This window comes from Pongo pygmaeus, chromosome 2, assembly GCF_028885625.2.
Source record: "Pongo pygmaeus isolate AG05252 chromosome 2, NHGRI_mPonPyg2-v2.0_pri, whole genome shotgun sequence".
In the NCBI taxonomy this organism is placed as follows: domain Eukaryota; kingdom Metazoa; phylum Chordata; class Mammalia; order Primates; family Hominidae; genus Pongo; species Pongo pygmaeus.
This window is the reverse complement of record NC_085930.1, coordinates 123,596,535-123,663,619: the sequence shown is the minus strand read 5'-3', so window position 1 is coordinate 123,663,619 and position 67,085 is coordinate 123,596,535. Positions and strand designations below refer to the sequence as shown.

General features: G+C 36.7%; 1 long non-coding RNA gene across 2 annotated transcripts; it reads right to left on the bottom strand.

Moving 5' to 3' along the window:
* Positions 1–6,485: 6,485 nt before the first annotated feature.
* LOC129033827 (uncharacterized) lies at positions 6,486–46,781 on the bottom strand. 2 transcript variants are annotated; one of them, XR_010125635.1, is made up of 3 exons: positions 46,673–46,781; positions 40,681–40,714; positions 6,486–6,748 (listed from the first exon to the last, which is right to left on the bottom strand). It is a non-coding gene; the product is annotated as an uncharacterized LOC129033827 (long non-coding RNA). The 2 variants fall into 2 exon arrangements; XR_008501679.1 differs by lacking the exon at positions 6,486–6,748 and adding an exon at positions 21,201–21,287.
* Between the last annotated feature and the right edge of the window lie 20,304 nt (positions 46,782–67,085).

Sequence of the window (67,085 nt, the reverse complement as noted above, 5' to 3'; positions counted from 1 at the left end):
AAACTTTAAACTTATAGACAAAAATATAGGTCAAAAAGTTTATGACCTCAGGGCAGAGAAATATTTCTTGAAATAATGCAAAAAGCATAAAGTTCAAAGGAAAAGACTGATAAATTCAGCTACCCTAAAATTAAGACATCTTAGGCAAAACACAAGTCACAAGATGGAAGAACATATTTGGAACAAAAATGATTGACAAAGCTTGATTATTAAAAATATATAAAGAAGCCCTAAAATCAAGAAGAAAAACAACAATATAAAATGGGAAAAACATAGAAACCAAACATTTCAAAGGAAAGGTAACACAACCAATAAAAATAAGAAAGCACTCAACTTTATCTGTAATTAGAAAATGCAAAATTAAGATGAAAACTAGGATCCAAATTAAATCAGTAGCTTGTCAAAGAATAAAGTCTGATTTTAACAAGTATTGACAAGACAGTGAGTCAATGGGCAAGATTGTACATCGATGTTGGGAGTGTAAATAAGGAAACTATTTTGGAAAACAATTTAGCATACTCTAATAAATTTGAAGATATGCAGAGGCTATAAAACCAGCAATCCCCCCTGTAGAGAAATCCTTGCCACACTTTACAAGGAGATGTACAAACATGCATAAATGCATTGCTTATAATAAAAACCATGGAACCAACCTAAATCTCTATAGACTTTAGTATCAGTAAATATATTCTAGTTTATTCCACAATGGAATATTATAAAGCAGTGGAAATGAAGGCATTGTAGCTCTACATATCAATATGAATATGTAGCAATGTGTATCAGTACATAATGCCACACAAAAAAGTCATGGGAAAATAGTCACTGTGATTTAATACTTTTAAATGTATTATAAAACATGTAAGTATAAAAACATGTCAAATAAAATGAGATCTTGTTTACAGGAACTTATATAAACAGAAAACTATGAAGAAAAACAAAAATGATTAATGATATTACAGATATTAATTACCTCCAGAAGGAGGTAGGAGGAAACAGTCAGGTACTGATACCCAGAGAGCTTTAAGACTATGTTTTGTTAAGCTAGGTGATTGGTTCACAATGTTCATTTTTATCAACATTTTAAAATTTATACAAATGTGCTATATACACTCTTATCTAAATGATATATTTCAAAATTTTAAAGAAGAAAATGATTTCATGCTATCTGATGACAGGTTTCACATCTAAACTTTCTGATATCATTGTAATCTAGGAAACTGAACCAGGTTGATTAACTTTCATTTCCGAGTAGCATTCATAATTAACTGTTCTGTGTTAACACAAGATGAGCTTGGTTCCTGTTACCCAAGCTATAAATAGATAAGCAAAGGTTATTGTGAGGGGAAAACAATACCCAAGACTGGGAATATTTATTTTAAAAGATGTTCTCTTGGCTTTTGCCTTTTCAGCCTAACCCTGTCCTAAATATCCCCCAGAGGATAAGGTCCCCGTCAAAGCTTTTCCCACATATATCTACGTGCTTGTCAATCTTGACCTTTTACTCTAGAGCACATGATGAACCAACCTCCTGGTTTCTCATGGCTGACCTTCAGCTTATCCCTGTTGCTATTATTACTACGCTTAATTTATTTTTCTTCATTAGACATAAGCAAAAGGGGAAGATGGCTTCACAAACTATTTTTTCAATTGATAAAGATCTTCTGAAGCTAAATCCATAATCTTACTTTAAATACATTTAGAGGTCAAAAATTACACCTAATCTTTGCTCTTAGGAATCCCATTTGATGAGACTAGAGACATTCACAGTGTTCCACAGGGCAGCTGTTGACCACAATTGAAACACTGGAGATCTGAAGACACCCACAGTGGATGAAATCCCACTTTAAGTGCATATTCTGCTTGAGGAATTCTAGAAGTATAAACAACTTTTTCAGTTGCCTTTTTTTCACTCTTCTTAGGTTGTAGTTATTAAATCTGAGACCGCAAATTTAGGCTTACAAAAAAGATAAATTTATTTTTCTGTGACATTAATATTCTACAGTTGAAATTAATTTCTAGTTGAGCTCACATTTCACCTAGTGGCAGAAGCTTATGTTTAGTCAATTTAGTGTATTTACAGTTAAAATATTTTGTTCCACTCCCCTACATCTTTTTAACTTAGATTTGCTTCTACTTTCCATAGGGTATAGGTGCCCACAGAACTGACATTTATGAGACGTGCAAATCTGGTCTATGGTTTATCTATGCTGATGCTACTGAGATGGGTGTTTTCCACCTGGTCTCCAGCTATCAGCCGATGCAGCTCACGCTATATTTTCTTTATACTATCCATTAGATGCCTTCAGGACCTGAGCCATGGAAAAATATTGCTTTTTTCTCTTTCCTCTTCTGAGGCTGTCTCAGTATGTCTCAGTAGATCTGTCTCAAACCTATCTGAGATACATCAAGAACATATTTTTTGTCTTCCACTTTCATGCTCTATGGGGATATAAGTGGATTGCTGGGATAGTGCTGTTTTCTAGTCTCTCCTCTGCTATTAAGTCCCTCTATTATATGGAAGTATTATTCTTTCCTGGGAAAAATCTGAGAAGTGAATTGTTAGGGTTCATGGATTCTTGAGACTTGGAATCATTCTTCTCTGCTGATAAAGTCTGCACACTTGTCATGCAAAGCTCATTCTTCCCTTATTATAAATTCTAAGAAAAACTAATTGGTTAAAATGCCAAAGCTCATGCACACAGACTTATGTTATACAGCCCTTCTTAATTTGTCAGCTATACTAAGATACATCCAATTCCAGTGTTGAATTCCTCAAAATATTGCCAGGCAACCTGGTGATATTAATAAAGCAAAATTAAGTTTATTGGAACTTATTACAGTTGGAGAGAACATCACCTTGATAGAGTATCAGAAGCAGCTCAGAAGGGGAAGTCAGAAGTAGAGTATTTACAGCACTTTGGGGTTTTGGGCTTAAGCAATCTAAGGTTGGTCTTTCAAAGTGGGTAACTGACTAAACTGGGCAAAATTCATGCTATAATGGCCATATTGGTTGTCAGTGAAGCATATGTTTTGAAGTATGTCTGCATAGATGCCTCTGTTTGCTAAGCAACCGTTTGCCTAGGTGAGAAGGCTATTGTCTTTGATAAATTGAGTTTTAGAAATTTCTTCAAGCAAACAGTGGAGTTATTTAGATTATCTTTCTGGGCAAAGTTTTTCTGGAAGAAATCAGTAAGTCATGTTGACACAGGTGATCAAAAGTCTTATGTGAGTCATATTGACATAGAAGTTCTCCAATTTAACTTGTTTAGACTCAAACTTGTATTCACACTAAATTAAAAAGTTATTCTTTGCAAGCTATACACTCAAAATCCCTCAGGAATTCCAGAAAATATCTTTCATGAAACAAGGCATCAGAAAATTATTTTTCAGAGATGATATCTTAAAGTGAGTCTTGAAAAATGAGAAGGGTATAGAAAAATAGAAAAGAGTAAGAAGAAGAAACAGAAAAGAATAAGAAGGCAATTAGGAGAAAGAGTACGAGTCGAAGCCCCCAGTGACGGCATTTGTGAAGAACAATGAAGAGAATATTTTGACTGAGAAAACCATCTAACTTTGAGAGAATAAGTTTTTTTAAAAAAAATTTTTTCTGAGTACATCAAAACCAGATTATGATGGGCCCTACATGCATAATTAAGGGATCACTATATCTCTATTTACATTTATAATTAGGGCTTCCCAAAGATCTTTACATTTTTGAATCTCATGATGCATTTGTTTTCAAACATACCCTAGATCACATTGTTTTAGGGGTGGTGGATGGCAGAGGAGATGACTTTAGTGGTAGTAATAAATCACCTAACAGTATTCTGCACATAGCAGGCATTCAATAAGTAGTAGCTGATATTATTACATTTCATTCACCATTAAGAAAAGATTTTAGTGGTAACTGAGAAAAGTAGTAAATAAATCACCTAACACAGTATTCTACACATAACAGGCATTCAATAAGTAGTAGTTGATATTATTATTATTTTATTAAGCATTAAGAAAAAATTTTAGTGGCATTGTAATCAGGCACGCAGAAATGGTTGAACCCTATGCACATGAAAAAATAGTGAAACAAGAATTACAATTTGATTAATAGCTGCACACATGCACTCAAGGCTATAGGTTTAAATGGACATTTGGATCATGAAGCTTAGCCCCACTCTTTGAAAAGAAAAATAATAGATGAGCAGTAAGAAAAATTAAGTTTATTTACCCACTTACGTACATGTTACCAGAGAAGAGAATTTGAGTTGGCAAGATTCCTAAGGGAAATCCCTACTGATATTTTTATCTTTTCCTCCCTGAAGGGAAAGAAACCAGGCAAAAGGAGCCTGGAGCCTCTGTTCCTGTGTTTTGTTGTTGTTGTTTGTTTAGAACACAGTGACTCTGCCTGCTGGCAACTGTAATCTAATTTATGTCCTGAAACTCTGACCAGCCAGATTAACTACTCCCGTGCTTTGGGACAGAGCAGCTAAGAAAGAGGTAGACAGAGGTATGAAAAGAAGACAGGGTACTGCTAAGTTTCCTGACCCCTACACTCTTCTGTTTTAGTCCTTTGTACAAATTCACTTGGGGTGAGGATGTGAATTTAGGATAGATTGATGATAATTTTCAAGAGACCTAGAAATTTCTCATTCTGCCCTGTGTATCACTCTCCTCTCCATGGGATTCCCAAAGGTGCTATATCCACAATGAATAAGACAAGAAAGGGGACCAGGCTTGCTTTATTAATAGCTGTGCAAGAATCTAATACTCACAGTGGAAAACTCCACATTAAAAGCTGAGCTGGCAGATTAGGATGAAGGTCCCCTATCATTTTCTAAATCTACATTTTGAGATTCTGCACTATTTGGATGGTCATATAGAGAAAGGAAATATGAGGAGAACAATATGGCCATGTCTACACTATATATCTGAATTAAAATTCCCTGGATAGCCATAAGCACCAGATGGGCAGAAAGGAAGAGTCTGCATTTGGTTTTCAGGACCTATTAAAATATATTTTCCTTTTTCACTAGAAATCATGACCCATTAATATTCCAAGCTCTGAACATTTATGCTAGTAATACTTCTTCCATTGCCAGGGAGCAGAAAAGAAGTGAACAGTGGAGCCAGAGAAGGGGTTGAAATCTCTTTCTCTCTACTAGAGTTTCAAGCATTTGCTTTAGAAAGGCAGAAGATCTGTGAGGAAGAGAGTATTGAGAAGCATGCTTCTGATATAACCATACATACATCATTTTTCCCTGTAGTCTCTTTAGCTGGTCAACTCTAGGCTACTGATTTCATTATACCAGCTGGCCAACCAGTTAAAGCCTGGGTGGAGGGACGTTAATAGTGACAGAATTTAATCTCCATAGGAGCAGACTATATTTGTAGTTTTTAGTGTATGACATAGTGCTTGACAAGTATTTGTTGAGCTGAATGCATGACTGCTAGTTTGCATGTATTGCCCATTCTTTGAGAACTGCTGAATCAGGGATCACATATACCTGCCCTCATTTGCAGGTACATATGATCTGGGTTATTTTCTTGCCTGGTGGAAAGTGTGGCAGACTTTCTAGCAATTCTCTGTCTCTCATGCCCTTTCACTCAGATGCCATGAAAGCTAAAATCTCACCTTCCCAGGCTACCTTGCCATTTGGGGTAGCCATGAGGCTCACTTATGGCCAATGAGGAGTAAGCAGAGGTCGGCTCTCATGTCTCTGAAAAGTTTTTGCTCTATTAATAAAAAAGAAAGACATAAATGGTGCTATCCTGCTCTCTTCTTTCTGCCTCAAAATGGAAATTTGTCTAACATTTGTGCAGCGATCTAATGCCCAAATCTGAAAGTGAGATTGAGAGAGTCATAAAAGTCAGCACTGACACCTTCAAGCTGAACAATACCGGCAATTGCCTATATCTAACATTGTTGCCACATGAGAAAAATAAACCCTTACTAATTTAAGCTAATAGAAGTCTTTCATGTAGCCATTAACATTCTTGACTGTTGCAGAACTTATCTGGGAAGAAGACAGAAAAAAATCGTAAAACTCAATCACCCAAAGGGATCACATCTGAGTTGAAATATGATCATCATCTTCCTTTTTGCAATATAAACATATTCAATCTGCATCTGTGTGATACTTTCCCCAGGTGCACAAGAGGGAAGATGCAAAGTGTGGCTTCTCTGGTTTTTTACTTTTGAATTCAGGAACAAACATAGAAAAATCATTCTCCATAGAGAAGAAAAAAACTGGGATTTAAATTTCAAGTGTCTGACTTTATTCTGTACCCAGAGCCCTGATCCTTGAAGCTCTACTTCCGACTCAGGTTTCACAGGCCTAGATGTCTGAATTTTGAAAAGGTGCTTTGTATTGCAACAATGTGGCTGCACACTGCATTTTTTTAATGTATTTATTTTTTCATTAAGAACATTATATATTTCTTCATTAAGAACACAACAGATATACCAAAAAAGAAATATGTTGGCCGGGCATGGTGGCTTATGCCTGTCATCTCAGCACTTTGGGAGGCCGAGGTGAGTGGATCACGAGGTCAGGAGATCAAGACCAGCTTGGCCAACATGGTAAAACCCCGTGTCTACTAAAAATACAAAAATTAGCCAAGCACGGTGGCACATGTCTGTAGTCCCAGCTACTCAGGAAGCTGAGGAAGGAGAATCGCTTGAACCCGGGTGGCGGAGGTTGCAGTGAGCTGAAATCATACCACTGTACTCCAGCCTGGACGACAGAGGGAGATTCTGTCTCAAAAACAAACAAACAAACCAAAAAAGAAGAAAAAAAAAAAAAGAAATAAGTTAATGAAATAATACATCTTAAGGAGTTATGGTTTATACAAAGACAGCTGGATTTAGCATTTTAAAATACCATATTATTCTAGATTATTGTGCTTCCAGGCAATGGCTATACATTTCAGTCAGCTCACTAGCAAAAAACATAGGGAGTTAGACAAATGTGAAATTGGAGTCTGGTTCTGCCATTTATAGAGATATGAGTCACTTGCAGCTAGTATACTGGTTAGTTCTTAAGACTGTGACTTCAGACAAATAATTAAACCTATCTTAATCTCAGTTTTCACAGCTGCAAAGGAATTACTAAAACCAGTCATTAAAGTTGTGGTAAAAAGTAAAGAAATATACTTGATATATACTATTAGCTATCATTATTATTAATTAGAACTTGACAGACAAATATCCACTCTTTCTGCATTATGGTTTGTCAGAACGTCCACAGGTTCACTCTTTCTGGGATGAGACAGGGGAAGGATAATGACAAACCAAACCAATACTCCAGATCTTCAGTCTACGCTCCTCCACATTCCCCGGCAGCTGCTTAAACCATTTCAAACAACAGCAGTTTAGAAAACAGGTTAATCTGAATGATGATGACGTTTATTAAGCTATCTCCAGGATCCCAGAGGTTGGCAAGGCTGAAAGTCAGAGGTGAGAGGGAGGTCAGAATCAGTCCCTTTTGGAAGTCAAAGCTGCAGATCAGTTGGAGCAAGTGGGAGTTTCCCTGAAGAGGCCCTATACTTGATGACAGAAAGAGGAAAAGCAGATGTTTCCTCACCATCCACCTTCACTGCTAGCTCCTCTGTAGATTAAAGGCTTAAACAGCTGCACTCTTTGTTAGTTTATTGATCTTGAATAAAGAATTCTAGACAAGTTCTTTATTTGGTACAACCTGTCCAGGAGGTATAGATTGTGTCATAAAAGTGTGCCTGCCAGATTGTTTCGCTGAATCATAAGCCAAACTGATTTTCTGGAACTGACTATCATAGAGTAACAGTTTCCAACGTTTGTAACCTATCCTAGTGAATGTGAAAGGCAAATCAGGCAAATCTCAAAGATAGATTTACTTATTTATTTACAGAATGGAGAAATTGAGATGGGGATTTGCCTGAGTCTGGGAACTTACCGTCAATGAGCTCAGGTTCTCCCAAGACAAGGTGGGCTTAGAAGAGATCTCAATTATCATTTGAGATTTGCTATTAAATAGCCATGGTTTCTTAGGGATCAGACAACATTTGTGGATTTTCTGCTAGTCCATCTATAACACGGGCTTGTATGTTTTCAGTTATGACCAAGGATACTACCAGATCTAATGCAATAAATCTTTGATTAAAAATGGAAGCATTGCAAATTTGGCTGATGAATGATGATATGTAAATAGATACAACACCTTTCCTTGTCTTCATCATTACAAGAATAGCATCATGCTATATGTTTCTGGACTGGAATATGCCTTTTGGTGTACCTAAAATTGCCCCTTTCAAGATACACAAGCAACTATAAGTGTCGTTTTTTGGGTGATAAATTTCTACCACTGTCAGATTCATTTGCAAGCAGATAATAGATTATTAATCCCTGGGGATTATACTTAGTACAGGGTAGGTTATTTCACTAGACCCTGTTATTTTGGGTTGAAGAAATACAGAGATGTATGCATTCTACTACTATAAAAAAAACACAGACGTCAAAGGACTGTAAACTGGCACAGGCCTGCAGCGCCACCTGTTGGCTATTGTGTTAATATAATAATCACTGAGTCCAAAGCTTTCAGAAAATAAAGCTTATTATCTCCAAAGTTAAAGAGAGGCAGGGTATGCGCAGGCCAAATTTAAGTTAAACTCACTTTTATTTGAAAAGAAAAAAAAATGTGTCCCTAGAAAATGGGTGGGGCTGCTTAATTCTGATTCATTTATTTTTAAATGAAGCACTAGAGGAAAATGGAAAGATGGGATAATAAAATTTCAAAACTGGATAAGTTTTTAAGTAATGATATAACCTCCTCACTGTGCAGGTGAAAAAAACAGAATGGAATGTATCCCATAACAAGACGCTGTGTATTCCAGAGCTACAGAGCTTGGTAGTGAGGCTGCCGGAATTAAAACTAACTTCAGATTTACTTCACAATTCCGTCTGGGTAGCTTTCTTTAAAAAGACGCATTTTAAGAGATCTTCATGTTCTTTATTTTTACCAGAATTATAATGAGTATCGGGGCAGTTCTTGCAATATCCTTATTTAAATTTACAGAATTGTGGAAGTAATAATTAGTTTTTAACCCTCCGTTCTATCTGCCTGTTAAAAACTTTCAACAACTGTTAACATGCTTATGGAATCTAAACTTGCCAAAAACAATTTCTTTTTTTTTTTCTCCTTCCTCATGTTTCTCTGCAATTCATTCCCTTCCTCCCACTAGGAGAGAAGGATTTTTTGTGGTATGCGGATGAGGGGCTGTGGTTCCATTGAGACATATGTGGTTCCAGTTCCTAGGTTGTGGTTCCCTGAAAATGCAAATTGCTCACTTGAGACAACCAAGAGCCAACAACAACAACAACAACAAAACTTCCAACTCGCTCTCCTATCCTAATCACATCCCCAGGCCTATCTGAAAGGGATGGAAACTCAATTGAGAAACGGGTCATAGCACACGCAAGATCTGACACAGGATAAAAAGTTAGCGAATGCCACCCTCAGTAACAAAAGAAGACCAAAGGAGTCCCGTAGGGCTCAGAAGCACCATCTTGGACAGAAGTCAGAAACATCTACCAGGAACAACATTTAGAATTTGGAAGTTTTTCAAAATTAAAGACACCTTTATTTTTATTTATTTATGTATTTATTTTATTTTAAGTTCTGGGATACATGTGCAGAATGTGCAGGTTTGTTACATAGGTATACATGTGCCATGGTGGTTTGCTGCACCCATCAACCCGTCATCTAGGTTTTAAGACTGCATGCATTAGGTATTTGTCCTAATGCTCTCCCTCCTTTTGTCCCCCACCCCCCGACAGGCCCCAGTGTGTGATGTTCCCCTCCCTGCATCCATGTGATCTCATTGTTCAACTCCCACTTATGAGTGAGAACCTGCAGTGTTTGGTTTTCTGTTCTTGTGTTAGTTTGCTGAGGATGATGGTTTCCAGTGTCATCCATGTCCCTGCAAAGGACATGAACTCATCCTTTTTTATGGCTGCATAGTATTCCATGGTGTATATCTGCCACATTTTCTTTATCCAGTCTATCATTGATGGACATTTGGGTTGGTTCCAAGTCTTTGCTATTGTAAATAGTGCTGCAATAAACATACGTGTGCATGTGTCTTTATAGTAGAATGATTTATGATCCTTTGGGTACATACCCAGTAATAGGATTTCTGGGTCAAATGGTATTTCTGGTTCTAGATCCTTGAGGAATCAACACACTGTCTTCTACAATGGTTGAACTAATTTACACTCCCACCAACAGTTTCAAAGCATTCCTATTTCTCCACAGCCTCACCAGCACCTGTTGTTTCCTGACTTTTTAATTGCCATTCTAACTGGCGTGAGATGGTATCTCATTGTGGTTTGATTTGCATTTCTCTAATGACCAGTGATGATGAGCTTTTTTTCATGTCTGTTGGCCGCATGAATGTCTCCTTCTGGGAATTTTTTGTAAATATGTTTAAGTTCCTTGTAGATATAGCCAAGAAAATCCTAAGCAAAAAGAACAAAGCTGGAGGCATCACTCTACTTGACGTCAAACTATACTACAAGGCTACAGTAACCAAAACAGCATGAAACTCGTACCAAAACAGATATATAGACCAATAGAACAGAACAGAGACCTCAGAAATAACACCACACATCTACAACCATCTAATCTTTGAAAAATGTGACAAAAACAAGCAATGAGGAAAGGATTTTCTATTTAATAAATGGTGCCAGGAAAAATGGCTAGCCATATTCAGAAAACAGAAACTGGACCCCCTCCTTACACCTTATATGAAAATTAACTCAAGATGGATTAAAGACTTAAATGTAAAACCTAAAACCATAAAAACCCTAGAAGAAAACATAGGCAATACCATTCAGGACATAGGCATGGGCAAAGACTTCATGACTAAAACTCCAAAAGCAATGGCAACAAAAGCTACAATTGACAAATGGGATCTAATTAAACTAAAGAGCTTCTGCACAGCAAAAGATACTATCATCAGAGTGAACAGGCAACCTACAGAATGGGAGAAAATTTTAGCAATCTACCCATTTGACAAAGGGCCAAGTTTTTATATTTATTTTTTAAATGAATGACTAATAGCACATTAATTCTTAGGCAGAAATAACACTTGTACTCACGTCCTGTAAGCAGTAAGGAGAATGAAAACATAGGAGCCAGTTCTTTTCTATAGTCAGTTTTAAGGGAAGAGGGTAATAAGTATTGGAGACTTTAGAGAGAAAAGGAAAGCAGGGTGCATCAAATTGGATTAACTGAATGCTACCTTCATGCCTTCAAAGTGATCTTAGAGACTTCATATTGGAAAAGTGTATGGACCTCCAACTTAATTTTCCATTCAGTCCATTGCCCAAACTAGAAGATAAAGGATTGTCCATAGTCCTCCTTCTCCTTTAACCCCTATCAATTGTAGCACTTCCAAAATATCTCTTAATCTAACCTTCCCTTTTCATTCTCATGATCACACTTTAGCACAAGTGACCTATTACGCTGCAACCGCCTCCTAACTAACCTCTTGCCCTGGAAGTCTATTTTCTTTCCACATGGCTACCTTCATCTTTCTTAAATGCAAATTGGATCATGTTATTTCCCTGCTTAAGACCACCAAGCAGGAACAGAATCCAAGCTTCTTAGTATGACGTATAAAACTTTTCAATGTGGCTTAAATTGGAAAGTATTTTCCTGTTCAGCCTCATTTCCTGGACCAACACCTCCAGTCCCTCACAATTCAGTGTCTCTTCGCCCCACACTCTTCTGACTTCTGCATCTCTGTCTGTATTTACAGTCATTTCCTCCAGTCTGTTGTGCCCTTCACAACCATCACTAGGCAAATTCCTATTCATCCTTCAAGGTCCATTTCCATTATCACTGCCCCTAAGGAGCCTTCTCTAAAGTTCTCAGCCAGAGAGCTTCTCTGTTGTGTATACTTGCACTCTGCTTTTTTATTACATCATTACAGCGTGAAGCTCATTGTATTGTATAGCTCCGCTAGCATTTAGTCTTCCTTACATAGATGATGAGTTTCTTAATGTATAGATCCTGATAGATCTTTTTAGCAGTTCAAATTGTTATCATGCACTGTTCTACAATATTTACTGAAGATTAAGCATGAATCCTTCACTATGCTAAATATGAGAAATAAAAGAGAAGCTATGAATGATGCCTACAGTAATGTTACTCAAAGCCTACCTTTTCTGCATTCTAAGTATTCAAAAAGTTGGCACTATGGTTTTAATACTTGTCTCCTCCAAAAGTGATGTTGAACTTTCACCCCCAATGTTGCAATATTGAGAGGGGGCCTTTGAAAGGGTATCGAGTCATGAGGGGTCTGCCCTCATAAATGGATTAATCTATTCACATATTAATGGGTTATCATGGGCATGGCACTGGTGGCTTTATAAGAAGAAGTGTGACCTGAGCTAGCACAGGAAACTGCCTCACCGTGTGATGCCCTGCACTGCCTCAGGACCCTACAGAGAGTCCCTGCCAGCAAGAAGTCTCTCAACAGATGCAGCCCATCCGCCTCAGTCTTCTCAGCCTCCAGAACTGTGAGAAATACATTCCTTTTATTTATAAATTTACTCAGTTTCAGTTATTCTGTTATAAGCAATATAAAACAGACTAAGACAGTTGGAGAAAGGAGAAGAATTTTGTGTTTTCTACACTGACTGAACTTCATTGCAATGTGGTGATTCTCAATGGTGATTCACCAAAATCAGTGGTGAAACAGTACAGTAGAAAGTACAGTAGACCCTCGAGCAACATGAGTTCAAACTGCATGGGTCTATTTATACATGGATTTTTTAAATGAATACAGTTGGCCCTCCACTAGGTGGGTTCCATATCCACAACCAAATGCAGATCAAAGATACAGTATTTAGGTTGTGAATACAGGTGGGTTGTGAAACCCACTATATGCAGGACCAACTTTTTGTATCCACAGGCTTTGCAGGGACAGATGAGTATAACAGGATTTTGGTACATATGAGGAGTTCTGGAACCAATCCCCTGTGGATACCAAGACACAACTGTACGTGTAATATGTACAATTTTAGCACTTGTGAGTGGATATAGCAGATAATATCATCTTGATTGTCATGTGTCTTGCTTTTTTTAAAAGTTTGAAATCACTGTCCAACGTCCTGACTGTATACTGTATATTAGTACTTCACAAGCACAGACTTCTCAATGTTTGTAAAATAAATAAGCATATGGATGGATGAATGGATGAGCTACTGGAATGATGAACAGATGGATAAAATTGAATTCCTGATTCTCTTCCCACGAATATCTGTTGTACTTAGTGCTTAAAGCTGTGGGCTTTGAGGTGGACATTTTTTGTTGATATGTAGAACCATTATCACCTTTCTGAGCTCTTCTCTGTCCAGTATAGGCATAAAGACTGGAAGCAGAATTCCTCAGTTGTCCTTGCTAGCTTGAGTCTAGCTAAATTCTACCAGAGAGGCACTTTAATGAGATTTAAAAACAGAAGAAAAGGAGAAGCTATTACCTTCTGGTGGCAGCTGTAGGCAGGTGAGTGGGCATTGGCAGGAAGCCATAAGGGGTTTTGCCTGTGGCTTCATATATCATACCATAAGTTGCCCATGCTGGTCCATAAGTAACTGAGATACTTGGAGATGATTTTGTTGAAATTCCTCACCTTCTGGATTTCTTGAAATTTTCTATGTTGATCTTAATTCATCCAACTTTCCAATAATTGTGTAAGTTTTTCCTATAGTAAATTTCTTTCTATCCAAAATACATAGAAAAAATTATGGTTGACAGACTTTTGGTTGGAAAACTAAAATAAAATGGTTACTTATCCTAATTAACATTCAATTCAAAGACCTTTATAGTCTTTGAACACGCACATGCGCACGCACACACACACACACTCAACTCTGGCTTAAATACTTTCTTTAATGGAAGGCTCATTGCTTCACAAGGTAGCTAATTGCCCTCTGTGAGAGTTTCTAATTAGAAAAAAAGTAAAAATTCATCTTTTTAAAACCCAAAATGATAAATCATTACTCATTTATTTTCTGATTCTGTAGCTACTCCACCTCTAGAAAGTTCATAGGCTCTGGGCATTAACGGTGTCTACAGGCAAGTCTAAGATCCATACCCTTGGATCTTCTGCTAGAGGTGAGTAGGAAAATAGAATAGTAAAATAATTGTGCATGTTTTCTTGGTGTGACAAATTCAAAGTTTAGGTTTGATAATATAAACATACCTGACTACTGAAATATAAGCTTACTAAAGGGAGTGGCAAAATCTTCAAATCCTTCAAATTCCCATTACGTTTAAATTCCCAGTACTGAATATCATGTTTCTTTGTTGCTGAGCTGAACCCAAGTAAATGAGAATGTTTTAAAAACCTGTAAATCTAGCATCAAAAGAGATAAAAATTTTTAGCTTCCCAAGTCTTTATATTGGTTCACTTCTAAGGAAGTAGCACAATTTCTTTTACAGTTCAGACTCTAGATCAGAATAAAATATTTGTTATAGTAGAAACTAACACAATATAGAATTACAATCACTCCTGTAGGACACGAGAAAATAAAAATATTTAAAACCAAATAAGTAGCAGGGAACTGCTTCAGTTTTTCGAACTGAACCTAAGTTTGAATAATCTTAGCTAAAATATAGCAGCTGTTTATTGATGACCCTTTTGCCTTTAACATATTCAGAAATAACGTGTATACTTTTTCTCAAAAGTCAACAAAATAAGCAAAAAGTTAATATATTGTCGTGTTTTAAAGGATATATAGCATACTAACATGTCATAGTAATATTTTATTGCTATCATTATTAAAATTTTGAATGAAACTTTGAGTTCTGACCGAGATGAAGTAACAGAGACTGGATGTATCCCATCTAAAATGAAAAAAGATGGACAAAATATATGCAAAGAAATGGTTCTTAAAAGTTTTGACATAAGGCAATGAACAGAAATCTTTGAGAAAAAAAAAAAGAAAAGAGTGTCCAGGATGTGATTCGGGAAAGGGGAACTCAGGTGGAACCTAGCAGTATTTGTGAGTTGAAAACATAGAGCTGGGTGTGTACAGGAAGGCCAAGGTGTCTACACTTTGCAGGACAGAGTACCAAATAAAAGAAATCTATATGCAGGGATCCCCAGACATTTTCATAGGGTCCCTCTTAAATCTTCAGCTGACTGTTGGTTAGCATATTTTTCTGAGAAAACTATCAAGGCTGGGAATGTAGCCACCAGAGAAAATTAGAGAAAGTGCCCAGAGTTCTAAAGGGCCAGAAATACTGCCTCTTACCACCGACTGGTATGTAGCCCCCTCATAATTCATGAGGCACTGGATAGCATATTCAGAAGACTTTTATCTCATTATGCTGCTCTCAGCTTGCCTAGCAAAGCTTGAAAACAAGACTTAAATAGATCAAACTGTTTTTAAGTAACTTATCGACATCTTAGAACAAGATTTGGAATATGTGCAGGAATACAAAAATATCCATCCCCCAAAAAGGTAAAATGTATAATGTCTGGCATCCAGTCAAAACTTATCATTTTGTAAAGAAACAAGATAATACAGCTATAATGAAGACAAAAATCAATCAATTAAAACTGATCCAGAATGACACAGAGGAGACAGATGATAGTTAAGAACACTAAACCAGTTATTATAACTATAGTTCATATGTGCAAGGAGCTAGAGAAAAGATTTAAGATGTTAAGCAGAATTGTGAGGATATGTATTTTTTAAAAAAGACCTAAATCAAACTTCTAAAGATAAAAACTACATAAAGAGAAGAAAAGATTAGTTAACACAAAAACATAGCAATCGAAACTATCAAAAGGGAAACAAATAGGAAAAAAAAAAGCACTGAAAAAGAAGAGTATCAGTGAGCTGTGGGACAATTTTAATGGCCTAATATATATGTAATTGGAGTTTACAATGGGAGCAGGGAAAGAAAAAACTATCTGGAGACATGAGACAAAAAACTTTCTATTGATAAAAATTAAAGGTCAACATAACTGAGAAGCTCAATGAAGTCAAATGACAAGATACATAAGGAAAATTGCAGCACCACATATTATAATTGATTTCCTTAAAATAAGTGGTAAAGAGAAAATGTTAAAAGTAGTCATAGAACAAAGAAACATTTTATGTAGAGGAAAAAAGATAAGGATGAGAGCAGATGTCTTGTTTGAGACCATGCAATATAAAAGACAACTTTATGTGTTAGTAACATTTTTAGAGTACTGAAAGAAAAAAGGGACAACCTTGAATTCTTGAACTAACCAAAATACCTTTAAAAATGAAAGTAAGAGAAAGGCTTTTTCAGGCATACCAATGCTGAAATAATTCATTTATAACAGTTCCGAACTATAAAAAATGTTAAAGGAAATTCTTCAAGCAAAAGGAAAGTAATACCAGATGGAATTCTGGATCTATATAAAAGAATAAAGAGCACCAAATAAGATAACTATGTGGGTTAATATAAATACATTTTGGTTGTTATTTAAGTCTCTGTAAAAGATAATCAACTATTGAAAGCAAAAAATAAGAATATATTAAAAGATTTATAAGATTTCTAAAAACAAGATGTCTGGACACAATAGCAAAAAACCAGGAGAATAGAAATGGGTATTTCTATGTTTTGTGAGGTCCTAATACAAAAGGAGGTGCAATAGTACTAAAGATATACACTGATAAGTTAAGATTGAATATTATAAGCCCTAAAGCAAACACTAAAATAGCACAAACTAAAACTAATAAGCCATAGATAAAATAGAATCATATGAAATACTCAGTTAATTCAAAAGAAGACAGAAAAAATACCAAAAATATACAAGTTGGAAAAAAGAAGTAAATTTGTCTTTATTTTGCAAGATAGTGTAATCATCTGTGTAGAAAGTTCAAGGTAATCTACAAATCACTATGAATATTAGCAAGTGAGTTCAGCAAGGTCAGTGTACAAGATTAATATAAAGAATCAATTGCATTTCTACACACTAGCAACACAATTGGACATTAAAATTTAAAAATCCCATTTACAATATCAAAATATGAAATATATAGAAATAAATCTGACAAAAATGTATAATGCTTACATACTGAAAACTACAAAAAATTGCTGAGAGAACTTAAGGAAGTCAAATAAATAGAGAGAGATGCCACCTTCATGATTAGAAGATGACTTATTTTTAAGATATCAATTCTCCAAATTAATCTATGGATCCAACACATTCTAAGTCAAAATTATAATAGGCATTTTTTGGGTAGAAGTTTACAAGCTGATTCTAGAAATCATATGAGAATGTAAAGGCTCTAGAGTAGCAAAGAAATACTAATAAATAATAACCTTGAAAAATAAAAATAAATTTGAAGAACTTCCACTACCTGACTCCAATAGTTATATATTTAGATATATATAATAATCAAAACCATACTATATTGGTGTCAACATGGACAACTTAACAAATGAAACATAAGATAGAGTCCATAAATAGAGTTACTCATGTATGGTTAATTGATTTTCATTAAAATTACAAAGACAATTCAGTGGAGAAAGGATAGCGTTTCAACAAAGGTTTCTGGAATGATTAGATAACCATATGCCAAAAAAATCAAAACAAAAACAAAAAAAATTATTGATACCTTGCACCATATACAGAAATTAACTCGAAATGGGTTATAAAAAGATGTAAAACTTAAAACTACAAAACTTCCAGAAGAAAAATATAGAAGAGATTTTATGGCCTTGGGTTAGGCAACTATTTCTTAGACCAACACCAAAGGCATGATCTGTTAAAAAATAAACAAATTGGACTTTATCAAAATTAAGAATTTCTGGCTAGGTGTGGTGGCTTATGCCTATAATCCCAGAACTTCCAAAGGCAAGGCGGCTGTATCACTTGAGGTCAGGAGTTTGAGACCAGCCTGGGCAAGATAGAGAAACCTAATCTCTACAAAAAATAGAGAAATTAGCCTTGTGTGGTGGGATATACCTGTGGTCCCAGCTATCAGGGAGGCTGAGGTGGGAGGATCATTTGAGCCTGGTTATTGGAGGTTGCAGTGAGCTGGGATCACGCCACTGCACTCCAGTCTGGGGGACAAGCCAGACACTTTCAGACCCTTTCTCAAAAAAAGGAAAAAAAAATTCTGCCCTTCAAAAGATACTATTATATGGTAATAAAAGAGAAGATGTATACTGAAAAAATTTATTCACAAATCACATCCAATAATGAACTTGTATCAAGAATGTATAAATCACTCTCAAAAATAACCAATGAAAAAACACATAGGTTAAAAGAAAATTGGACAAATTACATGAACAGACACTTCACTAACATATAAATATACAGCATATAAATATAAAAAACATGTTCAACATAATTGGTTATTCAAAAAAATGCAAATAAAACCATATGTGACACTACTACCCATCTATTGGGATGTCTAAAATTTAAAAGAATAATCACGTCAAGTGTTATTGAGGGTATAAAGAAGCAAACTCCTATACTGCTGCTGGGAATGTAAAATGTCCCAATCAGTTTGGAAAACAGTTTGGAAGCTTCTTAAAAAGTTAAACATATGCCTATGATATAACACAGCTATTTCACTTCCAAGTATTTACACATGACAAGTGAAAGCCTACCTCCACACTTTTACATGCATGTTCATAGCAGTTTTAGTTGTCAGAGGTCTAAACTGGAAAATATCCATATGCCCATCAACAGATAAATGGATAAATGATGATATATCTAAACAATAGATTAGTACTCCTCAAAAAAGGGAACGAACTACTGATACACAAAAACATGGCTAAATCTCTAATTATGCTGAATGAAAATGGCCAGACAAAAAAAGAGTACCTACTGAAGGATCCTATTTGTATAAAATACTAGTCAATGTCAACTAAACTGTGGTAAACAGAAAGCAAATCAGTGGTTACAAGAGAATGGGGAAGGGGCAAGGAGGGTCAGAAAAGAAGGATTACAAAGGAGAATGAGGAAACTTGTACCTTGTCTTGATTTTGTTGATGGTTTCATTGGTGTGTACATACGTCAAATAAGTGTAAAGTTGTACACTTAAATATGCACTGCCTATTATGTCAAGTAAATTTCCACAAAGCTGTTACACATTTTTTGAATGAGGTACAAAATAAATTATAAAAACCATGAAGCAAAGAATTGTCCTTTGAAACAATCATAATATTCAAGATTCTGACATATACTAAAAATAAGGATTTGGTTATCAGTCGTAACTATAATATGAACTCATAAAACCAACTACTTTGAGCAACCCAAAGATTACCTTCTCTAGGGATGGTAATCACAAAGGGACTGGATTTCGCTTTGCTGTTTCTCACCTTCTCATATTATAAATAACAGAGTAGGGTAGAATATTTTAGTACACCATGCAAAGGCCAGTATATGGTGGAATCAACAGCTAAGATGCATTTCCCATTCTGATGCTCCTTCAGGCTTCCAGGACTTATAGCTCCCTCCACATGCATTACGTATGCTTGTGTTTGGCTACCTCTCTGGAAAATGTTCATGTCTCTTCCATTTAAGATTACAAATGCTAGACCTCATGACTTCTTTCTACTTTATTCCATTTTCATTTTATCACATTCCCTTTGCTTGGGGAACAATTTTGGATTCTTCTCTCTTCTCACTCTGTTTCCTTTAACCTTTTATCTTCAGATTCACTGTGGGTCTTTCTTCTTTCCTACATTAATAGCACTTGTATACCTCATTGGTCTCAACTTACCCACTTCTTTCATCAGAATCTTACTTCCTTCTTCCTGTCATGGTCAAGTGTTTTTTGTTATGCTCCTTTCTTTCTTCAAACTCATTTCAACAGTAGAAATAAAAGTACTCCCATTATATATATATACAAATATATATTTTATATATTATATGTAGGAATATTATATATGTGTATATACATATTGCTTTCCTACAATGTAAATATAAAACAAAAAAGAAAAACAAGGTTTTACACAAAGTAAATTAACAAATTAGTCTCTAAATCTGATGTAATCCAACAAAAATCCCTGTGATTTATATCTGTGTAGCCATGCTGCATATTATATAACAGTTATTTTTGTACATTTCTGGTGAAAGTTGGTAGAACAATCTTAGAAAAAGGATTTCCAGAATTTAGTGAACTTGATGATCATGTACACATGCAACAGCATCTAGAATAGATATGATAATTGTGGTCTTTTTACATAATGGACTATACACAGCATTGTATTTCAGCTATGACTATGAACAAGCAGGGATCCACCTTACACAGAATGTTGAGCAAAAGAAGCAAAACACATAAAAGAAGACAATATGATTAAATTCATATAAAGTTCAAAAATAGACAAAATTAAGCTCTACTCTTCTTGGATACATGTTAAGTGGTAAATTATCCTGAAAAGCAAGTAAATAATTACTGTGAAATTCAGAATGGTATTTTCCTCCAGGAGAAAGTGAGGGGTTGAGTTTGTGGGTGCTGTCATGCAGGTTATATTCTGTGGGGTAACAACACAGACATTCACTTAAGGAATTTTTGTTAAAGTCTTTTTTTTTTTTAACTTTTTAGTGTGGGGTTTATATTTCACAAATGTCAAAAAAGATCATACTACATAGAATAACCTGCTTATTTTTTAGCTTGGCAATTAATAGTGATTATTTTCCCAGACAATTAAATAGGCTTTTAAAGATGAATATGGCCAGGTGCAGTGGTTCATGCCAGCACTTTAGGAAACAGAGGCGGGAGGATTACTGGAACCCAGCAGTTTGAGGCAAGATGGCAAGACCCCATCTCTACAAAAAACAAAAACAAAAACAAAAACAAAACTAGCCAGGCATGGTGGCATGTGCCTGTAGTTTCAGCTGCTTAGGAGGCTGAGATGGGAGGATCACTTGAGCCTGGTAGCTGGAGGCTACAGTGAGCCATGATAGGGCCACTGCACTCCAGCCTGGGTGACAGAGTGAGACACTGGCCCAAAAATAAAATAAAAATAAAAATAATAAAGATGGATCTTAGGGGGCACAAAGATGCAGTTCTCTCAGATGAATAAATCTAGAAATCTCAAGTACATTATGAGAACTATAGTTAATAATATTGAATTATATACTGGAAATGTGCTGAAAGAGTAGATTTTAATTATTATTGCCTTCCCCCCCTCCACTTACCTCCCTAAAAAGAAGAAAAGTAACTCTGTGAGATGATGGATATGCTAATTTACTTGATTGTAGTAATCACTTCACTACACATACATATATCAAAACATCATGTTGTACACCTTAAATGGATACAATAAAGAATAAATAAATACAAATGGATCTCAAAAGATGACCTTCAATCTATGGTACCATAATTTATTTAAATGCTCACCCAATTTTGTGTATTTTGACTTTGCTGTTCTTTTCTCTTATAAAATAGAGCACAATAGATCTACATATGTACAACTCTTTGCTTCATCTCCTATTGTTTCCTTAAGATAACATATTAGAGGTGTAATAGTGGAGTCAAATAGTGTGCATTTTACAATCCATGAATGTAAAATCTATGAATATAAATGCTTCTGCCAAGTGTTCCTCAAGAAATTTTCCATCAAGTGACACTTCTACCAGCCTTTTATGAGAATGCTCATTTTCATTCACACTCACCAGCATGGCTATTAAAATGTCTTTACTAATTTGATAATTAACTAATTTAAGTTTCATGAGAGTAGAGACCTTTATATTTTTCATCAATATGACATCTTGCCCATACTACGGTGCTCAATAAATATTTATTAACTAAAATAATTATATCTAACTTATTTTAATTGGCATGTATTGCTGAAAGTTCTCTTAGAGTTATTACTATAAGTTGATATCTTCACAGATATTTTTCTTTCTTATATATTCTGGCAAATGACCATCATTATTACTTATTATTCAGGGGAATGCTTTTTTAAATATATAATTTAAATATATTTTTTTATTATTATTTTAGATAAATTTTTTTTTATTTTTTATTTTATTATACTTTTAAGTTCTAGGGTACATGTGCACAACGTGCAGGGTTGTTACATATGTATACATGTGCCATGTTGGTGTGCTGCACCCATTAACTCGTCATTTACATTAGGTATATCTCCTAATGCTATCCCTCCTCCCTCCCCCAACCCCATTTACATTAGGTATATCTCCTAATGCTATCCCTCCTCCCTCCCCCAACCCCACGACAGGGCCCAGTGTGTGATGTTCCCCACCCTGTGTCCAAGTGTTCTTGTTCAATTCCCACCTATGAGTGAGAACATGCGGTGTTTGGTTTTTTGTCCTTGTGATAGTTTGCTGAGAATGTTGGTTTCCAGCTTCATCCATGTCCCTACAAAGGAAATGAACTCATCCTTTTTTATGGCTGCATAGTATTCCATGGTGTATATGTGCCACATTTTCTTAATCCAGTCTATCATTGTTGGACATTTGGCTTGGTTCCAAGTCTTTGCTATTGTGAATAGTGCCACAATAAACATACGTGTGCATGTGTCTTTATAGCAGCATGATTTATAATCCTTTGGGTATATACCCAGTAATGCGACGGCTGGGTCAAATGGTATTTCAAATTTTAGATCCTTGAGGAATCGCCACACTGTCTTCCACAATGGTTGAACCAGTTTACAGTCCCACCAACAGTGTCAAAGTGTTCCTATTTCTCCACATCCTCTCCAGCACCTGTTGCTTCCTGACTTTTTAATGATCGCCATTCTAACTGGTGTGAGATGGTATCTCATTGTGGTTTTGATTTGCATTTCTCTGATGGCCAGTGATGATGAGCATTTTTTCATGTGTCTGTTGGCTGCATAAATGTCTTCTTTTAAGAAGTGTCTGTTCATATCCTTCTTCCACTTTGTGATGGGGTTGTTTGCTTTTTTCTTGTAAATTTGTTTGAGTTCATTGTAGATTCTGGATATTAGCCCTTTATCAGTTGAGTAGATTGCAAAAATTTTCTCCCATTCTATAGGTTGCCTGTTCACTCTGATGGTAGTTTCTTTTGCTGTGCAGAAGCTCTTTAGTTTAATTAGATTCCATTTGTCAATTTTGGCTTTTGTTGCCATTGCTTCTGGTGTTTTAGTCATGAAGTCCTTGCCCATGCCTATGTCCTGAATGGTACCGTCTAGGTTTTCTTCTAGGGTTTTTATGGTTTTAGGTCTAACATTTAAGTCTTTAATCCATCTTGAATTAATTTTTGTATAAGGTGTAAGGAAGGGATCCAGTTTCAGCTTTCTACATATGGCTAGCCAGATTTCCCAGCACCATTTATTAAATAGGGGGAATCCTTTCCCTATTTCTTGTTTTTGTCAGGTTTGTCAAAGATCAGATGGTTGTAGATGTGTGGTATTATTTCTGAGGTCTCTGTTCTGTTCCATTGGTCTATATCTCTGTTTTGGTACTAGTACCATGCTGTTTTGGTTACTGTGGCCTGGTAGTATAGTTTGAAGTCAGGTAGCATGATGCCTGTAGCTTTGTTCTCTTGGCTTAGGATTGACTTGGCAATGCAGGCCCTTTTTTAGTTCCATATGAACTTTAAAGTAGTTTTTTCCAATTCTGTGAAGAAAGTCATTGGTAGCTTGATGGGGATGGCATTGAATCTGTAAATTACCTTGGGCAGTATGGCCATTTTCACGATATTGATTCTTCCTATCCATGAGCATGGAATGTTCTTCCATTTGTTTGTATCCTCTTTTATTTCGTTGAGCAGTGGTTTGTAGTTCTCCTTGAAGAGGTCCTTCACATCCCTTGTAAGTTGGATTCCTAGGTATTTTATTCTCTTTGAAGCAATTTTGAATGGGATTTCACTCATGATTTGGCTCTCTGTTTGTCTGTTATTGGTGTATAAGAATGCTTGTGATTTTGTATCCTGAGACTTTGCTGAAGTTGCTTATCAGCTTAAGGAGATTTTGGGCTGGGATGATGGGGTTTTCCACATATACAATCATGTCATCTGCAAACAGGGACAGTTTGACTTCCTCTTTTCCTAATTGAATACCCTTTATTTCTGTCTCCTGCCTGATTGCCCTGGCCAGAACTTCCAACACTATGTTGAATAGGAGTGGTGAGCATCCCTGTCTTATGCCAGTTTTCAAAGAGAATGCTTCCAATTTTTGCCCATTCAGTATGATATTGGCTGTGGGTTTGTCATAAATAGGTCTTATTATTTTGAGATACATCCCATCATTACCTAATTCATTGAGAGTTTTTAGCATGAAGGGCTGTCGAATTTTGTCAAAGGCCTTTTCTGCATCTATTGAGATAATCATGTGGTTTTTGTCTTTGGTTCCGCTTACACGCTGGATAACATTTATTGATTTGCGTATGTTGAACCAGCCTTGCATCCCAGGGATGAAGCCCACTTGTTCATGGTGGATAAGCTGTTTGATGTGTTGCTGGATTCGGTTTGCCAGTATTTTATTGAGGATTTTTGCATCAATGTTCATTAGGGATATTGGTCTAAATTTCTCTTTTATTGTTGTGTCTCTGCCAGGCTTTGGTATCAGGATGATGCTAGCCTCATAAAATGAGTTAGGGAGGATTCCCTCTTTTTCTATTGATTGGAATAGTTTCAGAAGGAATGGTACCAGCTCCTCCTTGTACCTCTGGTAGAATTCGGCTGTGAATCTATCTGGTCTTGGACTTTGGTTGGTTGGTAAGCTATTAATTATTGCCTGAATTTCAGAGCCTGTTATTAGTCTATCCAGAGATTCAACTTCTTCCTGGTTTAGTCTTCGGAGGGTGTATGTGTCGAGGAATTGATCCATTTCTTCTAGATTTTCTAGTTTATTTGTGTAGAGGTGTTTATAGTATTCTCTGATGGTAGTTTGTATTTCTGTGGGATCGGTGGTGATATCCCCCTTATCATTTTTTATTGCGTCTATTTGATTCTTCTCTCTTTTCTTCTGTATTATTCTTGCTAGCGGTCTATCAATTTTGTTGATCTTTTCAAAAAACCAGCTCCTGGATTCATTGATTTTTTGAAGGGTTTTTGTGTCTCTATTTCCTTCAGTTCTGCTCTGATCTTATTTACTTCTTGCCTTCTGCTAGCTTTTGAATGTGTTTGCTCTTGCTTCTCTAGTTCTTTTAATTGTGATGTTAGGGTGTCAATTTTAGATCTTTCCTGCTTTCTCTTGTGGGCATTTAGTGCTATAAATTTCCCTCTGCACACTGCTTTAAATATGTCCCAGAGATTCCGGTATGTTGTGTCTTTGTTCTCATTGGTTTCAAAGAACATCTTTATTTCTGCCTTCAGTCTGTTATGTACGCAGTAGTCATTCAGGAGCAGGTTGTTCAGTTTCCATGTAGTTGAGCGGTTTTGAGTGAGTTTCTTAATCCTGAGTTCTAGTTTGATTGCACTGCGGTCTGAGATGCAGTTTGTTATAATTTCTGTTCTTTTACATTTGCTAAGGAGTGATTTACTTCCAACTATGTGGCCAATTTTAGAATAAGTGTGATATGATGCTGAGAAGGATGTATATTCTGCTGATTTGGGGTGGAGAGATCTGTAGATGTCTATTAGGTCTGCTTGGTGCAGAGCTGAGTTCAATTCCTGTGTATCCTTGTTAACTTTCTGTCTCGCTGATCTGTCTAATGTTGACAGTGGGGTGTTAAAGTCTCCCATTATTATTGTGTGGGAGTCTAAGTCTCTTTGTAGGTCTCTAAGGACTTGCTTGATGAATCTGGGTGCTCCTCTATTGGGTGCATATATATTTAGGATAGTTAGCTCTTCTTGTTGAATTGATCCCTTTACCATTATGTAATGGCCTTCTTTGTCTCTTTTGATCTCTGTTGGTTTAAAGTCTGTTTTATCAGAGACTAGGATTGCAACCCCTGCCTTTTTTTGTTTTCCATTTGCTTGGTAGATCTTCCTCTATCCCTTTATTTTGAGCCTATGTGTGTCTCTGCATGTGAGATGATTCTCCTGAATACAGCACATTGATGGGTCTTGTCTCTTTATCCAATTTGCCAGTCTGTGTCTTTTAATTGGAGCATTTAGCCCATTTACATTTAAGGTTAATATTGTTATGTGTGAATTTGATCCTGTCATTATGATGTTAGCTGGTTATTTTGCTCATTAGTTGATGCCGTTTCTTCCTAGCATTGATGGTCTTTACAATTTGGCATGTTTTTGCAGTGGTTGGTATCAGTTGTTCCTTTCCGTGTTTAGTGCTTCCTTCAGGAGCTCTTTTAGGGCAGGCCTGGTGGTGATAAAATCTCTCAGCTTTTGCTTGTCTGTAAAGGATTTTATTTCTCCTTCACTTACGAAGCTCAGTTTGGCTGGATAGGAAATTCTGGGTTGAAAATTCTTTTCTTTAAGAATGTTGAATATTGACCCCCACTCTCTTCTGGCTTGTAGAATTTCTGCCGAGAGATCAGCTGTTAGTCTGATGGGCTTCCCTTTGTGGGTAACCTGACCTTTCTCTCCGGCTGCCCTTAATATTTTTTCCTTCATTTCAACTTTGGTGAATCTGACAATTATGTGTCTCGGAGTTGCTCTTCTTGAGGAGTATCTTTGTGGCGTTCTCTGTATTTCCTGAATTTGAATGTTAGCCTGCCTTGCTAGGTTGGGGAAGTTCTCCTGGATAATATCCTGCAGAGTGTTTTCCAACTTGGTTCCATTCTCCCCATCACTTTCAGGTACACCAATCAGACGTAGATTTGGTCTTTTCACATAGTCCCATATTTCTTGGAGGCTTTGTTCATTTCTTTTTACTCTTTTTTCTCTAATCTCTTCTCTCTTCATTTCATTCATTTGATCTTCAGTCACTGATACCCTTTCTTCCAGTTGATCAAATCGGCTACTGAAGCTGTGCATTCATCACGTAGTTCTCGTGCCATGGTTTTCAGCTCCATCAGGTCATTTAAGGACTTCTCTACACTGGTTATTCTAGTTAGCCATTCGTCCAATCTTTTTTCAAGGTTTTTAGCTTCTTTGCGATGGCTTCGAAGTTCCTCCTTTAGCTCAGAGAAATTTGATCGTCTGAGGCTGCCTTCTCTCAACTTGTCAAAGTCATTCTCCATCTAGCTTTGTTCCATTGCTGGCGAGGAGCTGTGTTCCTTTGGAGGAGGAGAGGCTCTCTGATTTTTAGAATTTTCAGCTTTTCTGCTCTGTTTTTTCCCCATCTTTGTGGTTTTATCTACCTTTGGTCTTTGATGATGGTGACGCACAGATGGGGTTTTGGTGTGGATGTCCTTTGTTAGTTTTCCTTCTAACAGTCAGGACCTTCAGCTGCAGGTCTGTTGGAGTTTGCTAGAGGTCCACTCCAGACCCTGTTTGCCTGGGTATCAGCAGCGGAGGCTGGAGAACAGCAAATATTGCTGAACAGCAGATGTTGCTGCCTGATCATTCCTCTGGAAGCTTCGTCTCAGAGGGGTACCCAGCCGTGTGAGGTGTCAGTCTGCCCCTACTGGGGGGTGCCTCCCAGTTAGGCTACTTGGGGGTCAGGGACCCACTTAAGGAGGCAGTCTGTCTGTTCTCAGATCTCAAACTCTGTGCTAGGAGAGCCACTGCTCTCTTCAAAGCTGTCAGTCAGGGACATTTAAGTCTGCAGAGTTCTCTGCTGCCTTTTGTTCAGGTATGCCCTGCCCCCAGAGGTGGAGTCTACAAAGGCAGGCAGGCCTCCTTGAGCTGTGGTGGGCTCCACCCAGTTCGAGCTTCCTGGTCGCTCTGTTTACCTACTAAGCCTCAGCAATGGCAGGCGCCCCTCCCCCAGTCTCACTGCCATTTTGCAGTTCGATCTCAGACTGCTGTGCTAGCAATGAGTGAGGCTCCGTGGGCGTAGGACCCTCCGAGCCAGGTGTGGGATATAATCTCCTGGTGTGCCGTTTGCTAAGATCATTGGAAAAGCGCAGTATTAGGGTGGGAGTGACCTGATTTTCCAGGTGCCGTCTGTAACAGCTTCCCTTGGCTAGGAAAGGGAACTCCCTGACCCCTTGCGCTTCCCGGGTGAGGCGATGCCTCGCCCTGCTTCGGCTCATGCTCAATGGGCTGCACCCACTGTCCAACAAGCCCCAGTGAGATGAACCCATACCTCAGTTGGAAATGCAGAAATCACCCATCTTCTGCATCGCTTATGCTGGGAGCTGTAGACTGGAGCTGTTCCTATTCAGCCATCTTGGAACCCCCTCCATGGGTTTATTTTGTCTTGGTCAACTCTTGACTTAGTTTCTGTGTTACAGCATTAAGCATCCCACTAGTAGTAGTCACTATAAGGTACTCCTGTGTAATCAGATCATACTACAAATTGATGTTTGTAGCATGCACGTGTGTACACACCCATTTATACACTTGCATTCTTAATGAGGACAGTAGAGCATATTGATTATGATGAAGATCTATAAAGTTGTTTTACACATAACTACATATATCTTGCCCTCACTGGTTTAGCAAACACTATTACATAATTCATCTACTTGAACGGAGAAGAGATAAAATGCTAGATATTATATATAAAGTGAAAATCACTGTTTCAGATTAACAATTGTCTCTTCCCAAACGGATGTTATCTTATGAACATTTGGGCAGTATCTATTTTACTGACTTGTTTAGATTATGAAAAACTGAGTTAGTTTAGCATGAATTTTCAATGTTGAGTTTGTAATTGCTTGAAGTTTGTCACTAGGAAGATAAAAAGGATCAGATGGCATTGCCCAATGGATGGGATAGTGCTCTTAATCTAATTAATTGAAAAGTAAAAACGCAATAGTGTGATCTAGTTTTAGGATTGATGTAGTTTTAGCCATAAGCCAAGATTTATTTTTTACCTCATGCCTAACAACACAAACTCTAGGAGCAAACGATATTTTTTTCACTAATAGGATCTTAGAACATAAAACAATCTACCTTTTACCATCCCACTCCCATTTATTTAAACAAGTTTCATCAAAATTTTCTTACTTGCCAAATCTGTTTTTTATTAAATACCTAATCAATATTCAATAAAAATAGCTCACATTTAAAATCCTATTTGAACGCTCCATGACCTTTAATGCTGTTGACAATTTCCTTGAACTGCTTTGAGACCCTGACCTTCGATTTCATAATTCTATTTTTTTCTGGATGTTCTTCAGTAACTCTGACCATTCTTTCTTGCTCCTTCTTCATTTGTTTTTTAAACATTGGCCTTTCCAGTTCATTTTTTTCTCTCTTTTTTCTTAAAGTCCTTTTCCCTTCCACCAGACACTCTCACCCATTCACTGCCATGGCTTTAACAACCACCTACAATCTTTTAATGCTTATTTTTTTCCAGTCCAGAGCCCCCTGGTGAACTCATTGTCAGCCCCTAACTGCTCTTCTTTCTGTTCTCCTTATCTTCATTGGCAGCACCATCATCCACCCAGTCATCTGAGTCAGAATTCTCGAAGTTATACTCCATTCTCATCTGTATCCCCTAAATCCAATTAGTCTATAAATTCTTCCAATCCTAAGTACAAGTAATTCCTAAAATCTTCTCCATTTTTCTATCTGACTACTATTGTCTTTGAGCACTTCTCATCATTCTTGACAAAACTTGGAGTTTCCTTACCAGGCTCTTTGCCCGTAGTCTCACATCTTCCAAATTGCACCCAGAGTACCACATAACATAAATCTGATAATATATCTCCTTTATCTGAACATATTTAATGGTTCTTTATCTCTTCCAAGATCATGTCCAAACCACCAAGTATGGCATACCAAGCCCTTCATAATCTACATCTGAAGCTTCATTTTCAAACTCACTAAATACTCCTACTCTCTCTGCATCATACTCTATTGAATTATTTCTGTGTCTTCAGCACCTCCGCAGGATGTTTCATATTTTTATTTATTATTATTTTTATTTATTTATTTATTTTTGAGATTGGGTCTCACTCTGTTGCCCAGGTTGGAGTTTAGTGGTGGGATCTTGGCTTACTGCAACCTCTGCTTCCCGGGCTCAAGCGATTCTCCTGCCTCAGCCTCCTGAGTAGCTGGACTATAGGCACGTGCCACCACACTCAGCAAATTTTTTTTTTTTGTATTTTTAGTAGAGACGGGGTTTCACCATGTTGGACAGGCTGATCTCAAACTCCTGACCTCAGGTAGTCCAGCCACCTCGGCCTCCCAAAGTGCTGGGATTATAGGCATGAGCCACCAAGCCTGGCCTGTTTCATGTTTTTATACTTTGTATTCATATTCTTCTACTTAAAATGACCCTTTCTCACTCACACCTGTATGAATTTTCTTTAAAGAACCTTTCTCCAACCATTAGATAAAGTTAATCACTTGCCATATGCTATAACAGTACCTGATATATGCTGCATATAACTTGTTATATTGTGATTTATTTGCTACATATCTCATATATCTAATATAAATGTACTTGAGGATAGGAACTATTTGTTAGTTATCTTCAGTGCTCAGCTCATGGATCTGCTTAAATATTTTTAACAAGTGGATGAATGGACAAATTAATAAACACATTTATGAAGTATAGCTAAGGACAACAGTAAGTTGGTTTATTTATGTTATTTTGCTACAACTTACATTCAAAATATTATTAGATCAGTGCTGTAAATAAGTTAGAAACATAAGGTGAGAATCAAACTCATTGTGCATGATATACTGCTAGGTTAGAAGTCACTTGTCAGCTATATAACATTGAGCAAGTCACCTAACTTTAATACTTTGTACCCCAGTTTCCTCATCTGTAAACCAGGCATGATAATACCCACCTGTGCTAATTAGGATATAGGCTAAATTTCTATAAAAAGATATTGTAAAATATGACTTGAAGATATATATATACACACACACACACACACACACACACACACACACATACGTGCATTGGAATATTTGCATTGGAAATGCAAAACCAACAATGATCTTTGAGGAAAATGATGCCAAGTTCACACATATCACTTTGGCTCTCATTCTTCTCAAGAGAACTTACTCACATGGCCACCTATTCTTGCAAAGTATGTTAGGAAATATACCCTCTGTATGGGTGACCACAGGCCGTTTAAAACTTTCTTAGTGGGAGAGAAAGGAGGAGATATATTGAATGGGCAGCTGCCCTACGACTTCATAATGCTGTTATGAGAATTTAGAAGGAACATGTAAAATCATTTAAAACGGTATCTGGCACATGGTGAGGACTCTATAAATATTATCTATTATTTTTCTTTATAGTCAAGTAAACTGAGATTCAGGGAGTTTAAATAACTTGCCTTGGATACTTAAACTGAGCAAGTGAAAGAGTAAGACTCTGAACTCTGGTCAGCCTGCACATAAAGATTTCCAGACTTCCCACTATCTAAAATGTACTGCACACTTACTGGAATCTGGAAAAAAAAAAAGTCAAATCCTGTTTCTTATTCTATAATGGCATTTATTTTAGTGAATGTATCCTCTGTGTTCTTCAAATGGCTTTTTCATGTCAATAAAGTTCATGGAATCTCAAGGTTTCTACACTTCCAGTTATCCCTGGAAGTATTTGGATTCTTGTCTGGATTTTGGCAATATCTCAGAGATAACATCGTCAAAGGAGTTGGGTAAAGGAGTATCTGCATTCATTAAGATAAAGAAGTTTTCTGCCATATTTATGTTCAGATAACTTTTTCTATTATATGCAATGGAAGGGTTGGCAGGCTGGTCTCAGTTTTGAGAAATTGCAATCCACTTTTAAGTTCTTTGCCTAGTGTAGTGGTTGAATGGTGCCCCTAAAATATTTGTCCGCATCCTAACCTCTGTAACCTGTGAATGTGACATTATTTGGAAAAAATAACTTTGAAGATGTAATTAAGTCAAATATTTTGAGATAAGATTATCATGGATTGCTGAATGGGCGCTAAATCCAATGATAAGTGTCCTAATGAGAGCCAGAAGTGAAGACACAGAGGGAGAAAAGGCATGTGAAGACAGAAGCAGAGTTTAGGGTTTTGCAGCCACAAACCAAGGAACACCTGCAGCCACCAGAGGCAGGAAGATGTAAAGAAAGATTCTCCTCCAGAGTCTTTAGTAGAAGTGTATCCAGGTCAACACTTTGATTTTGTACTTCTAGCCTCCAGAATGGTAAGAAAATAAATTTATGTTGTTTTAAACTACTTAGTTTGTGATAATTTGTTATGGCTGCCCTAATGAACTGATACAACTAGTATAGAAATTTTAGCTGATAATATGTTAATCAAGATCTGAAAGTAATGAGGAAGAGTGAAGGCACTGAGGCTAACAACACTTTTTCTACTTCTAGATCCCAAAGAATAGGAAAGGGTGAAAGAATGTGGTAGAAAATGCAAGGAAGAGAGTGAGAAAGACAGCAAAAAAGGGAGAGAGCCTCCTGAGCTGGTGGGGAGGCAGGATCCTTGGAGACTGCTTGAGGACCCAGGCTCAGTGAGAAGTGAGCAGATGCTGCAGGGGGCTCATCACACAGCTTCAGGGCCAACTTTCAAAGACACTCCATCCCTCCTGTGAGGCTTTCTTCCCTGGGTGACTTATCTACACTCAGAGTCACACGTAGTATTTGTGTATCATTATGGATAATTCCTCCATAAATATTTTCAACTTTTAACTTTTAAAATACAACAAAACATATATGGAAGGGCTAACTGCACTGTGGGTACCATCTAGATGAGTTATCCCTAGAGGGTATCCCTGGGGAAGTCATAGCAACAACGTCATGGCTACGGGTGGCCCTGGTGAAAGAGGAGATTATCTGCTTGTTTTCTGCCAAACAAGAATTCATTTTTGTTAATAATTATTAAAAGTGTTAGTTTACATGGCATTTCTGTAGTATGTTGTTAGTATAACTGTGCTTTCACACAAACTCTCTCATTCATTCTTTTTTTTTTTTTTTTTTTTTTTATTGTAATTATTATTATTATTATTATTATTATACTTTAGGTTTTATGGTACATGTGCCCAATGTGCAGGTAAGTTACATATGTATACATGTGCCATGCTGGTGCACTGCACCCACCAACTTGTCATCTAGCATTAGGTATATCTCCCAATGTTATCCCTCCCCCCTCCCCCCAACCCACAACAGTCCCTGAAGTGTGATGTTCCCCTTCCTGTGTCCATGTGTTCTCATTGTTCAATTCCCACCTATGAGTGAGAATATGCGGTGTTTGGTTTTTTGTTCTTGCGATAGTTTACTAAGAATGATGATTTCCAATTTCATCCATGTCCCTACAAAGGACATGAACTCATCATTTCTTATGGCTGCATAGTATTCCATGGTGTAGATGTGCCACATTTTCTTAATCCAGTCTATCATTGTTGGACATTTGGGTTGGTTCCAAGTCTTTGCTATTGTGAATAATGCGGCAATAAACATACGTGTGCATGTGTCTTTATAGCAGCATGATTTATAGTCCTTTGGGTATATACCCAGTAACGGGATGGCTGGGTCGAATGGAATTTCTAGTTCTAGATCCCTGAGGAATCGCCACACTGACTTCCACAAGGGTTGAACTAGTTTACAGTCCCACCAACAGTGTAAACGTGTTCCTATTTCTCCACATCCTCTCCAGCACCTGTTGTTTCCTGACTTTTTAATGATCGCCATTCTAACTGGTGTGAGATGGTATCTCATTGTGGTTTTGATTTGCATTTCTCTGATGGCCAGTGATGGTGAGCATTTTTTCATGTGTCTTTTGGCTGCATAAATGTCTTCTTTTGAGAAGTGTCTGTTCATGTCCTTCGCCCACTTTTTGATGGGGTTGTTTGTTTTTTTCTTGTAAATTTGTTGGAGTTCATTGTAGATTCTGGATATTAGCCCTTTGTCAGATGAGTAGGTTGCGAAAATTTTCTCCCATTTTGTAGGTTGCCTGTTCACTCTGATGGTAGTTTCCTTTGCTGTGCAGAAGCTCTTTAGTTTAATTAGATCCCATTTGTCAATTTTGGCTTTTGTTGCCATTGCTTTTGGTGTTTTAGACATGAAGTCCTTGCCCATGCCTATGTCCTGAATGGTATTGCCTAGGTTTTCTTCTAGGGTTTTTATGGTTTTAGGTCTAACATTTAAGTCTTTAATCCATCTTGAATTGATTTTTGTATAAGGTGTAAGGAAGGGATCCAGTTTCAGCTTTCTACATATGGCTAGCCAGTTTTCCCAGCACCATTTATTAAATAGGGAATCCTTTCCCCATTTCTTGTTTTTCTCAGGTTTGTCAAAGATCAGATGGTTGTAGATATGTGGCATTATTTCTGACGGCTCTGTTCTGTTCCATTGATCTATATCTCTGTTTTGGTACCAGTACCATGCTGTTTTGGTTACTGTAGCCTTGTAGTATAGTTTGAAGTCAGGTAGCGTGATGCCTCCAGCTTTGTTCTTTTGGCTTAGGATTGACTTGGCGATGCGGGCTCTTTTTTGGTTCCATATGAACTTTAAAGTAGTTTTTTCCAATTCTGTGAAGAAAGTCATTGGTAGCTTGATGGGGATGGCATTGAATCTGTAAATTACCTTGGGAAGGATGGCCATTTTCATGATATTGATTCTTCCTACCCATGAGCATGGAATGTTCTTCCATTTGTTTGTATCCTCTTTTATTTCCTTGAGCAGTGGTTTGTAGTTCTCCTTGAAGAGGTCTTTCACATCCCTTGTAAGTTGGATTCCTAGGTATTTTATTCTCTTTGAAGCAATTGTGAATGGGAGTTCACTCATGATTTGGCTCTCTGTTTGTCTGTTATTGATGTATAAGAATGCTTGTGATTTTTGCACATTGATTTTGTATCCTGAGACTTTGCTGAAGTTGCTTATCAGCTTAAGGAGATTTTGGGCTGAGACAATGGGGTTTTCTAGATATACTATCATGTCATCTGCAAACAGGGACAATTTGACTTCCTCTTTTCCTAATTGAATACCCTTGATTTCCTTCTCCTGCCTAATTGCCCTGGCCAGAACTTCCAACACTATGTTGAATAGAAGTGGCGAGAGAGGGCATCCCTGTCTTGTGCCAGTTTTCAAAGGGAATGCTTTCAGTTTTTGCCCATTCAGTATGATATTGGCTGTGGGTTTGTCATAAATAGCTCTTATTATTTTGAGATACGTCCCATCAATTCCTAATTTATTGAGAGTTTTTAGCATGAAGGGTTGTTGAATTTTGTCAAAGGCCTTTTTTGCATCTATTGAGATAATCATGTGGTTTTTGTCTTTGGTTCTGTTTATATGCTGGATTACATTTATTGATTTGCGTATATTGAACCAGCCTTGCATCCCAGGGATGAAGCCCACTTGATCATGGTGGATAAGCTTTTTGATGTGCTGCTGGATTCTGTTTGCCAGTATTTTATTGAGGATTTTTGCATCAATGTTCATCAAGGATATTGGTCTAAAATTCTCTTTTTTTGTTGTGTCTCTGCCAGGCTTTGGTATCAGGATGATGCTGGCCTCATAAAATGAGTTAGGGAGGATTCCCTCTTTTTCTATTGATTGGAATAGTTTCAGAAGGAACTCTCATTCATTCTTTACATTAGCCCTGTGTGGTGGACAAGGATAGACATTGTGATACTTTTATTTAAAAATCCTCATTTATTAAGTGAAGAATCAGGGCATTTAGTGACTTCCTCCAGGTCACAAAGAAAATAATGAATGGAACTGGAATTAAAAGGGAAGATTACTGATTGCTTTTATCCAATCTTAATTCTATGTTGTTCTTTCATCAACGATTCAACCAGCAATTATTGAGCTTCTAATATATTCAATGCTAGGCATTAGACAGAGGCATAAAAGATGGAAGAGTTCCTGATTTCAGAAACATTGTGGTCTTCACAGAAAGACAAGCATACCAATGTCTATCTAACTTTTAAAGCAAAATGAAATACAAGGAGCAAAGCCCTGTGATAATTTCTTATAATAACAAGACTTTGATATGCTGTAATGGTAACTGGCATCTTTTCTCCAATTAGCACCTATTGTTATACAAGGCTGTGGGCAAAAGTGGACATAGGGAGGTAGGGAAAGTTAAGAAGAGAAATCGTTTGACAAGTATGAAAGTGCAAGGTGTCCCTGCATCACAAGTATTCTTCCAGATGAGAAACTGAAACCACTAAATGGAGAATTTGTGGTTTTGCTGTCACTATCCTGGATGTGTCAGCCAGCTGCAAAGCCCAGACTTATCCTTACTGAAATTTAAGCCAGAGCAGACAACCACCATTCAGTGGTACGCAGGACCAGGATGCATTCGGGTCTTGCATTCAGACTCTTGTTTCAATTCTGCTCGAACCAATGCAAATTCTGGTCTTCATATGACTTTAAAAAATCATTGTGTGTTCCAAATAAGATAACTGACAAATGAAAGAGAATGAAATTTAAATGTGAATAAAATCTGCTGGATGGTTTGAATTCTCCTTATTAAAATGTTTTAACATTGTTTTCCAGTTAATAAATTTTCTATTTAAAATAATTCAAAAGTGTTTTTCTTAAATTATTCATTATAAAATTTGATTTTAAGCCAGGTTTTCTTACTTCTGCATTCCAGAGGCAGATGTTTCTCACAGAGATGGTGGAACATAACTGCTTTCTTCTGTAGTAGAATTTGTAACTAGACATCAGAAAGCCAAAGTAGATCCCATTAATAAGACACATTAGAGACCATTTTCACTATGGGCATCCTTCAAGGATATTGTAAGATTGGTTTTCAGACTACTGCAATAAAGCAAGTATTGCAATGAAACCACTCACACAATTTTTTTGGTTTCCCTGTGCAGTAATAGTTATGTTTACACTATTCTCTAGTCCATTAAGTGTGCAAAGCATTGTTTTAAAAATGTACAGACCTTAATTTAAAAATACTTTATTCCTAAAAAATGCTAACAATCATCTGAGCCTTCCGGGAACTATAATCTTTTTGCTTGTGGTAGGTCTTGCCTGGATATTGAAGGCTGCTGACTAATCAGCATTACTGAGGGGTGGGTGGCTGTGACAATTTCTTACAATAAGACAACAACAGAGTTTGCCACATTAATTGACTCTTCCTTTCACAAAAGAGTTCTCTGGAGCATGTGATGCTGTTTGATGGGATTTTACCCATAGTAGAACTTCTTTCAAAATTGCAGTCAATCCTCTCAAACCCTGCCTCTGCTTTATCAACTAAGTTTCTGTAATATTCTTAATTCTTTGTTGTCATTTAAACAACCTTCACAGCATTTTTACCAGGAGTTGATTTTACCTTAAAAACTACTTTCCATGCTCATCCATTAGAGGCAACTCCTCATGCATTCAAATTATGAGATCACAGCAATTCAGTCACATCTTCAGACTCTCCTTCTAATCTAATTCTCCTGCTGTTTTTACCATGTCTGTAGTGACTCCCTTCTCTGAAGTCATGAACCCTTCAGAGTCATGTATGAGAGCTGGAATCAACTTCTGCAAAATTGTTGGTAATATTGCCATTTTGATCTCCTTTCATCAATCACACATGTTTTTAATGACATCCAGAATCATGAATCCTGTCCAGAAGGGTATTAATTTACTTTGCCCAGATCTATCAGAGAAATCACTATCTATGCCAGCTAAAGCCTTACAAAATGTATTTCTTAAGTAATAATACTTGAAAGTTGAAATGACTCCTTGATCCATGGGCTGCAGAATAAATGTTGTGTTAGCAGGCATAAAAACAACATTAATCTTCTTGCGCATTTCCATCAGTGCTCCAGGGTAACCAGTTCCATTGTCAATGAGCAGTAGTATTTTGAAAGGAATCATTTTTTTATAGCAGTAGGTCTCAACAGTGGGCTTAAAGTGCTCAGCAAACCATGATATAAAGGGATAAGCTGTCATCTAGGCTTTGTTGTTCCATTTATAGAGTGCAGGCAGAGTAGATTTAGCATAATTTTAAGGGCCCTAGGATTTCCAAAATGGTAAATGAACTTTGGCTTCACCTTAAACTGACCACCTGCATTAGCCCCTAACAAAAAAGTCAGCCTGTCATTTGAAGCTTTGAAGTTTGGTTTTGACTTCTCCTTTCTAGCTATAAAAGTCCTAGATGGCATCTTTTTTCAATTTAAGGCTGTTTTATCTACATTGAAACTCTGTTGCTGGGATGGCATCTTCATCATTCATCTTAGCTAGATCTTCTGCAGCTTCTTTACCTGACACATGCTACTTCACCTGACACTTTTATGTTATGAAGATGACTTCCTTAAACCTCATGAACCAGCCTCTACTAGCTTCAAACATTTCTTCTTCAACTGCCTTACCTTCCTTAGCCTTCACAGAATTGAAGAGAGTTAGGGTCTTGCTCTGGATTAGGCTTTGGCTTAAGGGAATGTTGTGGCTGGTTTGATCTTCTTCTCAGACCTCTGAAACTTTCTTCTGATCAGCCATAAGACTTTGTTATCATTCATGCATTAACTGGAGTAGCACAGTTAATTTCCCTCAAGAACTTTTCCTTTGCATTCATTACTTGGCTAACTGTTTGGCGCAAGAGGCCTAGGCTTTTGACATACCTTCCTCACTAAGCTTAACCATTTCTAACTTTTGATTTAATGTGAGAGATGTGTGACTCTTCCTTTCATGTGAACACTCTGAGGCCATTGTAAGGTTATTAATTGGTCTAGCTTCAATATTGTTGTGTCTCAGGAAATAGGGAGGCTTGAGGAGAGGGAGAGAGGTGAGGGAATGGCTGGTTGGTGGAGAAGTCAGAGTATACAGCATTTATTCAGTTTGCCATCTTCTATGAATGTGTTTGGTGATGCCCCAAAAACAGTTGCAATAATAAATCCAAGATCACTGATCACATATCACCATACCAGATATAATAATGATTAGAAAGTGTGAAATATTGTGGGAATTACCCAAATGTCACACAGAGACACAAGGTGAACACATGCTGTTGGAAAAATGGTGCTGATAGACACAGGCTTGCCACAAACCTTCAATTTGTAAAAAACTCAATATCTACGAATCAAAACAGAAGTGAAGTGCAATTAAACAAGTTATGCCCGTATTTCATTTACTGTAAAATTAGTAACACTATCCTTATATTCTCTTAACAAGTTGTACCTGTGTCCATTTACACTTTTACTCTTTTGTAATTATTGTAAGTGTACATAAGCATTTTCATTTATCAGCAGAGGAAACGGATCCTCAGAGATGGTAAAAGTGGCAAGTGCAGCAACACATACTTATCAATGGGTGATTGGTTTATTTTGGACTGCATGTTCTCACATGCTCACTCTGTTTTATCACAGCACTTTTTCTTGACTCAACTAAAATGCCAAGAGCAGCCAGACAGTCAAATAGAAATATTTGATTATTTGACTGTCAATATTTTCTTTCATGGCCTAAGTGTTAATGACACCACAGATGAAACTGGAAAACTATTTGCCTGGGTTTTGGATGGTATTCAGTATTCTCAGCCCTGTAATGATGAAGGTAATGTGGGAAAGTTGAGGTGTGAGTGCAGTCCTGCTAATTAGATGCAGTCTGGATACTGGAATGTGCTTGAGTACCGTTAACACACACATCACATCACTGATACCGTACTTGCCATCTCCTTTTCCTTCTTAGATATGTCTTGGCAAATTATCAGTGCTGAAAAGAAGTATTTAAAAGCCAAAAGGAAACTTAAGTGCAACAATAAGGATTTAAGGAATCTGAAATGGCAACCACAAAGAAATTCTTCTAACAGTTTTTGAAGCTTGTTATTTCTTTAGCAACATGTCCTTCTTGTAGCCTTTGTGAGACCAAAAGAAGTATTAAAATCAAAGAGGCTTCCTTGATGTTTGATAGGGACTTATCACATAAAATGTGTTTTAGAATGGCAATGACGGACTTTTCCAGTTACTCAGAGATAAAAATGATGTTCTAATGTCAAATGGAAAGCTGGAAAGAGAATTTAGGGCAAGCAGAAAATTCCACTCTCTGCCTTCTACATAAGCCTGCCTAGTGCAAAGCTAGAAGGCAGAAACATGATGGAAGACACACCAGTGTGTCGTCCCCTGAGCCCCAGATCATACTTTGGTTGTCTTATATTTGCAGGATATTCCAAGAGATAGTTAGATCCCAGGCTGACTCTCTGAAGTGAGTACATTATAGCATGATTGTGAAGAATGTGAGTTTTTGACCCAGCTCGGTTGCTTATGAGCTCTGTGACCTGGGGCAAGTTTTTTATCCTCTGTTTTCTTCCCACATATAAAATGGCTGTCACCTACTTAATTGCCATTCCTATCCCCCATCTTAGTTGGGACAGCCTTGCTCCCACTCAACAGATTGACAGTGCTATTATTCACTTTACCATCTTCCTTTGCACTGAGAACCTGAGCATGATTCAGTCCAGTGAAATCTAGTGAGATCTCAGGGAAAGGCGCTTAGAGACATCTAAGATGTGAGAGGAAACTCTCCTTTTCTTTGCCAGTCATTGTAATCCCATGATGATGTAGCCACCTGGTAACTATGATAGATAACAGTGAGGAAGAAGCAAATATAAAAACAATGACTATTGGAGAGTTGTAAAGACCCTAGATTCTTTTGTTTTTCTTCTATGTATTTTATTTTATTTTACCCCCACTCCCCTAAATTCTTAATGGCATTCATAAATTACTGCACCAGCTCTGGCATATTCCCCTCTCCTGTCATCTTCTTCTTCTTATAAGAGACAATAATCGTCCTTAATGTTACATCAGTTTTAGTTAGGTCTTCTGTAACTATAGCCGAAAAAATTATAAGAGATACAGTAATTATTACTTACCAAGTTGTTGTGAGGGTTAAAGAATATAATGCATCTGAAATACAATAGATTCAAATATAAGTCTTGACATATGTACATATAGCTCTAGATAAATAATGGATGATCTTTATACTAAAAAAAGCTATTTCTCAAGTCTGATCATTGCCCACCTCCATTAATATCGGCTTTGTTTTGTTTCTCACTCTATTGCAACTTCTCAGGATCACCTCTATCTTAAGATTTCATGAGGTTGACATTACTAGATTTTGTTTTTCTTTATATGCACCAGTGTTTCTTCATCCACCATTGCCCAGTGCATAGCTAGAGTAACCTAAACTTTATTTAGTTTCACTTCCATCCCACATACTGGTAAAAGTGACAACAATTTTCCAGTGATCTTGAGACATCTTCCAGAGTGTCTCACATGTGCTTCCCGAAAAGTCCTGGCCCTTCTCAATGTCGACTGCCAAGACCTCAGCTGCTGATAAGCAGCCGGGAAATAATTGCCTATGTTATCCACTATGGTCACCTCCCTCTTGGCAATGCCACCTCTGCTGGTGGCCCTGCCTGTACCAAACACCTCTGCTGGAATGCTCAATATGTCAAAGTGGTACACGGTAGGTTACTCAGGATACTAAAGCCATGACTATTTTGTGCACAAATGTGGGCTTCATGTTTCTCTCTATTTTGTGTCACGTTTAGACATATGAATCTCAAAATAGTTTTACTAAGAGCCCAACATCTTAAGGAATTTTAATTAAAATAAACGTTAAGAACTTTATTTTTTGGCTTTTCTCCACCTGCTAGCCCTTTCAGTTTTCTAGACTTAAGTCCCTTTTCTAGACTTAATTCTGGGCCTAGGAACAGGAGAGGCAATCATCATATCTCATATAGAGTTTTCTCTTCATGTCTATTAACTGAGGTTTGGCTGGTGGACCAAATTTGTCTGCTTGCTTGCTCTCTCTCCTCTAATTTCCCACAGGCAAATATAATTTGGGCCACCTTTACAACCAAACTTCTAGTTATTTTCAGAGTCATGTGAAACCCAACCCTGCACAAATCTTGGGTTTAATTTGGGATCCTTCATTCTGCTTTCACCAACTACGTAAAACCATCAAGCAGGAAGACCTGTCATATAATTTTTTCCCACCTTTTGCCATTGAGGACATATTTTATCAATTCAGACTAAAGAGAATATTACTTTGCCCTCAAACTTCAAAGTGTTTTACTCCAAATGATAATAAACTCTAGAGACATGCTTAATGCAATGCTTAAAAACCTAAGTGTCCTAAAGTGACCCAAGGGTTGGCCTAAATCCATCACACTGCAGCACAAAAGGAAGTTCTTGTCATTTGATCTTTTGTGAAAACAGAGCGGCTGATCTACCATTCCTCTCTAACTTAGCATCACTCTTTGAGCAAATGAAAAGTTATCTATCAAACTTCTGTTTTTCTTCAGAGTTTAAAATTCTAGAGACTGGAACCATTTTCTACCTTCATCATTTTAACTTTCCAAGAAGTCTGTTTAGTGACTTTTCTTTGAAATGTCTTCATGCCCTTACATGCCTCCTGATCAGATAAAGGGACTCCACTTGCTTTGATCTTTCTTTGTAAGTCCTACTTTCTTCTGCTTTCATAGTCATCATTGTCCTCTTCCTGCACCTTCTCTAGTATTTCTGTTCTGAGTATAACTGATTGTGAAAATCTTATGTTTATCTTCCTCATGAAGGGTCAGCCAATGCCAATAAAAGCAAAAATTATCTTCATGAGGAAATGACTAAGCAATAACTTAGTAGCTTCTCATATCTTTCGACCAGACAACATTTCAACTCTCAGAAGAGAACATGGTGGGGATACGCATGCAGGAACCATTCTCAAAAAAAAAACCTATTGTGTAACAAAATTAACTCCGGACTCATACAGGTTCAAAGCCCTAAGAAAAAAATTAAAGCAAAAAATCTCTAGGGCATTTTCAAAATCACTCACAGAGCAAACTCGCCTTAGAATAGTTGTCTTTATGGCCAGGATTGGGTCTATAATCCCAGTACTGTGGGAGGCCGAGGCAGGCAGATAGGTTGAGCCTAGGAGTTTGAGACCAGCCTGGGCAACATAGGAAGACCCCATCACTACCAAAAATACAAAAAAAAAAAAAAATTAGCTGAGCGTGGTGGTGTGTGCCTTTAGTACCAGTAACTCAGGAGGCTGAGGTGGGAGAATCGCTTGAGCCCGGGAGGCAGAGGTTGCAGTGAGTTGAGATCACCCCACTGCTCTCCAGCCTGGGAAACAGAGTGAGACCTAGTCTCAAATAAATAAATAAATAAATAGTTGATTTTTTATATCATATTTCTCTGGCTGTACAGTTGGCTTTCTCTTATTGCCACAGAGTAATTTGATTGTGACAATTAAGTTACATATTTTACCGAACTGGTTTGTAGAAATAAATGAATAGAAGCAGTAAAAGAAAGAAATATAACATTGGAATAGCCAAGAAAGTTATACATGTAAAGATGGGTTGGGTGTTGGTCAAGCAACCATGTGAAGTCCAGACGTTTGGAGATTAGTCAATAGGATAAAATTTTCATATCAAAACACTTTTCATAAAATTTCAGAGCTTTTCTGCTAAACTGAAGATCCAATAGGAAGGGATACCCACTACTCAATTTTTTTTCCTTCTTTCTGTGATCTCAAGTTTAACTGAAGTGGAAACATTAAGAAGGAACAAACTTATAAACAAAACAGGCAATGACCTCTAGAAATAGTGGACCTTAAATATGCAAATTCCATGAGCTGTTCCCACAGGAAAGCGACTTTACATCAAAATAAAGAAAATTTATGATGAATATGGGATGCTGTAAATTTGGGATGGATAACTGGTTTCAATAGAATTAAATTATTAACAGCAAAATTACCTATTCAAATTATAAAATTATATTTATTCGTCTATTTATGGGGATATTATGAAATATGGAATTAAATATATTTTTATGTAAACTAAACTAAAAACAGAAGCCTACCTATCATCAAATGGTATCGCACTGTCATATTATTAGAACATAGGTTCTAGCAGCTAAGGTTTTTTTTGTATTTATATATTAAATAATTCATAAATCTTTGTGTTTTTTTTGAGATGGAGTCTCGCTCTGTCACCCAGACTAGAGTGCAATGGCGTGATCTCGGCTCACTGCAACCTTTGCCTCCCAGGTTCAAGCAATTCTCCTGCTTCAGCCTCCTGAGTAGCTGGGACTACAGGTACCCGCCACCATGCCCGGCTAATTTTTGTATTTTCAGTAGAGACAGGGTTTCATCGTATTGGCCAGGCTGGTCTCGAACTCCTCACCTTGTGATCCACCTGCCTTGGCCGCCCAAAATACTGGGATTACAGGCATGAGCCACTGCACCCGGCCTAATAATTCATAAATCTTATAAAATGTTTTAGATCAACATTTCATTCCTTGATTAATTTCTATGAATAAGAGAAAGGACTAGCATTGTTAACCATGTTTAAAACTGGAAATACCAAACCTCAGAGAGACTATGCAATTGTCCAATGTTACTATATCTTAAGTCAGCTAAGGGAACTGAAGCTAATTCCAGATGTACCAACTATTCAGTTAAAAAACAAAAACAAAAACATGAACCTAGCCCCATTCAAATGTAAGTTTTATTATTTAGTAAAAATTCACATTTTCAATAAAAGACTTACTCTCATAGATCTTTTGATATATCATTTTTGTTTAGACCAACAATGCTGCACTCACACAAACACCTTCCCATTTCAACTTACTCATCTGGGAAGAATATCTCAAGCAAAAGCCAGTCAAATTTGAAAAGGCAGAGAGAAAAGGCATAATCAAGGAAGAATTTTATATTTTGTCAATATTTGTTAACCACTAAGGAATAGCTTTAGTTGCTGAAATAATAGAAAATAATAAATGATCACAGAGACTAAACAAGAACAGGTGATTCCTTTACTGTTTAAAGAGATCAGAAAGCAAATGGTTTCTTTGACTCAAGCAAGTCCATCTCTCACATATGAAACTCTTAACTGTGACTACAGAGAAACATAATAAGCAAATCATCCAAGTAACAATAATCTAATCATATTCCCTTCTCCAAAATTCTATATGCCTGTCTACACACACGGAGCCCAGCTGTCTTTGAGGAGAATAAATAATACTTGAAGGTCAAGTGAAATTTTTCTATCTAGCAATGTCAGATAGAAAATAAAAGATCACTGCTCAGATATTCCTTTATAAATGTCCCTGCTTCTCCTCATGATGCTATCAATGACCCAAATCTTTATTTCACATAGCTGTGGACATGCCAACATTGTTGTATTCTATTCTATGAGTGGTTTCTTTCTTCACTTAGCTAAAGAACAAAAAAAGAGAGAAAAACATAAATCAATTAAATAATCAATCAACCATTTAATGGACATTGACGAAGTGCCTCCAACGTGCCAGGCACTGTGCTAGCATCTGGGAATAAGAGGAATAAAACCAAACCTGGATGTTCCAATGGCTCAAAGTGTAGCTGAATATCCTATCAATGAAAAAAACTGTGTAGCACTGTGATAAGAGTCACAGTGATACCATGAACAAGACACAGACATGAGTGAAAAACAATCTTCCTTTGCAAAGTGAACAAAAGGTTTTCACCAAAAACTCCTTAACTCAGAGATTCAGATTTTTTCTTTTTCTTTTTTTAGGTAGATAAGGAGATGGCACATTCCAGGCAAAGGGAAGAGCTGGGCACACGGATAAATGATAATATGGGGTTTGGGGGACCTATGAGCAGTTTGGGTTGACTGGATTTGGAGAAGAGAAGAAACAATGCGAAAGGCCAGAGTACAAAGGGAAGGAGATGCTCCAGTAATGAAGAATCTTTAACTGCAGTCTGTGGAAGACCATGGAAAATTATAGCAGGGTGCTGGAAAAATCAGAAAATATAACACAGAGGGCCTGGGGCCCACGTGGAGGGTGGCAGACTATGACACTTGGACCGAGGCTGTGGTAACAGGGATTTGAGTTACTAAGGATCTGGTAACTGGGTCAGAGGAGCAGGTGTTGTGGGTAACTCAACAGAACTGTTTTAATTCTTGAAAACAGTCACTCTTGCCCAGGCCATCCTTAAATTTCTGGTTTAATTCCCTCTTGTTTTTGGTTCTGAAGTATCTTACATTTTGTGGTTGGGAGAAATTTATTTGACTTAGGAGACTGAGCTATTGAGCAAGTTGAGCAAAAATTACATGAGCCACCAGAGAAATGAAATGTCCAGAACTGGCCAAAAGAGGGACCCTGGGGCCCTCTCTTTAAAGGACTGCTGCATGAATTAGTGATCAGCAGAGGCTGAAAGTGAAAGTGGCATGATTGTAAATGCAGCATTAGAGTTTGGGTTGGATAGACCAGATGTTTACAAATTCGCTTTGGGAAACCAAAGCCCTAGAGAAGGGTTTGGAAAAAGCCATCAGGGACTACTAAACTGTGACAATGGTCAATTGCCTTGATAACTATCTTTCCTCTCCACAGATGTTTCCAATGATAGGAAATGTGGGAAAATAAAGGCCATTTGACTAATCAAGCCCATACTTAACTAAGCTGGGAACAATGCACAGAGCTTTTTAAAAGCCTCTATTGTGATTCTTTGTTTCCGAAGGGGGCAGGGATTCTGGTTATTGGGTTTGATTTTAAAACCCCTCCACTGAATACCACTAGCCTTGTATTCTTGTTGAAATCTTGCACCAGGAAAACCCATTAGACCAACTTGATTAAAAGAGGTGCTATCAACACTCATGTTAATTATTTGGACTAGCGGTGCAGCATTTTGCTTTCAAGCTTTTTAGAGATATTTGCTCTTCTGTTCATGACACAATGCTTGTAATCTGGCCAGCCAGCCAGAAAACACCATTTCAAAAATTTGTGATGTAAATTTGTGGTTTAGTCCATTTGCACACTGCTATAAGGACATAACCGAGCCTGAGTAATTTATAATGGAAAGAGGTTTAATTAACTTACCATTCTGCAAGGCTGCGGAGGCCTCAGGAAACACAACCAAGGTGGAAGGGGAAGCAAATATGTCCTTCATCACATGGTGGCAGGAGAGAGAAGAAAGAGCAAGACGGGAAAAGCCCCATATAAAACCATCAGACCTTCTGAGAACTCACTCATCATCACAAGAACAGCATAAGGGTAAACGCCTGCTGATTAAATTACCCACCACTTGGTCCCTCCCATGACACATGGGAATTATGGGAACTACAATACAAGATGAGATCTGGATGGGGACACAGCTAAACCATATCAACTTGTATCAGCTTTTACAAATACTATGTGTAACTTAGTACTAAGTGGGAGAAAGAAAAAAACAAAAAGAAACATTCTGAAAGATGAGGCCATAAATTCTAAGACTTACACTCTTACCACTACTGCTTAGTATCATCCATGGACCAGCAGATCAGTTTCACCTGGGAGCTTAGCAATGCTAATTAGTGTCTGTCACCTCAGGCCTGCTGACTCAAAGTAGGCATTTTAACAAGATTTTCCAGGTGATTCCTGTGCAAGTCCATTTGAGGGGCACATGGAGGGCTTCATATGGCAGGCATTTGGGGCAAAAACCCAAGTGGTCTTTTTCTTTTAGACATTTTTTTTAATCATATGTTTTTGGTTTTTGTCTCCTTCTAAACTCGAAGCTCTTAGTGTTATCATCATCATTATTATATTTTACATATGAGAAAGGCAACCAGTTATACTTAGATACAGGTAACAAAATGGCAAGTAAGAAAAGGAAATGTGAGATACAGTTGTATATGTGCTTTTTTATTCAGGCATTGAATGACAATCTCTAGAAGCAAGGCTAATGCTCCTATAATTCTGAAGTAATGATAGGTGTCAACTACATTTGGAAATGCCTGCAACAACTATAATGTTACATAAAAATATCTATGACAAAGTCATATTCTGTCAATACTACTGTGCCTTGTTGCTGCACTCATAATTAAAAGGTGTACTAAATATGAGTTTGAGATTAGTAAAAATTAGATGTCGTTTTCTTTCCAACCAAGTTAAACACTGCTGAATTCAATCCAAGGGCCCCAGGTTGAGAATGTTTGTTCTAAGCAGCTAATGTAGGAAATTATGGGATGTGTTTTAACTTGGTCTTGCTGGAAGGTGGGTGAGGGCTCCTTGAGCTGGCTCCATACAATCCTTCCTCCAGTACATGATGAAGGAAGGTGCAAGGAGGCTGATGTTCTTCCACCCCTAGTAGCCTATTAAGTGCCCAAGCCCCACTCCCAACCCCTTTGGGGGTTTCTTTGTTCTGAACCATTAAAAGGTTGGGCTGAGGCAGATGGATAATCTGTAAATCCTTCATTTTCTTCATCAGATCTGTTTTCCAAACATTGCCTGATGTTACAGGAATATTTACAGAAAGGGTGTGTTTGTAGTTACTTATGTTTCACATTTATTTACTTAGAATTTTTAAAATCTCATTTTCATTTTGATTTTGTATTCCAAATCAATTAATGGTCTTGGTTGAACAACAAAAACAGACTAAAATTAAAATTGTCATAAACAAGCAGTACAATAATGGCCTCATGAAAAAGGTAAAGCAAGTTGATGGTGGGACAAATATTTCACCTTCTCAGTTGATTAATTTTAGATAAATAAGGCAAAATAAACAAACAAATATAGAGCTTGGCATGTGGTATGCATGCAATAAATATTTGATGAATGAATCAAGATACCAGAAAGAAAAATATTTGAAAGGCTTTCCTCTAACAGCCACTACTCATTTTAGCTGCACATAATTGACTGGAAATATTCCCATTTTAGGAAGGAATTCATTAGAGTAAGTGCATTGAATTTAACATTTCTTCATGTTTCTTTAAGTTGTAAGATTTGATAATTTTAGTATAAACGGGTGAACCCTGGGGTCAGGAATGATCTGATGTGATGTTCAGGAAGTAGCTTTGGCACTGTCAAGCAGAAGATAATTTAAAACCACCAAAGCATTCTCATTGTTAATATTTAAAGAGTTCTGGGAAATGTGTTCACTTATTTCACAATTTAAAATAAACAAGTCTTAATAGCAACCTTTGAATATCTCTTAATAAAATTATCACCAAGCACCATTAGAAATAGCTTTTTATTGTTTGTGAATCTATGAACTCACTCCATAATACTAATGCTTCAATCAGTTGTGACTGAGAGTTAAATTCACGACAGATGCCAGAAATGGATCAAAAGCAGATAGAAGAAGCAAGCTGCTACCACCTTGTCCTCATAACATGTGTTCAAATAAAATTTTAAAAGTTCAAGGCTATATAATTTTTATTTCATTGAAGATATTATAAAAGTAGACTGTTCTGAAGTAATTTTTACGTTTTTCTTCCCAGCTGATCTGAAGCATGCAACCAGGATTCATGGAATTCTTTTCTGAAATTAATAAGGTTTTTGTTTACTAAGAAGCTTGAGTCTAAAAGATCCTTTCTTAAATCCATTTTTAAAAACAACTAGTGTGACCCACTACACACAATTTCTAAGCCTACATCTTGGTAGTGGGCAGAGTAGATATACTCTTGCTCTAGTCCATGACATTATTCGTTATCTGTAAATTTTAGAAGAGATTCTGTATTCATATAGTATATACACACACACACACACACACACACAATAATGTATATTTAATATAGTATACATGCTATGTATTTGTACATATATATTTAAACTATGTAAGTAAACTATATGTAAATGATAAAAATGTTTAAACTATCAGAAAGAGGTATAAAATAAATGTCCAAAATGCAAAAAGAGATTAAAAGAAGGTATGTAAAAATAAAGAAATGATTGAACAATAAGAAAAATGAATAGGTTATTTGAAAAATAAAAGAATCTAACAGAGTTTTTAGAAGTAAATAAGGTCATTAAAATATTTAAGAAAATCAACGGACAAATTAAATAGGATATTAGATTATAAAAAGTATATACTAAAAACTTCAAAGCATATTATAAAAAGTATATTATATTATAAAAGCTGAAGTATATTATGAAAACTTTAATGACAAGCAATAGTTTGGTCAAGACACTTGCAACATATAATACAATTTTGGTATCTGAAATATACAAAAAATCCCTATAAACCAGTAAGAGTCCAAGAAAAGCAGGCAGAGGATATAAATAAGCAATCTCAGAGTTATTTGCTAATAAACATTAGAAAAATGTTCAATTTCACTAGAAATTAGCACTATATAATTTTTAATAAATTGTAATACATTTAACTCTTATTATACTAGTAAAAATCAAAATAGCTGACAACACCAAGTATTGGCAAGGATATGGAGAAATGAGAACTTTCAAACAACTCTAGTAGAAGTGTAAAATATAACAACTACACTGGAAGATAAGGGGGATACTATCCAATAATTTTAAAGATACATCTAATTATTATACCAGAAATTTCTCTGCTCCAAAGAGTAGATTGTAAGGACTAGGAACATAAACTCAGGAGAAATGATGTCCCAGTTTGAGTCTTGACTCTGTCACCTAATAGATCTGTGTTCCTAGGCAAATTAGCCTCTCTGAGACTCAGTCTCAGCCTCTTTTCTCTAGAATACTTGCTGTGATGAGTATTAAAAGAGTACACAGAGGACTTAGTATAATGCTTGGAATAAAATAAGCTCCGTATAAATGTTAATCATAGCCAAACGCTGTTAACAATACCTAATAAAATTTAGCTATTAGCATGTGTACACATTTTAGAAATTCTGGCAGATGCACACAGGAGATAGGAAAGGATGGTCATTGCGGCATTGTTTCTGCTAATGTTAACTTGGAACCAACTTAAATTTCTCCCACTGTGACAATGAATAAATAAACTGTGCTATATTTATACACTGGAATACTACACAGAAGTTAAGTGAATAACCTAGGTCAGGATTGTATGAAACATGGCCTGCTTTTGTTAATAAAACTTAATTGGAATATAGCTATGCCCATTCATTTGACATATTACCTATGGCTGCTTTTGCACTGCAGTGGTGGGGTTGAATAGTTGAAGTAGAGAGTATATAGCAGGAAAAGTTTAAAATACTTACAGTCTGGCCCTAAAATTTCCATTGAATTTTTATTTTAATATTATATTTTCATTTTCGTTATAATCAAAAATTTTTATAAAATTATAATTTGAATATGACTGACCACCTTGAACTGAATATAGACACTTGATTTTAGTGCCCACATTTGATTTTATGCTTTTAATAGCATAGGAGCCAAAAGTATGACCTTAATATTCCTTAGCTAAGAACTAAAGAACAAAGGCAATGATGAGTTTGGGCCAAATAAAGGCCAAATGAAGACAAAAGAGCTTCATGGAGTTTAAGAAAAAAGATGTCATAGAATAGAATCTCTACCCTGACTAGATATTAGAGTCACCAGGGAGCTTTTACAACATACCAGTGCCACACAGTCCCACCCATGGCCATCCCTGGAAGAAGGACCCAAGCATGAATATATTTTAAAACTCCTCAAATGACTCTAATGTGAAGTAAGGATTGAGAGCCACTGTTTCCAAGCAGTTAACATAGACAACTAGATGGAAGAACTGGACTTTTCAAGATACAACGTGCATGCAACATAATGTGGGCATGCTCATATAAAAAACTCTGCACTTTATAAGATGGTATTCTGCCCAAGTAGTAAGAGCAGAAATTTAGCTCAACAACACAGCAGCAACTATTACATGAACAATGCTAATGTAATACTAATTTATACTACTTTGCATTTGGTTTTTTTCTTTAAAATTTTTTCTTTTTAATTTTTGTGAGTACATAGTACATAATTATGGGGCACATGAGATATTTTGGTACAGGGATGCAGTGAGTAATAACCATATATCACAGAAAATTGGGTAGTGATTTCCTTAAGCATTAATCCTTTGTATTACAAACAATCCAATTATACCTTTTTAGTTATTTTAAAATATATAATTAAATCCTTTTTGACTATAGTCCCGCTGTTGTGCTATCAAATAAGAGGTTTTATTCATTCTTTCTAACTATTGTTTTGTACCCATTAACCATCCCCATCTCCACTCCTTCCCAGTCCCTGGTAACCATTCTTCTATGCTCTATGTCCATGAATTCAATTGTTTTAATTTTTAGATCCCACAAATAAGTGGGAACATGCAATGTTTGTCTTTCTCTGTCCAGTTGATTTCACTTAACATAATGACCTCCAGTGCCACCTGTGTTATTGCATATGACAGAATTTCATTCTTTTTATGGCTGAATAGTACTCCATTATGTGCATGTATCATATATTCTTTATCCATTCATCTGCTGATGAATACTTAGGTTGCTTCAAAATCTTGGCTATTGTGAACAGTGCTACAATAAACATGAGAGTGCTGACATCTCTTGGCTATACTGATTTATTTTCTTTTGGGTATATACCTAGCAGTGGGATTACTAGATCATATGGTGACTGTACTCTTAGTTTTTTGAGAAACCTACAAACTCTTCTCCAAAGTGGTTGTAGTAATTTACATTCCCACTAACAGTGGACAAGGTTCCCTTTTCTCTACATCCTCACGAGTATTTGTTATCGCCTGTCCTTTGAAAAAAAGCCATTTTTAACGGATGAGACGATATTTTATTGTAGTTTTCATTTGCATTTCTCTCATGGTCAGTGATGTTGACCACCATTTCATATACCTGTTTGCCATTTGTATGCCTTCTTTTGAAAAATATCTACTCATATATTTTGCCTATTTCTTAATTGAATTATTACATTTTTTCCTATAGTTTTTTTGAGCATCTTATGTATTCAGATTATTAATCTCTTGTCAGATGGGTAGTTTGAAAACATTTCTCCCATTTTGTGGGTTATTTCTTCACTTTGTTGATTGTTTCCTTTGCTGTACAGAGGCTTTTAATTTGATGTGATCCTATTTGTCTATTTTTGCTCTGTTTGCCTGTGCTTGTGAGATACTACTCAAAAAATGTCTGCCCATTCCAGTGTCCCGGGAAGTTTCCCCAATGTTTTCTTGTAGTAGTTTCATAATTTGAGGTCTTAAATTTAAATCCTTAATTCATTTTGATTGGATTTTTGTATACAGTGAGAGATAGGGGTCTAGCTTTATTCTTCTGAATATTAATATTCAGTTTTCCCAGCACCAATTATTGAAGAAAATGTCTTTTCCTCAGGGTATGTTCTTGTTGTCTTTGTTAAAAATGAGTTCACTGTAGGTGTGTGGATTTGCTTCTGGGTTCTCTATTTTGCTTCATTGGTCTATGGTTCTGTTTTTATGCAAGTATCATGCTGTTTGGCTTATTATAGCTCTGTAGTATAATTTGAACTCAGGTAATGTAATTCCTCCAGTTGTTTTTCTTTTCTTTTTTTTTTTTTTTTTAACTTAAGATAGCTTTGGCTATTCTGTGCTTTAGTGGTTCTATATAAATTGTAGGACTTTTTTGCTATTTCTGTGAAGGATGTCATTGGTATTTTGATAGGGATTGCATTGAATTTGTAGATTACTTTGGGTAGTATGAACATTTTAACAATATTGATTCTTCCAATCCATGAACATGGAATATCTTTTCATTTCTTGTGGCCTCTTCAGTTTATTTCATCAGTGTTTAATGCTTTTCATTGTAGAGGTCTTTTACTTCTTTCTCTTTTTCCTTTCCTTCTGCAATTTCTATTATGCATAAGCTGCTTTAATTGTGTCCCAGAGTCTCATAGGCTCTATTAATTTTTTCTGATTATTTTTTCTTCCTTTTTCCTAGACCGATTTTTTATTTCACCACTTCAAACTCTGCTATTAATCTCATCTAGTGAGTTTTTTATTTCAGTTGTTTTACTATTTAGCTTCAGAATTTTTATTTGGTTCTATTTTATGATTCTTAAATCTTTACGAATATTTTCCATTTGGTAAAATGTTTTTATACATCCTTTCAGTTCTTTAGACACTTTCTTTAGTTCTTTAAACATAATTTTTAGGTTTAAAAATGTCTGGGCTTTCTTGAGGATGGTTTCTATTAATTACTTCTTTTCCTGTGTACGGGCCATGGTTTCATGTTTCTTTGCATGTCTTGTGATTTTTTGTTGTTGTTGAATAATGGACATTTTAACTAGTGTAATGTGGCAACTCTAAAAAGAAGATGTTCCCCTTCCCAGGGTTTGTTGTTTTTTATTGTTGTAGTTGTTGATATTTGTTTAATATTCCTTCTGCGGACTAATGCTGTGATGTCTGTATTTTTTGTATTGTGTGGCCACTGAAGTAACTGGCTCAGTTAGCTTTTTAGTTGGCTGATTAATAATTGGACCAACATTTAGTTAAATGCTTTGAACAAATGTCTCCTAACCTTTGTCAAGTGATTTGAGGATATGTATTGGGGAATGTTTCAATGCTCAGGAAGGCAGTTTACAACTTTACTTAGGCCTTTATTTTGTGCTTGTTCAGAGCCTCAATTTCAGCCAAAGTGAGAGATTTGAATCTTCTCACGTCTTTCAATTATACAGCTCTGTTTATGGACATGCCTTTTAGATTCCCAGAAATGTGTCAGAGCTTTTCAAAGGTCATTATAGAGGGTTCATTTCTAATTTTTTCTTCTTTTCTTTTTTATTCCTCATTCATTTGTTAGCTTTAATATATTCCTGAGACTATGCCTCCTCAGGCAGCTTTGATATTAAACAAATTGTCATTGATTATTTTTGACAAATGCCTCATGGATAGTACTGTTTGCATAGAGCAAGTTCTGAGTCAGGTCAAATAAAGACAAACCCTGAGAACTGGGATTTTTCAATGAGCTGCTAGGCAGATGAAATAGTGACAGTTCTCTAGCAATGAAACTTTTTGAGGCACTCCAAACTTGTCTATCCAGTGGATGACAAGTGATTGGTTTTCACAGCTACTGTAGTTTTGAGGATGCTTTTTAAAAGTCCACCAGGGAGCTGTGGAAAGAGTGATCAGATCAGGGCAAGGTAAAATACCATAAACTCATAGTTTATTCAAGAAAATGACATTCCAAGGGAAAAATCCCTTGGAATATTTGCAAGCTTTCCGTTAATTTTCAGTTTCTCATTTCTTTTATAAAGAAGCTGATTTTCAGAGGTTCTTACTCCACCATTTGAAAACTGAGAACTACATATTTTTGAATCATGCAGTTTCTGATGTGTGAACATTATTTATTTATAAAAAACAATTTCTTATGGTTCAAAGTAGTATATTCGATTTTGCATTAACCTGAGCCCAACTGCAGGCAATCATTTGGGAATCCAGTAATGTTAAGTGTAATATGGTCTACTTACTTCTTGCTAATTACAGTAAAAGTAAAGGCAGAGTCTCTCTTCTGATTCAACACAGCATCTTTCTTCATGTGCTGCTTTTAAAATGTATCCTGCATTATTTTCATCTAATTCTACCTGGTCTAGAATTCATAGATCTTGGTTAAAAGATCATTTTTGAATTTATGAGCAACCTTATGGACTGCATTTGCACCTGCTAAAAGTTTGCTTAAAATGCATACTTTTTATTTATCAATGGTCTTGTATTGAGTGTTGCCTCTCCAATTCCCTTTGCAAAAGGCATGTGATGCTCTTTAAATGTTTGCCCTTATTTCAAGCGCTGTCTGCTTAGTACTTGTGCACCTTACTTGCTAAGTTGAGTTACCTGTCTTGTGTCTCCATTATCTGCAGTAAAGAGCACTTTCTGCCAAGCAGTAGAGGTTGGAAGGTTTATGTATGCTCCCTGGCAGAGAAAGTCACTTCCCAACATGAAAATAAATTTTCTCCTGCATAGCATTTCCTGTATAATGTGATTAACTAGTCCTTCAACTGACACACAGGGAGGAGATTTGCCATTTATTTGCTTTGTGCCCTATAGTGTGCAGGCTTTAGTTACCTACCTTGAAAGGAAATCCTTCTCTAGCTCTTTACTATATCCTGAATAGAGTCCAAACAGTTTAGCATGGGATTTGTCCATTAGTGTTTTTCCAGTGCCTGGAACATAGTAGGTGTTCAGTAAAATATTTATTGACTGAATTAATTCAAGGACTTTTATTAACTTTCCAACCTCATTATTTCTCTAATAATCAGTCCATGCTCTGAGTTCAGTGGAGCTTTCTTCCATTTCCTGAACTCTCCATGTGCTTTTCACATTCTCTTTTTAAATTCATTTCTTCTGCCTTGAATGCCTTGCCCATAGGCCCCTTTTACCTATGGAAATTATGTGCCTCCTTCAAAACACTTTCTTTATTCCCTGGCAGTGCTAATTGATCCCACAAGATATTATGTATGGCTCAATTTTACGTATCACTATATACTACCTTGTAGTCAAATCAATTGTAAAAATTATTACATACATGCTGTGAATCAGGCATCTCTTATGAGGCATTTCAGATCCTCTCAGCCTCACTTGTCCTTTGATCCAGTCATCACTGTTGTGTAAACTAACTCTGTGTGGGCTCATACACACTCCAGCAAGTACAAACTGCCAGCACTCTACTTGATGCCCATGTCAGCCCCTTTCTCCTCCTGCGCTGGATCTTCCCTCTGGATAGTGAGGCAATAAAGACTGCAACAATTCATTTGTGCCTGTACATGTATAATACAGAAGTATGAGCCACTTCAGGCTATATGGGGCAAAACTCACCAATAGAAGACAGAAATTGGTAAATAAACTTTTCTATCCTTTTCCTCAAGAATAGACTGCTCTAAAAAGTGTTGGCTAGATGATCTTTAAAGAGACTGTCTTGTGAGGTTAAGCAGTCATTCACATTTAGTAGCTGACAGTAGTGCAATCCATAGCAAATTCTTTTTTCCTCTTCTACATCCACATCCATCTATCCCTTTTCCTTCTGTTCCCAGAAATTTTACTCACTAATAAAAATGCACACAAGCTTTTACCATAGTCTTTGTTTTCTGGGAAACCCAGACTATGACATAATACATACCTACTCTCAATTCTAGAATTAAAAAAAAATGAAGAAAATATAATTCTCACCCTGAAGGATAAAATTGGGGGAAAGAAACATAAATTATTAGCCATAATTAAAGGTACCCTCTGAAATAATTGAACTAAGAATATAGTACTAAGGAAGCAGAAATGAAATAACATTAAATTCTGCTAGTTGACACAGGTTTGAAAGACTCAATACAAAAGATAACATTGAGTTAGCCTTCAAAGAATGAGAAGAATTATGCCAGATGGGTAAGAGAGATGAAAAAGGGCAACAAAGACCAAGAGAGTAACATGAGTGAAAGGAAAAGAGGTGGAAAACTGTTTTATGCACACTAGCTATTTAATCATTTATATGCCATATTTGATTATAAGTCTTTGAAGAGAAAGAACAAATAATAGGAACTTGGTAAAATTGATCCTTTCTTTCATTCACTGAGTAATAACTTGCCAAATTCCTGCTCTGTAGGTGAGTGTTGCTTAGGTCTGAGTTCTTAGCTTACCTTTTACAAACTAAAGCTCCATGTGAATGTCCAAGTGTTATTTGCTATGCAATAGTAAATCAAAATCAATTTCTTTGTTATTTTGACAGCATTTTGTATTTGAGGGTGAAAACCTATGTTGTGTACATATTGCATCTGTGCAAGCCAGCCTCACAATGACTGCCGTAAACGTTTATGTGAACAAGCATTTATGTGCAATCCTCATGTGCAGATTCCCAGGGTTAGAGGAAATGATTGGAAGGATATGGAAGATTTTAGGAATAGAGAAAAGTGTCAAGACACAGAAATGTTTTTGTGCTCACATCTTACCACATTAGATCTCTTGTAAATTTGTGGCTATATTTTTCTTGCCATTCTAGGAAAATAAGACCTTGATATAGTTTGGATATTTGTCTCCGTTCAAATCTCATGTTGAATTGTAATCTCCAGTGCTAGAGGTGAGGCCTGATGGGAGGTGTTCAGATCATGGGGATGGATTCCTCATGGCTTAGTGCTGTCTTAATGATAGTGAGTGATTTTTCATACGATCTGGTCATTTAAAACTGTGTGGCACCTCCCCCTCCACTCTCTCTCACTCCTGCTTTCACCATGTGAGATACCTACTCCCCCTTTGCCTTCTGCCACGAGTAAAAGCTTCCTGAGGACTCCCCAGAAGCAAATGCTAATGTGCTCCCTATAAAGCCTACAGAATTGTGAGCCAATTAAACCTCTTTTCTTATAAATAACCCAGTCTCAGGTATTTCTTTATAGCAGTGCAAGAATGTCCTATTACAGACCTATTGTCTGTATTATCTGTATTGTCTGTTGATTTATAAAAATCATTTTAAACTTCATTATAAACATTTGCTAGCACTGTGGTAAATGATAGGGCAGAAAAGGCAAGTCCATTTTTTCTCCTTTGCCAACATAGTAGATTAGTGGTGGCCGCTTTGAGCACAAGAGTGAGTGTGTTCAAGCCAAATCTAGGATCAGAATAAAAGCATTCTGTGATCAATAAGAAATGCCTGCTTCTGATGAGGGAGGGGTGTTGTCATGCACTTGCCTTGCATTTGTTCTATCCTTGCTGTAGGAGTGCAGGATCAATGAAGACACTTGCCCTCTCGGAACGCCTAAGTTAGTGATGACACTTGCAGATAACTAACACAGCTTAACAAGGTGGGACTGGAGCCAGAAGTTGGAAGGCTTCAGTCATTCAAACTTTGAGGGACAAGGCTGAAGATATTTTGAAAAGAGTCACTTTAATCTATTTTGTATCTAGTGCTTTCCCACATAATTACATTTGAAAAACTGCACAGCATTAAAAGTATGTGAAAACACTGACATCATCCAACCCCTCTAAAACTTTTTTCCAAATTATTCATTCATTGTACCATGGACAGACTCTGTAATATTGGTTCTCTTTTTATATGTGTGTATTTAACCTCCCCTAGGCGAATATGAACTCCCAGAGACAACGGTCATAGCATCTGCTTCATTTCACCCTCCACCACACTGAGGAGAGTGTTTCTGAATGAATCAGTGAAGAACTAAGGGGATTTAACCTTATTTACCCCTAATATATAGTTAGACAGTTTCACTGGTATAAAAGTTCTGAAAACAGGGGTGGTTAAAAAAACGTCAATAATTAATTCTGTTTCAATCTCAAAGATACCTCATGTTAGCATTCAGTGACACCCTTACCTAATATTCACTTGAACGGCAGTATTTTCAAGGGCCATTCAACAACAGAGAGTCAAATTCATTGAATTTCACCTGCAAGGCTAATAAAATCATGGAATATTGTGGTTATAGAGAGACAGTGAAAGGCACGGGTAATTTAAAACAACAACAAAAAGTTCATTTGCCTTGACAGCAGGCAGACGAATCATCTAGCCTGGCTGCTTAGCGTTCAGGTTCACTTTGCCCGGGTCACCCAAGTGGCTTCCTACTCTTTGTTCTGTGTGGAGGCTGCTGGGCCATGCTATGCCTTCTGGCTGGGCAGACAGAATGCTTTCAATTTAGACCATGGAACTCCCAGCTCAGGAAAGGGCAAAAATTTGGTCAAACCCAATAGACAAATGATTGCCTTTGGTTTGATTCCACATGAGAATCAGTGCAGTGTGGCTGCTGATGAAAAGGGACTGCACAGGTAGAAATAAATTGATAAGATAACTGCATAATTTTGTAGTCATTTGGCACCTGGTCAAGCTAGCAGGGGTCCCACAATGAATCGCAGTTGTAAGACTGAGACTGCTGGGAAGGCATGTAACAATTAGCATTTTCACTCAAGCTAAATGAAGTCTTCCTTTCCTTTCCCTTCCCTTCCCTTCACATTCCTTCCTTTCATTATTTTTACCCTTTCTATCCTTCTTTTGCTGCTCACTTTCCACATGGCACGGCATTTTCACGAATACCTAGAACAGCCTACGTGAATAGACTCCATTTAAAAATGTAAAATGTTTTTCACAGTAACCTTCACTAATACATCAGTCCTGAAGACTTCATAATGAAGAAATGTATCTGTGTGAGACAGGCTTGTGATGTGCCTTTTGAATTCCCAAAGCTTTGATAAAAGAGGAATACATAGAAAACTTTATCAGGTTTGTAGGTTCTGACTTGAAAAATAAAGCAAAAAAAAATTAAATCTACCACTTTATTTTTGCTAGCTTATTGTTACTGAGTTGACAAATTATTCCTTCATAATTGGAGAGTTGTTCCCCCATCCAGTTAGGAGAGTTAAGTGAAAATAGCTGTCTTGCAACAAAAAGGTAGATTATTCATCACAAATTATATCCTCAATAGGAGAGTTGGAGTGATAGGTGAGCAAGTGTGAACGTATCTAATTACAAGAGGTTTTGGAGGAGAGAGTCGGCAAGAAATATATCTACTGATCTCATCAGCAAACAGATTTTGGTAGACTGATAGATTAAATTCATGGCTCAATTTCTTCTCCCTTCCAAAGCCTATGCAGTGTCCGTGCTTTTTGCAATGTAATTTGCAGTTCTTCCTATTTCTTACTTACAAAATGTACTTTGGCTACTTAGATGTTAGCAGACTCCACGAAAGCAAAGGTTTGTAATATGTTTATATGGCTAATCTTGCTCTCTTCTGCCTTTGCAATTACCATGAAAAATGTGCATCCTTGGTATGTTGCTTGTCTAAGGACCTGGGGCTAAACTGCAGCTTGCACCCAAGGCCAGAATGGATCAACCAATCAATAGCTGATCTTCACATATATGAGGGATAATAAGGGACTGATGTTTTAAATGATTAAGTTTTGGGGTGGTTTTTACATAGCAATAGTTGACTAATACATAGGCAGCATTAGAAATAGGAGGAAAATTAGTTCAGGCAGGGTAAAACTATAAAAATCTAAACAAGGATCAGGAAAAGTACAGGATAAAGCCGGCACCAATATGTTACAGTCCATTTGGTTGAGAGCATTCCCTAACCTCAGTCTACATAAAAATAAGGATTCAAGTGAAGAGTAGAAAGGAGAACATAGTAGAAGGTGCCTGTTGGGAAGTTTAGATAAATGTAAGTTTTTATTTATCAGCCTTTCCCTCTTTTGATGTCACCATGAAATCACCACCCTTTTTGCACATTATTACTAATAATACTTAGAGACTTTATATATTCTATTTAATCCTTACCATAATCTGGTGTTTTATCCTGATTTTACAAATTGAAAACTCAAATTTGGAGAAGACATGTAAATAGAAGGTGTCAACGACTATAATTTCTATTTTTTTTTAATGTACTGATCTTTATTTTCTTATTTTTTTGGTTGTATTTTGTTCTGCTGTTCTGTGTTCTGCACCAATCTATGCCATCCCATACTGGTCTATATGCTAATCTTATTGACACTCTTCTTAAATTTTTTAAACTTTTAAAACTTTTTTTGCGTTGTACTCAGAAACTTTTGGCATTTGTCTATAATATATATGTATGTGATTTATATATATATATATATTTAGCTAGGTTATTGTGTCTTGTGTAAACACGGTATGAGAAAAAGATAGAATGCCTCTGTCAGTCATCTAATGACCAACTCTAACCATATTTTAATTAAAAATCACATATGGTTATTCTACCTGCTACACTGATAAATAATTTATGTAAGGTGGTGAGAACTTCTGAAGTTCAGATAGATTCATTTAATTAAAATAAGTGTTTAAAATGGCAAAGCTTATGAGACAATGCTTAAAAACATAGTTTGAGTTTTCTAATGAAATCTCCCTACTTATTAAAATGCTAGTGAATCCATGCATGTGCACACACACAAAAAATGCAAAACAAACAGAAAAAAATTACAATTTCACTCTAATTGCTAAAATATTGGAAGAATTACTAGAGAGCTCAGCTATAATGGAACTGCATTTAGACATAAAACAGTGTGACTGATAAGAAGGACTAAGGGGGAAAGAATTGGTCTTTCAGGGCAATCTCTCTGTTGCTTTCACTCTTGTTTTCATTTTCTGTTTCTCTCTGACTCAAACACAGAAGACCTATAACAAATTGAACATTAGGCAGATCTCTCATGATGGGCTATGATGTTTTCCCAAGGAGCCCAGAATCCTATCTCATTCTTCTCCTGCCACTCGTGAGGGGATGAGAAAGGAAAGTGGTGTGTCATCCTAAAATGTAATATTCCCTACCTGTGAGGGCTATTTAAGTCATAGAGCAGTACCTTTCAAAGGTATTTGTACTTCTGGTTAAGAAGAAATAAAGACTTGGGAGGCTGAGGCAGGAGGATTGTTTGAAGCCAGGAGATCGAGACCAGCCTGGGCAACAAAATGATACCCTATCTCTATTTTATTTTATTTTTAATTAGCTGGAAGTAGTGGTGTGTGCCTGTAATCTCACCTGCTCAGGAGGCTGAGGGGAGAGGATCCCTTGAGCCCAGTAATTCAAGGCTGCAGTGAGCTATGATGGCACCACTGCACTCCAGCTTGGGCAACAGAGTGAGACTCTGTCTTGAAAATAAATAAATAAATAAAATAAAGACAACTTCATATGAGTGACACTAGCATATTAATTGTCATTATCAAAAAGAGCCAAGAAAGAGTGCTGTTTTGCGGCATCCTAATAGTCTCTTACTGCAGTATGTTCTGGATCCACTGAAGTTTTTGAGCCAAGGCTAGGCCATTTCTCTAAGCAATATCAGTCAATGACTGCAGGAGCATCCGATCCTGTGGGAGTACTAGGCTCACATCTGTCCAATGTGGCAATCCTCTATAGGCAATCTTTGCACTGGAGCTTCCCATTGGGTTGGCTGGGACTTTATCAGAGCTTTGCTGCAGTATGGGGCCTTTCCTAGCCAAAACTCTGTGTTCTTCCCCCTCCCTTTCACAGGTCTCAGACCTATGGACTGAATGTGCTCTCTGCCTAATTCTGCTTCTTTCCCCCTTTGGATTTCATGGCATTTCTCCTAATTCTGACTATTTCTCCTAATTCTCCTATTTCTAACTCCATCTTGGTGCCTGCTTCCCAAAAGGCTCAACTAATACAAGGAAGATCTATGAATCTAGAACTGAAGAGAAAGGACTAGGCTGGAGATCTGGTTTGATATTTTCAGCCCTTAGGAGGGGGTTGTAGTCATGACCAAGAATGATATCTATAGATTATGTATAATGTCCTTCTTCCACATAGCACCTATTGCACATTTAAGTTAAAGGTCTAGGACTACCCAACTTCATACTATGTACAGATAGATCTAGCTAGTCTCACTTCATCCTTCTTATTGTTACTTTTAGTCCTTGAGTAAAAGGCTTCCTTCAAACTTTGTAAACAAATAGACACCATTAGAGTTTGGGTCAATAATTTTATGCCCAATATAAGAAAAAAAACACAGCTACTCCTTAGAGAATGGTATCTAATTAAGGCTGTTTCTTGGTTGTTGATGAAGCATGTTACCCATCTGTAGGTGATGTGGAGAAAATGTGACAATTGGGGAGTTGGCCTTGCCACCAGCTAATTGTAGGACCAAGAACAATCATTCATCTCATAGCATCGATGGGGTAGACCCTTCCCCCAGTTGGAGGGCTCAGCCTCTCTCATCTGAACTTTCCACTGAATGAACTATCCGCAGAAGAGCCAGGTTCATTACAACTCTTAGTGCTCTGTTTCTCCATTTGTTCCTCTTGTCTCTTTCCAGCCTCCCTTGATGGGTCCCACATCTTTCATACTGATTCCATTTACAGAATTTCAGTTAGAAAAGTTATTTTCCCATTTTAGCTCAAGAGTTCATAATAGGACGTGATTGTGTCATCTCATTTCTGTAATTTTATTAGGTTCAGAACAACTTTTGGGGGCATTTTGTCACATCTTTTACATGTACTCCCCATACAAGCCTTAATATTGAAGTAAAGTGCTCTAAAGAAGAGAGTGTCCTGCAGCAGATTAGAATAATTTAAACTCTAAAGCAGAGTTTGGCAAACTTCTTTTCCAAAGAGCAAGATAGTAAATATTTTACACTTTGTGGACCCTGTGGTTTCTGTTACAACTACCAGCTCTACCATTAAAGAGCAAAAGCAGTCATAGAGAAGGCACAATTGAACTTTATTTTTAAAAACAAGTGGTAGACAAGATTTCGCCCATGGACTGTAGTTTGCCAACCTCTGGCCTAAAGCACAAACCAATACTTTTTAAATCCTTTAAAACAGACAGCAAAAACATTTACAACATTTACATTGTAAACATATACGTGAAAAGTTATGTAATAAGCAATGAATTTTCTAGCAACAATTTTTTGGTCGTCTCAAATTTCTATTCATCTGACTATAAATTTATGCGTCATATTTTTATACTTTTAATGAATTAAAATTGTCATTGTTGAGTGCAGGCTGCTATAAAATAAAACTTAGAATGCTTGAATTTCATAAAGCAATCCATTAGTTCTTGTCATTATGACCTCGTAAGAGTAGAAAATATTTTGAAAGCTGAATCAGTTTCCAGTTTACACTCATATGTACTTGTTTGCATTTTACAAATTTTTTTCCATCTTTTTTTATTAGTGTGAAAGCAAGGCCTATTTAAATTCTGGAACTTTTCTCGGAAATTTCACAGTCCTCATTCTATGATGAAGGTGGTGACTAGTTGCCATGGAGATGATTACCAAAGCTTCATTGAGGTTTCTGATTTCTGGCAGGAAATGAGCAGCAAGAACAAGTAAATTTTTTATGGCATTTTTAAATTTCAAAGCTAACCTTTAAATTGACCCTGTCATATTATCACTGGGATTATGTAGTTTTAATTACTTCTACTGGTTATAAGTTGTTGGATATTAATACTAAAGCTGAGCTGTCTGGAACACAAAATTAGATATACCCGTAGGCCATATCCTGTATTCAAACCACAACTCTCTCTGGGGAGAAAGAGCTAGAAGAATGGCTTCTCAAGGTTTCTGAATGTTGTTAGGTTTCCTTGTAAATGAGAGATAGAAAATATAAATTTATGAGTTTTTGCCTCCTGACATGTTTGCACTGGCAATTTTTAGGGTAGACTAGTGGGAAGAAAGTTGGATTGGTAATTAAAATTAGACTCAAGTTCTGATTGTGTTACATATCTCATTAGACTAAAGTTGTCAGATATAGCAAATAAAAATATGGGATGCACAGTTACATTTTTATTTCAGATAAACAATGAACACTGTTTTAGTATATGTATGTCCCATGCAGTATTATACTAGAAATTATTCACTGTTCAACTAAAATTAAATTTTAACTGAGCATTCTGTATTTTATGTGTCAGCCCTTCCTTAGAGAAATCACATACATAATCTTTCTGAGATTCCCACTATTTTCACATTAGATTAGTTTTAATCTAAATACTTTTAGCTTTAATAGGATTTTCAAGGTTAGGAAAGGCTAACTGCTATAACAAGTGATCCTCAATTCTTAGTGGCTTAATACAACTTGAGGTGTTTTTCTTGCTCACATCACAGCCAATGGGGTTCAGTGAGCTGTCTTCCATATGGCAGCTTAAGGACATAGGCTCCATGGTACAGCTTCATCATGTTTAAAATATGGTCTCAATAAAATTAAACAGTAAAATACACCCCTCCCATTGGTGAAAACCTGTCATGGTTACTACCTAGACTTAAGGTGCTGGTGAATGTTAAATTAACCATAGTCCTACAAAGAAGAAATGGCTTTTGTGCATCTCTAGCCAATTTTTACCACTTTTTACTTTTGCTCATCTATTCACATTCATATGTCTAGCGCTACTTTAGGCACTGGAGATAAAGCAGTGAACAAACTGGATAACTTTCTTTGGAAAGTTTTGTTCTAGTTGGAAGAGATAGGAAAAAACAAACAAAAAATAACTATATATCAGGTACTATGAAGAATAATACAGCAGTATACAGGGAAAGGGAGCTAATGGGAAGTGTATTAGACAGAGTTGTTGGGATCTTTGTGACAAGCTAATATCTGAGCAAAAGGAAATGAGCACGTCTGTAGAAAGAGCTTTCCATGCAGAAAAGGCAGCAAGTACAAGCCCTAGGGCAAGAATGCACTTGGTATGGAGAACATTTAGAAGGCTGAGGTGGCCAGAGCACAGTGAGCAAGGCTGGGAGTGGTAGGAGAGTAGGTCAGAGACAGGCAGGCCATTGTAAGGATTGCAGGTTTTACTCTGAGATGTGAAGCCATTGAAGTGTTTTGAGCAGAACAGTGACATAAGAACAAGAAATCTTAAAAGTCAGTCATTTAAAACTTGTACTACTTTGTTGAGTATATACTGCAGAGTTTATATTAAACTATCTAGGGCAAGACTGTAGCAAAAATCAGTCATGAGGCTGTTATAATATTCCAGGTGAGAGGTGATGCACCTGAATAGACATAGTGAAGTTGGTAGGAAGTGGATGCATTTTGAATACATTTCAGAGAGAGAGAAGAGATTTACTTAAGGTGTCATGTAACACAAAATGAGGAGGCAAAGCTTATTCTGAAGTTCCAGGTTGATCCACTGGAAGAACAGACTGACATTTACTCACATAAGTCTATGGGAGGAACTAGTATAGGGGTATTAGAGATCAGGCAGGTTCAATTTTGATAAAGTAAAATTTAATGTGCCTTCAATAAGTTAAAATAGCCATTGAATGAGTTAGATTAGTTATCCAAGTGGAGAATTATATCCAGGATTCATTAGAGAGATTGAGGCTAGAGGTGCAATAGAGTCATCACTGTACCAATGGCATTCAAGCCTTGAGATTGGAGATGGTCACCAATGATTGTGGACAGAAAAATGAAGAGGCCCAAGGACAGAGCCTTGGAACAGCCCAACATTAAGGTGTCAAAGAGAAGAGAAAAAAATCAGCCAAAAAATTATTGAGAATGTGTAGCCAAAGAGCAAAAAATTATTAGGAATATGTACCCAGAGAAGTAATTCAAGGAAAGATTCAATTAAAAAGCCAATGGAATCAAAACTTCAAATGCTACTGCTTGGTTAAATTATTTAATTCAAATGAAATAATTTTATTTAATCCAAATTAAAGTATTAGATTAAGCAAAGTGAACATCTTTGGTGACATTTGAAGATGGAGAGATGGAGATGAAAGCTTAAGTAAAGTTAGGCCAACTTCCAGCCACTTGAACTAACTGAAGTTGGTTCAATATAGAATGGGAGGAAAGTAAAGGCACAGGTACAGATGATTCTGAACAGTTTTGCAGTAAAATAGAGCAGATAAATTATTACTTCTTTAAAGTAAATCTAAATTAGTCCCCAATTTGCTTTCACTAATCCCATAATCATTTACTGCATGTCAGTTACATAAAAGGCATGACACCAGGTGCGATGGATACAAAGATAACTATGACATGCTGCAAGCTTGCTGCACTCATGATTAGGGAGAAAGAGGTGCAAACAAGAGATTACAGGTCAGTGTGAAATGTGTTAATGAAGGTCCAATTAGAGTGCTATGGTAGTGTGCTGAAAAATGGCAGTGACTCAGCCTTGGCTGGTCAGGGAACAATTCACAGATGTGATGGTA